General features: G+C 41.5%; 1 protein-coding gene across 4 annotated transcripts; it reads left to right on the top strand.

Annotated features, from left to right (window-relative positions):
• The first annotated feature begins 13,880 nt into the window (after positions 1-13,880).
• On the top strand, positions 13,881-69,739 carry ZBTB8A (zinc finger and BTB domain containing 8A). Of its 4 annotated transcripts, XM_077763509.1 has the most exons (5): positions 13,881-13,979; positions 39,845-40,113; positions 54,762-55,585; positions 59,337-59,506; positions 65,660-69,739. In XM_077763509.1, the coding sequence occupies exons 3-5, from the start codon at positions 54,763-54,765 to the stop codon at positions 65,990-65,992; spliced, it is 1,326 nt and encodes a 441-aa protein (XP_077619635.1). In that variant the 5' UTR covers positions 13,881-13,979; positions 39,845-40,113; position 54,762; the 3' UTR covers positions 65,993-69,739. The 4 variants fall into 4 exon arrangements, with proteins under 4 accessions (XP_077619635.1, XP_077619634.1, XP_077619637.1 ...); XM_077763508.1 differs by lacking the exon at positions 39,845-40,113; XM_077763511.1 differs by lacking the exons at positions 13,881-13,979; positions 39,845-40,113 and adding an exon at positions 41,723-41,806.
• The last annotated feature ends 2,350 nt before the right edge of the window (positions 69,740-72,089 follow it).

Genomic DNA, 72,089 nt, shown 5'->3' with positions numbered 1-72,089 from the left:
AGGGCTGGCCTGGTGAGGATACCAGCACTGCTCTCAGCAGAGACATGGCGGCTGGCACCACCGATAGCACTAGCTCTGGACGGTGGGTGCGGCCACTAACAGGCTGCCACGATAGCACCAGGAGATACTGCCTTGCTGCAGCTGTTACCACTGCACGAAAAGCTTCTTTGAGGTCCCTGCTTCTTGGTGTCCTAGCTCTCTCTTCAAAGTCCCTGGTGCATGCGTCCGATGATTAAAGAGAAGTCCATGGGCACTGTCCTAGCTGCAGGGGCTCTGGGAGAGCAAGACCCCGGCATTTCCAGATTCTACTGCAGAAGGCAGAACCAACCTCTCGCCAATTAATCATAACATAAGGAATTCTCCAAATATATAAATGAGTTTCAGAAGCTATGAGGGGGAAGGCGAGGGGGAAAAAGCTCCCATTACTTCTTCCTTGGAACAAAGAGTGTATCACCTTATCTGATGTGCTCTCTTGAACAAGTTTGTAGAACTCCTTTGCATGTTTTAATTAATGAAGGCTGAAATAAAACCTTTTGCTATAAAAACGCCCAGGTCTTTCTTGGAGAATCTTCAACGGGGATGCTTGCAGAGTAGCCTGAGTACATTCAACCCTTCTGATAACTTACAGTGCTTTTCAAACAGGTTTCCGTTGACCTCTTCAGAATGTGAGGAAATGCAGCTCAAGAGCAAAACACCTCTAGGGTAATATGTTAGTGACATTAAGGGATAGTTGTGGAGAGTCTGGATCCCTCTCATAGAGCATACGATCCTCAAAATGCATAGCTAATCGTTGGAACTAAGGCAATAAACTTTGCCTGATATGACTATGACATAGGAGAGGAAGCCATGGAAAAACTAAAGGTTTTGACATTTCCCCCCTAGTTTTTATTACATCACAGTGCTTTTCGGTACCTGACCCAGCGTAAGGAACTAGAAACGAATCTAGAGAATTCGTGTTTCTGCAGTTGCAGTGAAAATGAAGTGATTTCAGGTTTTAGAAATATTTAACCTGTTTGTACCTAAAGTCATAAATAATATGTCCTCAGAAAGTCCTGATGTACAATGAATCTTTGCATTCAAAAACACAAAACCTGCTATTTTTACTAGTTTTATATTTTCTCTGAACTTAAGCAAGAATTATTTTCCCTTATCTCAGACTCTCTGGGCTTTCCTCTTCAAATAAAACGCTTGTGACCTGTAGACGTTTAGAAAAAGGTTATCCCCGACCAAAACAAGTGCTTCAATAAAGGGAAAAATTCTGTGGAAATCGCTTACATTTGACGTTGCTAAACTTAAGTACAATACTGTCACATGTACTTATACAGTAATTGTGGGCACGCCTAAGTCCCTCCCTCTTTCCTAAACCAAATTCCCCAGATCCTAGAAATCCAGCCCTTCTGCCCTCCGGAGGCGCCTTTCCCAACGTAAAGTACAATTTTAAATTTCAGCTCTTGACTAAATAATGATTCTGTAGTCAACTGCCAGGGAACCCGGGCACCCCAGAGCCTCTGGAGGGTGCAGCGGGGTGTAGGCAAGGGCAGGGGGAGTGGGCGAAGCTGCTGGTTGGTGCCTGAAATCTGTGCGTTGCCCCTTTAATTGTGTCCCCAGCCCTCGGGCGTTTCTGTCCAACGCCCACGTCAGCAAATACCTTTTGTTTCTCTCACGTTGGGGCTACTTGTTTTAGGGCGCAAANTCCCCCGCGCCCCGGGCGCTTCCTCGGGAAGGTGGCTCCCTGGGCAGTAGTCCGAGTTTCTCCTCCAGCCTCCATCCTTTGCTTTTATGTCGTGATGCAACAGATCCGGGGTCAGAACCGAAGGCCGACTTGCTACACCTAACACATATTGAGCCATAATTATTGGCTTATGACGGAACCGCACAAACGCACCTTCTCTCCGTGTAGACTGTCTCTTTTGTAAGTTAGCGGTTTGGCCCCTTCCCCTTCAAATGTGCTTCTTTAGCCTGGGTTGTGCTCCTAGGCAGATTCAANGTCTTTGGAAGCAGTAGATTCCCACCTAGTGGGTTTCTAACTACACATGTCAGTATTCTGTTCTCCGTAAACGTTTCTATTTGTGGAACTTTATTTAGTAAATGGAGTGCCTTCACCTATATGAATTATTTCACTTAATTTCACATAGAACAGCCACCCCGTCAGGTCCATGGTTATTATACTTTCTAGATGAGGAAGTGCATTATGTGCAGAACGTAAGCGTTAAACCAGAAGGTGAGCGATGGCAGCCTCCCAACGCCCTTGTCTCCTGTTCTTGTTCTTCGTTCCCTCCTAAAGGCACCTCCAGAGTCTTCTGGAAAGCAAGTTGGTCACTTTGCTTTCCTGCTCGGAAAACCTTCATTGATCTTTATCAGAAAAAGAAAAACAGGGGCGCCTGGGTGGCTTAGTCGGTTGAGCGTCCGACTTTCGCTTAGGTCATGATCTCGCGGTTCGTGGGTTCGAGCCCCGCGTCGGGCTCTGTGCTGACTGCCAGCTCGGAGCCTGGAGCCTGTTTCAGTCTGTGACTCCCTCTCTCTCTGACCCTCCCCTGCGCACGCTCTCTGTCTCTCCTAGAAATAAATAAAACATTAAAAAAAAATTAAAAACAAAAAAACAAAAAAACCCCTCCAAAATCCTAAGCAGAAGAACCAAGGCTCAAACTTCCTCTCTAGGCTGATCCTCTCTAGTGTGGGTAGGTTTGTGGAATCCCTGAAGCAAGATAGCCCGTGATCAGATATGGTATCTTTATTCCTGGGAATCTCCCTGGCCACACCAGTGGTAAATGGAAAGTGAGACTAACCTCCAGCCCTTGGCCAAATAGGCATGGTTGGGTTAGACTATACGATATCGACAGAAGGCATCCTGAATCTCTGGCCTCCTTCCAGGTCATGTAGATTTCTGACCCCATGATACTTGATTCATCCTTTATAATTTCAGTCTTATTTTCTATAATAAAACTGGGTTTCTGCTTAATAGGCTTAATCCTTTCAGTGACATAACTCTATGTTTATAATATTTAAAAGGTTTGATGTAAGCTTTTTGATCCCCTTAAGGGTAATGTTTGTCACTTCTTTGCCCAAAATTGGTCAGTGCCTCCCCATATTCAGTGGTTCCTCATTCTACTCCTATTAAAAGCCAAGGCCTTGTAAAAGTCGGACCCATGATGTCTTCCCTGCCGCACCATCTGCTCTTCCTTTCTGACTCCATTTCTCATTGCTCTCTCCGTCCCTCGTTAATGTTCCTCCAGTCTTCCTCGCTTGCGCCTCCTCGGAGCCTTTGCCCTTCATCTCCCGGTTTGGAACCCTCTTCCCCTAGATACCACATGACTGTCTCACCTCCTTTGGACCTTACTTAAATGCCAACTTCTCACTGAGACTTTCCCAGCTATGGTTTTGATTCTCTTACACATTTTAATACTTATTTCGAAATCTTACCAGGGTTAAAAGATGTTCATTCACCAAAGAATACAGTCACCGTGCTACTTAGCTCAAATTCTTTATGACTTGGATATTTGCTAAGGAGGCTTATGAGATTTATTTTGGTGACCCTGATGGGACACATTAAATTCTAGATTAATGATTATATATCTTAAAAGAGATGGTCTTCTAGCCTACAGTCTTAATTCACTGTACTCTTTACCTAAATCTTCAATCATGAAATACGTGTTTTTTCCTTCTATTCCAAGGACACTTGAACTTTGGTTCCTAAAGCATGGACTTGACTTTTCCATTCACCTGTTTAAAGATCTTTCAACTGAATGGGACTCTAGATTTCTTTAATATTCTTAGGATTTTATAGATATTTAACTTTCTATTTTATAGATGTCTAACAGATTTCCAGTTGAATTTGGGATGTACCGCATGAGTTCATATAATTTGCTGTTTCAACTTAGAAGGTCAATCTACCGAGAGAAGAACATTTGAAACGTATTACCCATTTCCATATTTTGAAAATAACTTAAACCTTTCCAAACGATGTGAGTACAATTATGAGTGCAGGTTATGTTAATGTCCTGTGGGTGTAAATATTACCAAGTTGTACCTGAATCCAGTTTACGGGACAATTCCTATTTTCCTGTAAAAGTTGCTGGTTTTGCTCCTTCCTGTGTCTCTACTGCCTGTCTTAGTTCAGTCCATGTCTTGCTTTGACCATTTCATTGAGCTTTAAATTGGTCTCCCTGGGCCTGCCTCTCCCACATTTTGTCTTCCATGCTGCTCAGGTTTTCTTCTGGCCACGCAAACAGAATCCTGGTAACAATAATACCTGATATTTATTGAGCCTTTGCTGCATGCCCCGTCTTGTGCATATGCTATGGAGAGAAGAGTGCAAGACTCGGGTGTTGGTTTGGGGTCAGTCAGCCAGAATTCCAGTCTCTGTTCATTCACTTGCTCCTGTGCAGTCTTGGAAGTTTTTAAAAATTTTCTGCACGCCTTGGTTTCTTTATACAATGTGGATCGCAGCTTGAGGCTGTTGTGAGGACCACAGTAAGATAAGTGTACAGTGTTTAGCACAGCGCCAAGTAAACATTCAAATATTAGCTATTTTGGGGCGCCTGGGCATCTCAGGCAGTTGAGTGTCGGACTTTCGATTTTGGGTCAGGTCATGATCCTAGGGTCGTGGGATTGAGCCCCCATGTTGAGTCCCCAGCGCAGAGCCTGCTTGAGTCTCTCTCTCTCTCTCTCTCTCTCTGTCTTCCTCTCTTTCTCTGCCCCTCCCCCCTGCTTGTGCACGCTCTCTGTCTCAAAAAAAAAAAATAATAAGCTATTTTTATTGAGGTATAACTTATAGGTCATAAAACTCACCTGTTTAAATTGTGTGTAATTCAGTGGTTTGTAGTGTATTCATAGAGTTGCACAACCATTACCACCCTCAAATTCCAGAACATTTTCACCATAGTATAAAGAAACCTCAATACCGTTCATAGTCACTCCCCATAGCTGCATCTCCCTAGATCTGTGACAACAGGTTGTCTCTATCATCTGCCCATTCTGGATGTATCTTTTATTAAAATTTTTAAATATTTATTTATTTTTGAGAGAGAGAGAATGAGAGAGAGAGTGTGAGTGAGAGAGGGGCAGAGAGAGGAAGACACAGGTCTGAAGCAGGCTCCAGGCTCTGAGCTGTCAGCACAGAGCCCGATGCAGCACAGAACCCCAACGCTTGGCTCCACGGCACGAACCGCAAGATCATGACCTGAGTGGGATGCTCAACAGAATGAGCCACCCGGGCGCCCCTTATTTATTTATTTTTTAATGTTTGTTTATTTTTGATAGAGAGAGCCAGAGTATGGGCAGGGGAGGGGCAGAGAGAGAGAGAGAGAGAGAGGGAGACCAGAATTCAAAGCAGGCTCCAGGCTCTAAGCTGTCCACACAAAGCCCTATGTGTGACTCAAACTCACAGACCATGAGATCATGACCTGAGCTGAAGTCAGATGCTTACCCGAGTGAGCCACCCAGGTGCCCCATGTTTTCACGGTTCATCACTGTTGTAATCATGTACCAGTACTCCATACCTTGTTAAGGCTGAATAACTTTCCATTGCATGCATATTCCATTTTCCCCTTGATGGGCATTTGGGTTGTTTCCACCTTGTAGCTATTCTGAATAATGCTGCTATAAACATTTGTATACAGTTTTCTGTGGGGACATATGTTTTCATTTCTCTTGGATACATACCTAAGCGTGGGATTGCAGGGTCCCATGGTAACCCTGTGTTTGTTTCATCATTGGAGGGACTGTCAGACTGCTTACCAAAATGGCCGCATCATTTCACATTCCCACCATTAGTGCCTGAAGGTTCTGATTTCTCCACGTCCTGCCTAACACTTGTTATTTGTGTGTGTGTGTGGATGCGTGTGTCTGTGTTTATTGTAGCGATCCTAGTGGATGTGAAGTGGTATCTCACTGTGATTTTGATTTGCATTTCCCTAATGGCCAATGATGTTAAACATATCTTTATGTGCTTATTGCTATTTGTCTTAATTTATTTCTTATTGCTATTAATCTTATTTATCTTAGCTATTATCTTATTTAATCCTCTTAACAGACTTCCTTAGAGCCTCTTAACAGTCAATTTCCTCATTTTACAGAGAAGAAACTGACGTGTAAAGTAGCCTAAGTCATGCAGTCACTGGTAGACCTATAATCATGTCAGTCTTCCAGTCCTTCAAAAGTGCCCCGAACCTGCAAAAGTAGAGGGGCTTTAGGATCTGGTGCTTACATACTTTTCTTTTTTTTATCCACTATCCCTCCACAGGCCTTAAGTCTCTAGCCGCAGCAACTTTTTTATCATCCCTGAAGAGGGCATGCTGTTGAGTACCTGTAAAGTGCCTTTGCCCTTGGGCTGTATCTGGAATGCCCTTTGGGTCCTCTTTTTCATGAATGAACTTTTACTCACCCTCCAAATAATAAAGAAAATACAAAATATAAAGAGAAATAAACAAATTAACCTGCACTTACCTCCGAAAACCTTTGTGGCTGGTGTGAGGGAGACAAGAGAGAGGAGGGTTATTGTGAAGGACGGCTTTCACTATCACTAACGGAATCACTGCTACCTATTGACTCAATGGAATCTTTTTCTTTTTGTGCACCTTTAACAAGGAACCTAGCCAGTGACACTTGCTTTTGCCTCCTTTTGATGATTTCGCGGAAATGTGACATTGCATTGTCATTAAACAGATTCATCGCTGACACTGCTACTGCCTTATTCAGGTGGTGCTTCTCTACAAAATTTTGCACTGTTTCCCACATTTTACACATCTCCCTAATCTGATTTGAAGTGAGGGATCCCGCTGCCTTTTTCTCCTCCTCCTCTGCAGACAGGATGCAGACAGAGACTTCTTATAAAATCTTGCAGTTTTGGCTACCGCATACCTCGTTTCTACTTCTCAATGATTTCCTTCTTAACTTCCACCGTACTCATCTTCTTCTTACATCCTTTCTTTTCAACCTTTTTCTGCATGGGGGCCGTTGTATAGCTTACACAGATGTTGACTACTGTACAGTATTAATAAACTCTTGTCGTCTACTGTATTTAATGTAACTGGCAGTAAGGCAGCAGAGGAAAGGGTCTCTATCTGCAGGCAGCCTGACCTAGAATGAAGCAAAGCATTCCTAAGCTGACTCTTGGATGGAAAAGCAAAGGACTGTCCACAGGTGCTGTGCAGTGACAAAAAATACACCAGTGCCACTTGTGGTCACCTCCCAACGTTCTGAAAAATCACTGATTTCTGTCAAACACTGCGGCCTGAGACCAATCATCTGAACATGGGAGATGATTACCGACAATCCCACAGTGAGAGAGAAAGCTCAGAACTATTGGCTCAGTTGTGATCATGTGATGTTCAGCGTCATATACTGCTTGTATTGCAAGACAGCACTCGTTTATCAAGTTAATGTTTGTTAGGAATGTTTGTTCGTCTTGCAGAACAAGTCACTCGCAATCCAAGGTTTTATTGTATTTTTTTCATTGTATTGTAACTTTGTTTGAAAGTTTCTTTCTTCCTTTCTGTCTCTCTCTTTCCTTGACTCTCTGTCTCCATGTAGATAGTGTGGTGTTCCAGAGCACCGACCTTTGACATCTCATCATCTTTGTATTCCCAGAGCCAGAGAGAGCCTGACACAGATTTGGTGCTCAATAAATATGTATCAAATAAATACATTTATCCTTTCAGTTTGAATATCTTTCCTTCTCATAAAAATAGAATAAAAGAGTTTTGCTTTAAGAAAATTGGAAAAGGGGCGCCTGCGTGGCTGTCACTTAAGCATCTGACTTCGGCTCAGGTCATGATCTTGCAATTCATGGGTTCGAGCCCCGCGTCGGGCTCTGTGCTGACAGCTCAGAGCCTAGAGCCTGCTTTGGACTCTATGTCTCCCTCTCTCTCTCTGCCCCTCCCCTGCTCATGCTCTATCTCGCTGTCTCGTAAAAGATGAATAAACATTAAGAAAAAAAAAAGAACATTGGAAAAGAAAGCGTATAGAACTGTATGGAGTTCAGAACAGGGTGAAAGTATTCAATCAAAGGTTGAAGTTGCTCTCTTTCCATTGTTTTTCTAACCCTTCAGAAAGTCTCCACTACTGTTGAGTCCTTGGCCCTCAGCAGCATCTGAACCATCTAGGGTCCAACAAACACCTTGTGTCCGCGTCAGTTCCCTCTGTCTCACTGGTTCTGTTGGACAAGGTGCAACATAAGGTTTTTATGGTTCCAGAATATTTGGGAGAAGCTTTATTTCAAGATCTACAATGTAGTTTACATCAACAGAAGATACCAGCAAACCCAGACAAACAAACAAACAGGGAAGGGGGATGCGTGAGTGGTTCAGTCAGCTGAGCATCCGACTCTTGATTTCGGCTCAGGTCATGATCCTGGGGTTGTGGGATTGAGCCCTGCATCAAGCCCTGCGTGGGGCTTCACAATTAGCATGGAGCCTGCTTAAGATTATCTATCTCTCTCCCTCTGTCCTCCCCCTTCCCCCCCCCCCCCCCCCTGGGGGCCCTTTTTTTTTAAAAAAAAAAAAAAAAAGAAAAAAAAAAAAAAAAAGAAAAAAAAAAAAAAAAAGAAAAAAAAAAAAAAAAAGAAAAGAAAAGAAAAATAAAAATGAAGATACTAGCAAACCAGCCAAGGCTATAATTTAATCTAAGGCCTTTTTTTTTTTATTTTTTAAGACCTTCTTCATATGGACATTAAAATAGTATTCTATACTACATGGCAATGAGAAAGAATGAAATCTGGCCATGTGTAGCAACATGAATGGAACCTGAGGGTGTTATGCTGAGCGAAATAAGTCAGGCAGAGAAGGACAGCTACCATATGTTTGCATGTATAGGAGGATTAGGAGGAACTTAACGGAGGATCGTTGGGGAGAAGAAGGGGGGAACCAGTGGGGGAGAGGGAGGGAGGCAAACCGTGAGAGACTCTTGTATACTGAGAACAAACTGAGGACTGATGGGTGTGTGTGTGGGGGGGTGATGGGCATGGAGGAGGGCACTTATGGGGATGAGCACTGGGTGGTGTATGGAAACCAACTTGACAATAAACTATTTTAAAAAAATAGTATTCTAAGCCTAAACACTAAAATTTTAACTTTCAGATTGTAAATCTTATGGAGAGTACAAATCCTATTCTCCTGAAATCTCTGTGATAACAGTTTAAAAATCTAAATAACAAAACAAGCTAAGTGTTAACAGATGGATGGGTATGAAGATGTGAGATATACATGTAGATATAGATACAGATACATAAAATGGAGTAATATTCAGCCATTAAAATGAAAGAAATCCTGTCATTTGCAACAACATGGATGGACCCAGAGGGCATAATGCTAAGTAAAATAAACCAGATAGAGAAAGACTAATACTACATGTTATCACTTATGTGTGGAATCTCAAAAAAAAAAAAAAAAAAAAAAAAATGTGAAACTCCTACAAACGAGAAAAGTGGTTGTGACGGGCTGGAGGGTGGAGGAGATAGGGAGAGGTTGGTAAGAGGGCATGGGCTTTCAGCTATAAGGTGAATAAGGTCTGAGGATCTAATGTATAAACATGGTAGCTATAGTTGATAACTCTGTATTGTCTAATTGAAATTTGCTGAGGGAGTAGAACTTAAATGTTCTTACCAAAAAACAAAAACAAACCCCAAGTCCCCCCCAAAACCAATGACAAATATGTGAAGTGACAGATTTGTTAATCAACTAGATGGAGAGAATCCTTCCACAGCGAATATGTATATCAAATCACCACGGCGTACCCTTTAAATATCTTAGTTTTGTCAATTGCATGTTCCTGAAGCTGAAAAAAATCTGAATAGCAAACACCTAGGTTCCTAGAGCATAATTAATGAGGTAACATTTGAAATGGGAAAATGGCAACAATTGTTTATAAATTATTTATTTAAAACAATTTTTAAGGTTTATTTATTTTTGATAGAGAGAGAGAGAGAGAGGCAGAGCATGAGCCAAGAAGGGGCAGAGAGAGAGAGGAAGACAGAATCTGAAGCAAGCTCCAGGCTCTGAGCTGTCAGCACAGAGCCTGACGTGGGGCTCAAACCCACAACCGTGAGATCATGACCTGAGCTGAAGTCTGGTGCTTAACTGACTGAGCCACCCGGGGGGCCCCAACAATTGTTTTTAAAAAATAGCTCTTCCTTAGGGCAAGGTCTACAATGTAGCTTTAACTAGTTACTCAGTGAGAATGGAGTTTGCTATCTTCACATACACTGGGGTTTTGGAAAGATCACTCTGGGTACACAAATATGATGGACCCAGTCACATTTTTTTCTGTGTGCACCTTTGTACAAGTTAGCATTTTACAGGCCACAAGAAAATGTATGGTAGGAAAATTATAAAATGTTTACATTTTCAGGGGCACCTGGGTGGCTCAGTTGGTGGTGGAACGTCGACTTCAGCTCAGGTCATGAGCTCACAGTCTATGGGTTTGAGCCTGCGGCAGGCTCTGTGCTGACAGCTCAGAGCCTGGAGCCTGCTTCAGTTTCTGTGTCTTCCTCTCTCTCTAACCCTCCCCTGCTGGCACTCTGTCTCTCTCTATCAAAAATAAACATTAAAAAAAAATTTTTTTTTAGCGTTTACATTTACATTTCCTACTCAGTTAAAAAATGTTTTAAAGTGGTCTGCATAATTAGTAATAGTGATTTTATTATTGTTATTACTATAATCATAGTCACTAACATCTGTCAAGGGCTTGTTATAATCCGGTCACTGTTGTAAGCACATTGCTTAGATGATCTTCTCATTTACTCTGTCCTGTAACTTTAAAAGGTATTATTATTATTAGTCCATTTCATAGAATGAGAAACTGACTTCCTGTGTTGTCTAGCTTTGTGTGGCAGAGCCAGAATCGGACCTGGATAGTCTGATTCCAGAGCCTGTGCCCCTGACCACACTACCCAGTACCACTGCTCACAGACAGACTACTCACCCTTCTGCTTAAATTTTAAGGCAAGTGGTGACCTAATATGCCATCTGGGCCCAGTTGCAGGGAAAAGACACCACACTCGTGTTTTAATCCCTTTACTAAAGGGAATTGAGTGCTTACAAAATCCCTGGAAAGGCCGGGAGGAATGGGCTCCAGGCTGGGCCTGCAGAAATCATTCCCAGAACCAGACTGCCTAGCAGGTCCTCGAGGGGAAGGCGTCAGGAGGCCACCACTGGCACTGCTGAGTTCCAGATGGCATTGCTAGCTGCAGTTCAAGGGTCAAGAGATTGCCATCCCCACACTGCCCCTCAGCCCCCACCAACTGGTGACGGTTGTCTCCGGCAAACTGATCTCTGAACGGCCATGAGTGAAGCTCTGGAGACTGGAAGGCTGCTGCAGGAAAATCCGGGGTTTCCATCAATGTGCTTGCCAGCAGCAATGCCTAAGCAGCAGAAGGATGGTCCCCGCCTCACTTCTGCCTTCCAAGTCTCACGGAAGAAAGTCCGATGGATGGACCCCATTTCACATGGGGAAACAACTGCAAAGGAGTCTGGGAAATGTACTTTTTCATTTTCCAAAAGGAAGTAATAAAGGATGCTGAAGATTAATACACTAAGATCTGCTAGGGTAGGGGCACCTAGGTGGCTCAGTCGGTAGGGCATGCGACTCTTGATCTCAGGGTCATGAGTTCAAGCTCCGATGTTGGGCATAGATAGAACCTACTTAAGAAAAATATATATAAAATATTTATATAAAATAAAAATATATATTAAAAATATCTGTTAGGGTAGAACGTAGTGGTTATCCCTAAAAACGATATTTTATCTGTATGTAAAAACCATTTAGGGCAGAGACTATATTCAGAATCAGTGCTTCAGTGCTCTTTGGGGTGCCTGGGTGGCTCAGTCAGTTAAGTGTCCAACTTCAGCTCAGGTCATGATCTCACAGTTCGTGGGTTCGAGCCCTGCATCAGGCTCTGTGCTGACAGCTCAGAGCCTGGAGACTGCTTCTGATTCTGTGTCTCCCTTTCTCTCTGCCCTTCCCCCGCTTGTGCTGTTTTTCTCTCTCTCTCAAAAATAAGTAAAACATTAAAAATTTTTGTTTAAAAAGAAAGAGAAATTAGTGCTCTTTAAAAGCCATAGAATTGGGGCTCTTGGATGGCTCAGTCGGTTAGTGTCTGACTTCAGCTCAGGTCATAATCTCCTGTTTTGGAGGTTCGAGCCCTACATCAGGCTCTGTGGTGACAGCTCAGAGCCTGGAGCCTGCTTCAGATTCTGTGGCTCCTTCTCTCTCTGTCCGTCCCCTGTTCACATGCTCTCTCTCTCGAAAAAAAAAAACATTAAAAAAGTTTTTTTTAAGCTATAGAATAAACTTTTGCTTGCCACTGTACAGACCAGTACTAGTTAGTGTGCTGTTAAGTATCTTTGTTGAAATAGTAATGCTATCACAGGAAGTCCCTTTGCTGAGTGTCCTCCTAGCTCACTGGGGCTGGATGATAGATGAGCTTTTAGTGTAGGAAGGAGTTGTTTTCAAAAATTAGTAATTTTGTTCCCCCAACTACAATTTTCCTCAAAGATTTTTGTAAGCCTCAAGGCAGCAATGTTTTGAATGGTTTAAGTTGCCAGAATTCAGACCTCCTCGTGAGTGGGTAGTTGATGCAATCATTTTGCTAATTTAAATATATTTGAACAGTTCTCTTTTCTCTGGTGGTGTTTTCAGGTTACTCATTTAAAAATTATTTCACTTTCGGGGCGCCTGGGTGGCTTAGTCGGTTAAGCATCCGACTTTCGTTTAGGTCATGATCTCGCGGTTCGTGGGTTCGAGCCCCGCGTCGGGCTCTGTGCTGACTGCCAGCTCAGAGCCTGGAGCCTGTTTCAGAGTCTGTGACTCCCTCTCTCTCTGACCCTCCCCTGCTCACGCTGTCTCTCTCTCTCTCCTAGAAATAAATAAAACATTAAAAAAAATTTAAAAAAAAAATTATTTCACTTTGTTTCCTTCTACTTTCCTGTATTTTCTAAATTTTCTGTAATTACATAATACTTTTATAATAAGAAAAAAGAGACATATTACCTTAAAAAGTGATTCCATTACTTTAGTCAAAAATTTTTTGGCAAGAATTCTTAGCTTAACCGATTGGTCTAGAAAGCATCACGTTCATTTTCCACTGCCTATGGACACCAAGCCTGACCCTCTCTTTGATTAACAAAACTTCATGGCCAGTGAAAAACATAGTCAAACAGATTAAAGAAAAAGTTTTTTGGTAATTAAAAAGGTTTGGAATATAATGCAAACTGAAACATTTACAACATTGTTACAACTGATATTACAAATCGCGGTACACTCGGGACCTTGAGGGGCAGGAAAAAACATTGTGGTACACTCTGGTATAATCTGGCAAATTGAGCAAGTTATAAAAGCTCTGGGTGACTACAGTTAGGGCTTTGTGAACATATGTGGTAGGATTTTTTTTTCCCCCACTTGCCGCAGCCATACCGTTTTTCAGAAATGTTGCGTTTTTCAAGTTGAATCTTTAAAGCTCTTCTGTTTGGTTTTCTTGCAAATCATATTAGTGCCACTTGGAGGAAAAGGGTAAATAGGACATGTGTTGCTGTTTTAGTATCTCATCTGCTGGCCTGTCTTCGAACAGCTGTTGTCTAAAGAAGTTTATTTTATTGTGAAAGTTAAAAAGTGTGTCTGCTTTCAATTTGCCATAATACATTTTAATGTCAGAACTCTTCTTGCAGATTTGAATATTAAAGTTTCAGTTAAAGATCCAGGTTTATATATTTCCATTAATCAATCATCTCTGCCGATTATCTATTTTTGCCTGCTCCAAAGTGATCCCTGATGAGGACTGCCCTGTAATTTATTTAAATCAGTATCTATGAAGTACCTTAGCAGATGTTTCTGTGTCTTTTAATGTAAAAGTACATTGTAAATAGCTATTTGCTCTCTCTACAGGACAAACCTTCATATACAGAGTGTGTTTGACTTGGAATCTTCCCTTTTTTACTCCACTCAATTGACTTAGCAGGGTTTCAAGAGCAGCGTTCATAAATTTGCAGGTATGAACAATTTTAATTCTTGATATTGTACCTAACTTTAATAAACAGATAGAAGGTAGAATTTTGCAATTACAGATTTTATATGTCAGAGTATGGATTTATTGCTTGAAAAGCCATTGTATAAAACATTCAGCATTCAGGGGCACCTGGGTGGCTCAGTCGGTTAAGCGCCCGACTTCGGCTCAGGTCATGATCTCGTGGTTCGTGGGTTCGAGCCCCGCATCGGGCTCTGTGCTGACAGCCAGCTCAGAGCCTGGAGCCTGTTTCAGATTCTGTGTCTCCCTCTCTCTGTAACCCTCCCCTGCTCGTGCTGTCTCTCTCTCTCTCTCAGAAATAAATAAAACATTTTTAAAATTTAAAAAAAAACCATTAAGCATTCTGATTTTCTTGGCCAGGTCTCCCTGTTCACTTATTGCTAAATTTTTAATTCATTGCCTCTCTTGTGTATGTATCTCTTCCATTCTGCCTTAATCAAAGATTCATATTATATTAGAGCTGGAGATTATGTAGACCCATCCCCTCAGTTTGCAGAGAAGGAAATGAAGCCTAGAAAGGTGAAGGTAAAGTCCACGGACATAGAGCTGATTGAGTGGCAGAGCCGGCGTCAGGTCCTTCAGCTCTCCCCCCGACAGCTGTGCGGGAGTATAGCTCGGAAATTACATCCCGCAGGCTTGGAGTCACTGTCTAGGTTAATACCCCTTTCTGTCCAGTGGGGAGAATAATGCCACTTACCTGGTGGGTTGTTGTGTATGAGGATTGAAGAAGACAATATATTGTGCTCCTGCTGTTATTGTCTGTAGCCCTTTTTACTTCTCATTGGGCTGACCCCTTCACTGCTTCTTGACACTCCACACCTCGGCTCACGGTCACAATGCTGTCCTGATTCTCCCGGTAATTTCTGTGACACTGGCTTCTCTTCCCCATCTTGCTCCACAGACGAGGGCACCCCTCCAGGCTCTCATCTCATCCCACGTTTCCCGTGAGCCCCTCCATCTCTATTTACTGACATCTTCTACTTCTCTGTCTTCACGTCTGACTTACCACCCCCTATACTTCAGATCAGCATTTCCAATCAGGCCATTGCCACCTGATTTCCCATTCACCTCAAACACGGTGAATTTAAAACCAAAGCCATTCCCCTCCCCCTAAATAAGTTCTTCTTCCTGACTTCCTCATTTCTGTTAGTGATACTACCAAATGCCCAGGCTTTACAAATCCCCATGTTCTCTTTAGAGTTCTCTAGCCTTCCAAAGCCAATGACAAATTGTGGTACCCTCAAATTGTGGTACAATCTGGCAGATTGAAGAAGTTACAAAATATCTGGGTGGCTGCAGTGAGGCTCTCTGAACATATGTAGTAGGATTTTTCAGTCAGCCATCAAGATCCATGGATTTATTTCCCATTGAAGCATTTTGCATCTTTTCCTTCCTTCCCATTCCTACCAGCATCATGGTGGTCAGGCCATTAAGCAGAGCAACAGTTGCCAATAAAGTAGCTGTTCTTTTACCTGGAAATGGCTGGGTTCCTTTTCTCTCTCTTTCTTCCCCAAGAAATACAACCCCTTGACTTCCCAGGCTTGTTCATGCAGCACATGAATCTTAACTTCAGTACAGACATTACTCTGAGAATTTCCAAAATACCTTAATCTTGAATTACAGCCTAGATCTGGCTAAATGTAAGACTCACGGTGAATATTTCACCCATTTGTTGGACAGACTTTAAAAAGTTTTATATGGAGCGCCTGGGTGGCTTAGTCGGTTAAGCGTCCGACTTTCGCTTAGGTCATGATCTCACGGTTCGTGGGTTCGAGCCCCGCGTCGGGCTCTGTGCTGACTGCCAGCTCAGAGCCTGGAGCCTGTTTCAGAGGCTGTATCTCACTCTCTCTCTGACCCTCCCCTGCTCACGCTGTCTCTCTCTCTCCTAGAAATAAATAAAAATATTTTTTAAAAAGTTTTATATTTGAGTATATTTTTGTTACTCAAACTTCAAAATATGTAGAAGTTTACCATAGCAGATCTCCTTCCCATTCTTGTTTCCTGCCTCCCAGATCCTGTCTCCCCTCCAGCTGGCAGCCACTGCTCTATGTTCCTTGCTAATCTGTTCAGAGTCTCTGCTGCTTTTTTTCCCATGTGTGTATATATTTATACACTCTTGTCCCTACTTTTTAAAAAATGTAACTATGTGTCATAGCCATCTTTCCATATAGCTATCCTCTATTTGTGGATATTTTTCTGACCCTTCACTGTCTCAGTTAGTTCTTCGGTGAATAACCATATACATGTGTCATTCTGATTATGTACCAGTGGACTTGTAGCATAAATTCCCAGAAGTGAAATTGCTTGGTCAGAAAAGACATGCATTTGTAATTTTGAGAGCTATTGCCCAACTGACCTCCATAGGGCCATACTAATTTATATTCCCACCAGTAATGATTGAGGGTGCCTGTTTTCCCACATTCTTATCAATATTATCACATTCTTGGATTTTTTTGCTGCCTTGAGAGGGGGAAAGAATGATACATCAGTGTGGTTTTAATGTGCATTTATATTTTTATGACCCAGGTTAAATATACCTTTCATATGATAAGGGACATTCATATTTCTTTTCCCAAGGACTGTCCTTTGTCTCATTTTGTCTCAGGGTTGTTGTTCTTTTACTCACCAATTTCTTAGGAGCTTGGTGTGTATTGAAATGACCTTTTTCTCTGATAGACTCTTTTTCCATGTGGTCATATACCTATGCCTTTGCTTGTGGCATTCTTCTTCTTATTATTTTGCTTTGCATGTTTCATCTGTATGTAATCAAATGTATCAGTCTTTTACTTAAAAAAAATTGGGGGGCGCCTGGGGGGCGCAATTGGCTAAGCTTCTGACTCAGTTTTTCAGGTCATAATCTCATGGTTTCATAGGTTCAAGCCCTGTATTGGGCTTTGTGCTGACAGCGTGGAGCCTGCTTGAGATTCTCTCTCTCTCTCTCTCTCTCTCTCTCTCTCTCTCTCTCTCTCTCTCTCCCTCCCTCTCTCTCTCCCTCTCCCTTGCTCACACTATCTCTGTCTCTCTCAAAATAAATAAATAAAACTTTTAAAAAATGTTTTTATCACTCTTTTATAGCTTTTGTATTTTGAGTCAGAGGCCCTTCCCACTCTGCTTACAGAGTCTTCCATAGTTTCTCTTAGAACTTTTATGGCTTTGTTTTCACACTTAAATGTTTGATCCATATGGAATTTATCCTAGTGTGAGATGGGAAGTGTAAATCCACTTTAATTTTTTTTCTGGAAATCTAAAATTGCCCCAGTGCCATTTATTAAATTGCTCATTNGTACTTGGGTGTGTGTTTGGATTTTTTTTTTTAGTTTTTAAAGATTTTATTTTTTTAATAATCTCCACACCCAATGTGGGGCTTGAACTCACAGCCCCAAGATCCAGAGTTGCACTCTACCCACTGAGCCAGCCAGGTGCCTCTGGAATTTCAAATCTACTCCACTGGTCTATTGCTTTATCACTTGCACCGTAGATTTTTTTACTGAGGAAGTATGATATAATTGAATAGATGTTGGTGCTAACTTCTTCCCTTTGTTCTTCTTTTTTCAGAATTTTAACTAGCTATTCCTGTTTGTTTATTTTTCCATAAAACTTTAGCATCAACTTACATTGATCTTAAACTAACCTGCTGGTGTTTTTACTATGGTCATGTTATTATAAAATACCTTAGGAAGAACTGACATCTTAACATGTTGAATCTCCCAATTCAAAAGGTTTGGCTTTCCATAGTCTTCTCTTCTGTCCCTGGGTTTTCTTCATATTATGAGCCTTGTGCACTTCTTGTTAAATTTATTCCTAGGTATTTCATATTTTTGATGCTGTTGTAAGTGGGAGTCTTTTATTCCATTATATGTCTTACATAATGTGGGGTTTTTTTGTATATATGAAAGTTAGTGATTTCTAATGTTAATTTTATAACCTCTTTTCCCTCTACTTGTTTGTGATCGTTTAGCAGTTGAGACTGTTGTATTTTCCAGGTATACAGTAATAGTATCTGCAAATAATGATAATTTTATCTCCTACTTGCCAGTGGTCCTTTCTCTAGTTTCTTTCTCAAGTTAAGTGCCTGGGCTAATGCCTTCAGAACAGTGTTAAATAATAATGGTATTAGTGGGCATCCTTGTTCTGTTGCTGGCTTTACTGGAAGGTTCTATACAGATGCTAGGTTTTAGACTGAAACAGACATATTTTATCACCAGCAAGGTTTTATTGAAAACAGATTATAGATCAAACGCTGTACTGTAAAATAGAGATAAAAAAAAAAAAGAAAGAAAGAAAATGCGGGGCGCCTAGGTTGTGTCTGACTTCCACTCAGGCCGTGGTCTTAACAGCTTGTGGGCTTGAGCCCCCTGTTGGGCTCTGTGCTGACAGCGTAGAGCCTGGAGCCTGCTTTGGATTCTGGGTCTCCCTCTCTCTCTGTCCCTCCCCCATTCACGCTCTGTGTCTCTGTCTCTCAAAAATAAACATTAAAAAAAATTAAAAGGAAAAGAAAATGAGTATGACTCTACCTGGCTTCAGAGAGTTTACAGGGAAAGACAGATAGACAAATTAGTGTTATGAATGTCACTGTGAAGTTATATAGAGTATACAGTGGAGACACAAAGGGTGAAAGCCGATCAGCTTGAGCCCCGTGTCAAGGTAAAATTCTAAAGAACAAGGTACTAAAACACATTAGCTTAGTTTCCATTGAAATGTTTTCATTAAATTCATTATCAGATGTCCTTGACTTTGGAGGCAATACACAGGGAAAGTCATAAAGAATCGTTGTTAGTTCAGTAAGGACACTGGGGAGGCTGTTTATCAAATGCCTCCAACATAACAAACATTAAGCTAAGGCCAGGCACACACATAGACATGATCTCTACTCTTATGGATCTTACAGTGTAGCAGGAAACACATTAAGATAGACAAATGCAATCCAGCCCTTGCCATGAAGAACGCGTATAAGGTACAATGGAGGGAGCATGGACGAAGTCAAAGTTAACGTCAGCCTGGAGAAGTCCAGGAGAGGCCCCAAGGGAGGCTCTGTTTGAGCTGACTCGGAAGGAGGAATAAGAGCTTCTCAGATTGAGAAGGATGGTTTTATTGTAGCACAGGAACAATATGTACAAAAGCTTGGCAGCATGAAAGGTACCATGTGCCCAGGAATTGGCATGTAGCTGAAGGATGGGAGGCGAGGTAGGTGGTAGGAGATAAGCATGTCGAGATTGACAGAAGCTGGGTCCCAAGAGAATTCAATCCATTCATAGAAATAGGGACTTTATCCAGCAGGCAAGAAGGAGCTATTAAAGAATTTTAAGCAGCAGTAACCAGAAAGATAGCATACTTCAGGGTGGATTGAAGGGAGAAAGATAAAAGGCAAGGAGACCAATTAGGAAGTTTATTGTATTAGTCCAAATATTCTCTATGATGACATTTAGTGTCCTCATATAAGGATTCATGTGACAAATTCCTCCTAGAAGTCAGTGGCAGAAAAATGCTCATTTTAATTGGGGAGCTGATGTGAACACTATATAAATCATTTGTTTTCCCTGTTGTTTGTTTTGGCCCTGGACTCCAGAACAAATGTTGTTAAATGTAAGTGTAAAGAAATCATCTCATTTCCCTTGAATGTCTAATTTCTATTTTCAAATATATGGTGTATATATATATATAATTTAAAACTACTTGAAATTACTTTTAAAAAGATAGATAATTGCTTTGGAAAATGTGGACAAACATAAAGAAAAAATATAAATTCCTGAAATTATGCAGTCCTACCTCTTCCCAAGTCCATTCATCCTAAATCAGGGACATTCAGCCTCCACTACAGCAGAAATATAGAACTCACTGCTTTGCAGGGGGGCAAATACTGTTGTTGGACAGCCTAATCCACTACTTCCCTGTTTGTTTTACCAAACCCGCAGGAGGAAATATATTTTACATCATGACCCAGTACACACATATTTGTGACTCTGCATATTAATCTTTCTATCTGAAATCAAAAAACTCATGAAAGAAATCTTACTACTTGCAATAAGCCCTGATATTTTCAATTCTATTTTGTGTTCTTTAAAATCCTAACTTGAGGGGCGCCTGGGTGGCTTAGTCGGTTAAGCATCCGACTTTCGCTTAGGTCATGATCTCGCGGTTCGTGGGTTCGAGCCCCGCGTCGGGCTCTGTGCTGACTGCCAGCTCAGAGCCTGGAGCCTCTTTCAGTCTGTGACTCCCTCTCTCCCTGACCCTCCCCTGCTCACACTGTCTCTCTCTCTCTCTCCTAGAAATAAATTAAAAACATTAAAAATAAAATAAAAATAAAATCCTAACTTGAATTTGAAACCCTCTAATGGATTGAGACAAGCAGGATGATAATATTGGCTTAGTACTCACCAAACCTCAGTTTGCTGGCATATAGGTGCGAAGGTGCTAGATCAGGACACCTGAGCTCAAAAAAATCCCGTGAAGTTCTCATTTTTAAAGAGCTGTTCTTCATATTGAGCTAAAATCTGGCTCCCTTTAGTCCCACCCATTGATCCACCTTGCTTTTCAGAACCACACTGAATGTTCATTCATTCAGTAAACACTGACTGAGCTCCTGTATGGCAGACATTATGCTCTGTTCTAGGGATGCCCAGGTGAATGAAACAGAGTCTCCATCCTTTAAGGGAGCGCATTCTAGCGATTGGTCCAGAGGACTTGTCTATTGAAGTGACTAAGAGAATAATTCTACTTCTTCCACATAACTGCCCTTCAGTATTGGAAGACAGCTATCATGGTCTCTTTCAATCCTTTCCCCTGATTTCTACACCATGCCTTCTAGGAGATAGTTTCTTGGATACCAGCCATTGAGCTGTGGTGAGCTGTAATGGAACTCCTCCCCATACTGCATATGGGCTTATTAAGATAATCTCTGATAACATGACATTGAAGCAGAGACTTGCATGAAGTTGCGGGCACAAGTTATGTAAAGATCTAGGTGAGGAGCCTTCCTGAGATAAAGGCCACCAGAAGTCAACTGGCACATTAGGAAATATCAAAACCAGTGGGGTTAGTGCTAGGGGTGGGGAGGAGGGGAGGAGGAAAGGCGATCTTGCAACCCTTTTAGATCAGAGTAAAGATTTTGGATTCCTTTCCAAACAAGAAGGAAGCCTTTGGAGGTTTTGAGTAGAGGAATGCTATGCTCTGACTCAGGTTTGGATAGATCCCTCTGGAAAAAGCAGAGACTAGCAAGGAAGCTGTAGTCTGTTTACTCAAGTGTTCTCTTATGATCCTCAGCAGAGTTTTACCATTTTTATCATAAACTTCCTGCATGCTCCTTATTAAAACATTTAGTTTCAACTATTTTTGTGAGAGGGACCTTCCATTGTATCTGCTCACTAGCTGTTTATTTTTATGTATTAATTTTGTAACCAGTTGTCTTACCAAATTCTTTGGTTTCTGTGATTTTTTAAATTTAATTGACTTTATTAAGATATAGTTTACATACAATAAAATGCACCCATTTGAAACGTACAGTTCAGTGAGCTTTAACATATATTCACGTGTTAACAGGCCCCTATAAGTAAAATAGAGAACATTTCTATCACACCGAATTTTCTGTGATGTCTTTTTTCCCTCCCCTTATGCCTTTTTTTTACTTAAACCCTCCTGTCTGTCTCACTCCCAACCACAGGCAACTATTAATCTCCTAATTCTGTCACTCTGGATTAGTTTTGCCTGTTCTAGACTTTCGTGTAATAGGAATCACACAATATGTACTCTTTTGTGTCTGGCTTCTTTTGTTGAGGCTCATGCTTTTGAAACTCATTCAGGTCATTGTGTATATCAGAGGTCTGTTCCTTTCTACCACTCAGTACTATTCCATGGTATGGATGAACCACACTTTTGCTATTCACTGAGCGACGGACGTTTTCTTTCCAGTTTGGGGCTGGTATGAATGAAGTTGCTATGACAGCTCTGAGACAGGTCTCTTTGTGGATATGTTTTCATTTCTTGTGGGTAAATACTTAAGAATGAATTTGTTGGCTCAAAAGCAGGTATAACTTTATTGGAACTGCCAAGTGATTTCCAAAGCAACTGTCCCAGGGGGCCTGGGTGGCTTAGTCGGTTGAGTGTCTAACTCTTGATTTTGCTTCAGGTCATGATCCCAGAGCTGTGGGATTGAGCCCCAAGTCAGGGTCCACTCTGAGTGTGGAGCCTACTTAGGATTCGCTCTCTCTCTCTCTCTCTCTCTCTCAATCTCTCTCTCTCTCTCTCCCCCTCTCCTTTCTTCTCTCCACCTCTGCCCCTCTACCTCACTTGTNCCCCCCCCCCCAAAACCTCAACAAAGGGACTGTCCCATTTCACATTCCCACTGACAGGGGTGAGATCCAATTTCTCCACATTCTTGTCAACACTTGGTACTGTCTGTCTTTTTAGTCTAGTCGTAGCTATTATAGTGTGTGTATAATGATATTTAATTGTGGTTTTAATTTGCATTTCCTGTATGAAGAGTGATGGTAAACCTCTTTTCATCTACTAATTTGTATATCTTCTTTTGGAAGATGTCATATAGTTTGTCTTATTGAGGGTTTTTTAGAGGTCTTTGCATATTTTGGATACAGGTGTTTCTCAGATATATGTATCACAAATAGTTTATCCTAATGCCTGGCATGGCTTCTCATTTCCTTAATAGTATCTTTCAAAGAGCAGAATTTGTCAAGTGTTTCATTATGGCCCATGCTTTTTGTAAGCTAAGAAATCTGCCAATCCTAAAGTCCTGAAGATTTTCTCCAGTTTTCTTCTAGAAATTTAACTTTTACATTTAGTGTTGTGATCCATTTTGAGTTAAAATTTGTGGGGTGCCTGGGTGACTCAGTCAGTTAAGCGTTGGACTTGGGCTCAGGTCATGATTTTGTGATTTTGTTTGTGAATTTGAGCCTGGCATTGAGCTCTGTGCTGACAGCTCAGAGCCTGGAGCCTGTTTTGGATTCTGGGTCTCTCTCTCTGCCCCTTCCCTGCTTGCACTCTTTTTCTGTCTCAAAAATAAATAAACATTGGGGGACCTGGGTGGCTCAGTCGGTTAAGCATCTGACTTCGGCTCAGGGTCAAGTTTCATTTTTTCCTGTAATCAATACTCAGTTGTTCTGGTACTGTTTGTTTGAAAGTATTAATATTTCCCGGGGCGCCTGGGTGGCTTAGTCGGTTAAGCGTCCGACTTTCGCTTAGGTCATGATCTCGCGGTTCGTGGGTTCGAGCCCCACGTCGGGCTCTGTGCTGACTGCCAGCTCAGAGCCTGGAGCCTGTTTCAGTCTGTGACTCTCTCTCTGACCCTTCCCTGCTCGCGCTCTCTCTCTCTCTCTCCTAGAAATAAATAAAACATAAAAAAAAAATAAAAAAAAGTATTAGTATTTCCCCATTGAATTATTGTGGTGCCTTTTTAAAAATTTGATAAAATGAACCTGACTAAAAAACTCAATTGGTAATATATTGTGTGCATATTTCTGTACTTTATGCTATTCCATTGACCTATGTGTCTATCCTAATGTTAATGTTACATTGTCTTGGTCATTGTAGTTATATTAAATCTTAAAATCTGGTAAGGCAAGTTCCCTTTTTATTCTTTTTAACATTATTTTGGCTATTCTAAGTCCATTTCACGCTCTATCAGTTTTAGAATCAGCTTGGTAATTTTCACAAAAAGAACCTTTCTGGATTTTGATTGAGATTACATTGATTCCATAGGTTAATTTGAATAATTTGAATTGGCATATTTAATGTTTTTGTCTTCTAATTCATATGCATAGCCTGTCTGTCCATTTATTTAGATCTTTAACATTTCTCTCACCTGTTTTGTAATTTTCAGTGTACAGAGTTTGCATATATTTTATTAAATTGATCCCTAAGTGGTTCATGTTTTTGATGTTCTTGTGAATGCATTGTTTTTTTAAATTTCATTTTCTAATTGTTCATTACTAACTTAAAGAAGTCGAATTGATTATTATATGTTGACCCTATATCCTGTGACCTTGTTAAATTCAGTTATTAGTTCTAGAAGACTCTTTGTAGATTGTTTTTTTTTTAAGTTTATTTTATTTATTTTGAGAGAGTGAGCGCATGTGCACAATCAGGGGAAGGGGAGAGGCAGAGAGAGCGCGAGAATTCCGAGCAGGACCTGTGCTGTCAGTGCAGAACCCCGCATGGGGTTTGAACTCATGAACAATGAGATCATGACCTGAAATCAAGAGTTAGATGGATGCTCAATGGACTGAGCCACCCAGACACCCTAGTTCTCTGGAGATTTTCTTTGTACATTATTTCTCTTGGGATTTACTCATTTGTGCCATGAGTAAACAATAACAGTTATTTTCTTCATTTTCATTCTCTTTTATTTCATTTTCATCTCTTATTACACTGACCAAGACCTCCAGGTCTTTTGCTTTTTGTAAATGCTTTTTACTAGGCTGGGGAAATTCCCTTCTATTCCTGTTTTGCTAGAGTTTTTACCATGAATGTGTGTTGAATTTTTCAGATGTTTTTTCTACATCTGTTTATAATCTATTCTGTTAATATGGTGCATTGCGCTGATTGATTTTCAACTGTTGAACTCTATTACCTTCCTGGAGAAACCCTTAGTTGTTACTGTCTTTTATATATTTGATTTGCTAATATAATGTTAAGCATTTTTTGTTTCTCTGTTTACAAAGGATATTATTCTGTAGTTCTCTTTTCTTATGGTGTCTTTTGGTTTAGGTACTAGTAATACTGGCCTCATAAAATGAGTTGGGAAGATTTCCTCTCTGTATATTTTCTGAGTGTTTATACAGGAGGGGTATTATGTCTTACTTAAATGTCTAATGTAATTTAACATTGAAGCCATTTGGGCCTGGAGTTTTTTTGTGTGGGGGCAGATTTTAAAATTACATTTTCAGTTTCTTGAATATTATATGTTCAGTTTCTTTCATTGATATATGGCTATTCATACTTTTTTTTTCTTGTATCAGTTTTGAATGTTTATATCTCTTAAGTGTGTTCAGGAGACACATGGGTGGCTCATTTGCTTAAGCATCCTACTCTTGATTTCAAGTCAGGTCATGATCTCACCCTTCATGAAAGCCCTGCATTGGGCTCAATGCTGATAGTGTGGAGTCTGCTTGAGATTCCCCCTCCTGCCCCTCCCCTGCTCACTTGCATGTGTGCGCTCTCTCTCAAACATAAACATTTAAAAAAAAAAGTGTTCATTTCATCTAAATGGTTGGATTTATTGACAAAGAGTTGTTCAAAATATTTTGCTCTTTTAATGTCTAAGGACCTTTAATGATGTTTCCTTCTTTTATTGCTGATATTGGGAATTTTTTCTTTTTTTTCTCTTTCTTTCTTTAAAAATTATTTTTGAGAGAGAGAGAGGAAAAGCATGTGAGTGAGGAAGGGGCAGAGAGAGAGAGATGGTGAGAGAGGATCCAAAGCAGGCTCTGTGCTGATAGCAGAGAGCCCAATGGGGGGCTCAAACTCACAAACTGTGAGATCATAACCTGGGCCAAAGCTGGATGCTTAACTGACTGAGCCACCCTTGCAACTCTTTTTTTTTTCTTAATTGGTCAAGCTGGAAGTTGATAAATTTCATTAATATTGGTATCAGTTTTATTGCTATTGATCAATATATCGAAATTTGATATATTGAACTAGCTTTTAGCTTCATTGATTTTTCTTCTGTCACTTGCTGTTTATATTTCATTTCTTTCTTTCTTTTTTTAATGTTTATTTCTGAGAGAGAGAGAGAGCGAGAGAGACAGCATGAGCAGGGTAGGGGCAGAGAGAGAGGGAGATACAGAATCTGAAGCAGGCTCCAGGCTCTGAGCTAGTTGTCAGCACGGAGTCTGACGCGGGCTCGAACCTACGAACTGTGAGATCATGACCTGAGCCGAAGTTGGATGCTTAACCGACTGAGCCACCCTGGTGCCCCATATTTCATTTATTTCTGATCTTGTCTTTATTTAATTTTCTTCCTTCTCCTTATGTTGGGTTTAATTTGATCTCCCTTTTCTAGCTTCTTAGGTAAAACTTAACTCATTAGGTATTAGATCTTTTTTCTTTTTTAATATAAGCATTTGAAGCTATCCATTTCCCTCTTAATACTGCTTTAACTACAAACAACAAATTTTCATATGTTGTGTTTTTATGCAGTTCAAAAATTTTCTAATACTGCTTATGATTTCTTTTACACCTAGGTTATTTGAAAGTTTAATCTTCAATTTCCAAAATTTGGGAGATTTTCATTTGCTATTGGTGTCTAATTTAATTCCCTGTGGGGAGAGAATATACTCTGTATGATGACAATCCTTTAAATATATTAAAAAATTGTTTTATGGCCAAGCCTATAGTTTATCTTGGTAAATTTCTGAAATGCACTTAAAAAGAATGTGTATTTTGCTTCTGTTGTGTAGAATGTTCTATAAATGTCAGTGTGGTCAAATTGGTTGATAGTGTTGGTCAAGTATTTTATATCCTTATCAGTTTTTCCAGCTATTCCTTCTATCAATTACTGAGAGTAATGTTGAAATATACAATAATAAATATGAATTTCAGCATTTCTCTTCACTTCTGCCAGTTTTTGCTTTCTGTATTTTGAACTTCTGTTATTAGGTGCATATATACTTTTGGTTATATTTTCTCAATGCATTGGTATTTTCTTTAATTATAAAATATCTTTTTAGCTCTGGTATTTTCTTGAGCCTACTTTATCTGATATTAGTATAACCATTCCAGCTCTCATTAGTTAGTGTGTTTATGGTATACTTTTTTAGAGCTATTTACTTCTTTAAACAATTGATTGCTTAAAAAGTTTTTTTAATGTTTATTTGCTTTTGAGAGAGAGAGAGACAAAGTGTAAGCAGGGGAGGGGCAGAGAGAGAGGGAGACACAGAATCCAAAACAGGCTCCAGGCTCTGGGCTGTCAGCAGAGAGCCTGATATGGGGTTCAAACTCATGAACTGCAAGATCATGACCTGAGCCAAAGTCAGATGCTTAACTGACTCAGCCACCCAGGCATCCCTACGTTTATTTACTTTTAACATCTGTATCTTTATACTTAAAGTGCATTCCTATAGACAGCATATATTTGACTGGTCATGTTTCATCCAGTCTGATAATCTTTTTAAGTGTAGTTCAGAATATTTGCAGTTGATATAATTATCAACATAGTTGGATTTAAATATACCATCCTCCTGTTTTCTGTTTATGTGATCTGTCTTTGTTTCTTTCCTCTGTTTTCCTGACTTTTCCTTATCCTGACTTTTCCTTATCCTTATCCTCATTAAAGAATGTTGAGTAATTTTTGTATTCTGTTTTATCTTCACTATTAACTTATTAGCTTAATCTCTTTGTTTTAGATTTTGTGGTTGCTCTAGATGTTACAGTATATGCATTATCCCTTATACAATGTGCATCTTACTTATTACTCATAACATATTACACCACTTCATATATAACAGGGCTTGGCAAACTAAAGCCTTAGAGTCAAGTTTGGATCCCTATCTGCTTTTATAAGTAAAACTACAGCCATTCATTTACATGTTCATTATGGCATATTCTGTGCTAGAGTGGCAGACCTCAATTGTTGCAACAAGGACCATTAGCGTCTAAACCTAAAAAAGTACTTACTATTTTGCCTTTTTTGCCTTTTGGCAAAAAATACTCATTTGTCAACCTCTGATGTATAGTAAAGCATATTTCTGTTTCTCATCTTTTCTTCAAATATTTTTTCTGCCTCTACATTTTCCCAAACTTCAATTACGTATTAGACTATTTGATATTGTTCCACATGTCACGAAGGCTCTGTTCATTTTTGTCAATCTCTCTCTTTTTTTCTTCCATACCTGATAGTTCCCATTGCTGTGTCTTCACATTCATGGATTGTTCTTCTACCATTCATAACCTGCTATTATTTTTTAAAAAAAATTCTTCCGGGGTGCCTGGGTGGCTTAGTCGGTTAAGCGTCCGACTTTCGCTTAGGTCATGATCTCGCGGTTCGTGGGTTCGAGCCCCGCGTCGGGCTCTGTGCTGACTGCCAGCTCAGAGCCTGGAGCCTGTTTCAGAGTCTGTCTCCCTCTCTCTCTGACCCTCCCCTGCTCACGCTGTCTCTCTCTCTTTCTCTCTCTCCTAGAAATAAATAAAACATTTAAAAAAAATATTCTTCCAAGTTAGTTAGCATATAGTGCAACAGTGATTTCAGGAGTAAATTCCTGAATTCCCCTTATCCATTGAGCCCGTCCCCACACCCATAACCCCTCCAGGAACCCTCAGTTTGTTCTCTGTATTTAAGAGTCTCGTATGTTTTGTCCCCCTCTCTGTTTTTATATTATTTTTGCTTCCCTTCCCAGATGTTCATCTGTTTTGTATCTTAAACTCCTCATATGAGTGAAGTCATATGATACTTGTTTTTCTCTGACTAATTTCCCTTAGCCTAATACCCTCTAGTTCCATCCACATAGTTGCAAATGGCAAGATTTCATTCTTTTGGATTGCTGAGCAATACTCCATTTTAATATATATATATATATATATACACACACACACACACACACCACATCTTCTTTATCCATTTATCCGTCGATGGACATTTGGGCTCTTTCCATACTTTGGCTATTGTTGATAGCTCTGCTATAAACATTGGGGTGCATGTGTCCCTTTGAAACAACACACTTGTATCCCTTGGATAAATACCTAGTAGTGCAATTGCTGGGTTGTAGGGTAGTTCCATTTTTAATTTTTTAAGGAACCTCCATGCTATTTTCCAGAGTGGCTGCACCAATTTGCATTCCCACCAGCAGTGCAAAAGGATTCTTCTCTCTCCACATCCTCGCCAACATCTGTCATTACCTGAGTTGTTAATGTTAGCCATTCTGACAGGTGTGAGGTGGTGTCTCATTGTGGTTTTGATTTGTATTTCCCTGATGATGAATGAAGTTGAACATTTCTTCATGTGTTGGTTGGCCATTTGGATGTCTTCTCTGGAGAAGTGTCTATTTATGTCTTTTGCCCATTTCTTCACTGGATTATTTGTTTTTTGGGTGTTGAGTTTGATAAGTTCTTTATAGAATTTAGATAGTAACCCTTTTCTGATATGTCATTTGCAAATATCTTCTCCCATTCTGTCAGTTGCCTTTTAGTTTTGCTGATTGTTTCTTTCCCTCACTGTGCAGAAGCTTTTTATTTTGATGAGGTCCCAATAGTTCATTTTTGCTTTTGTTTCCCTTGCCTCCAGAGATGTGTTGACTAAGAAGTTGCTGCGGCCAAGGTCAAAGAGGTTTTTGCCTGCTTTTTCCTCAAGGATTTTGATGGCCTCCTGTCTTATGTTTAGGTCTTTCGTCCATTTTGAGTTTATTTTTGTGTATGGTGTAAGAAAGTGGTCCAAGTTCATTTTTCTGCATGTCGCTGTCCAGTTTTCCCAGCCCCATTTGCTGAAGAGACTGTCTTTATTCCATTGGCTATTCCTTCTTGCTTTGTCAAAGATTAGTTGGCCATACATTTGTGGGTCTATTTCTGGATTGTCTGTTCTGTTCCATTGGTCTGAGTGTCTGTTCTTGTGCCAGTACCGCACTGTCTTGATGATTACAGCCTGTAATACTGCTTGAAGTCTGGGAGTGTGATGCCTCCAGCTTTGGTTTTCTTTTTCAAGATTGCTTTGGCTATTCGGGGACTTTTCTGGTTCCGTACAAATTTTAAGATTGTTTGTTCTAGCTCTGTGAAGAATGCTGGTGTTATTTTGATAGGGATTGCCATAACCTGCTATTATTAAGCCCATTTAATGAATTTTTTATTTCAAATATTGTATTTTTTGTTTCTAAGAATTTTACTTGATTATTTTTATATCTCAATGTTTTCATGTTTTTCTATACATTTTAAGTATATGTATAATAACTGTTTTTACATCTTTGTTTCCTAAGTCTAACATCTCTTTCATTCCTGGGTCTGTTTCTTTCTTTTTTTTTTAAACTTAAAAAAAAGGTTTTTTTTTTAACGTTTTATTTATTTCTGAGAGAGAGAAAGAGACAGCATGAGCAGGGGAGGGTCAGAGAGAGAGGGAGACACAGAATCTGAACAGGCTCCAGGCTCTGAGCTGTCAGCACAGGGCCCTGCACAAGGCTTGAACTCTCAGAACGCAAGATCACGACCTGAGCCGAAGTTGGTTGCTTAACCGACTGAGCCACCCAGGCGCCCCTTTTGGGTCTGTTTCTAATAACTAATTTTTCTTCTGATTTTAGCAAGACCTTTCTTTTTCTTTTTTTCTTTCTCATATGTCTAGTAATTTTTGGTGGAATGATGGACAAAGTAAAGTGTTTTTGAGGGTCTGAATTTTGTTGTCTTTAAAGACTTTCAAATTTTGGATTACTTGTTAGTTTAGTTGTTAAGGGATCAGTTTGATGATTTGAGGCCTATTTTTGAGCTTTCGGGGCAGTTCTAGAATACTGTTGAGTTAAGTCAGTTTTTCTACTAAGGTGTTACTGTTCTGGGCTCTCTACTTAATGCCCTGGGTTTTCAGCAAAGAATTCTTACTTGGGCTGGTCAAAATTCAATTGTCTTCTAACTCCTTGTGAGCTCTGGGAATTTTTCTGCCCAAGGTAGTTTTTTACTGAGACTCCTTAAGTTTTATACTACACCTGCATGGATTAGTGTTCAGCACAGAGGTAAAATACAGGTTTATTGACCTCTTTGCCTGTGGAGATGCCTCCTCTGCCACTTTACCCTACAACTTCCAGGTACCACAGCCCTCAGGAACACTAACTCTGTTCAGTCTGTGATGTACCCTCTCTCCCTCTCCCCGCCGTTTTTTCTTTTTAATTGAATAGGCTCCACGCCCAACATGGGACTCCCAACTCACAACCCTGAGATCAGGAGTCACATGCCCTACCAACTGAGCCACCCAGGCACCCCTGTTCCATCCCTTTTGATTTCCCCTCCCTGTATCCAGAAAGCCGTAGTGATTAGCTTACTTCATTTGAGTCCCTTCTCTCAGAGATCATGGTTCCACTTTTCCTGTTTTATATTGCCTATGAACATTCTCATCTATTTTATTCAGTTTTCTAATTGTTTATAGCAGAATGCCAAGTCTAGTTCCAGTTACTCCAACATGGCAAAAGCCCAAGAATTTTACTTTAGAAAATAGTTTTCTAGGGGCACCTAGATGACTCAGTCGGTTGAGCATCTGACTCTTGATTTTGGCTCAGGTCATGATCCCAGGACTGTGGCATCAAGCCCCACATCGGGCTCTGCACTCAATGTGGAACCTGCTTAAGATTCTCTCTCTCTCCCTCTGCCCCTCTCCTCTACTCATGTTATCTCTCTCTCTCTGTCTCCAAAATAAAAAAAAAAAAATCCAGGAAAATAGTTTTCTAATTTTACTTTTGCATTAGTTTTTTAAAAAGTTATTTTAGAGAGAGAGAGGACAAGTGGCACAGGGGCAAAGAGAGAGGAAGAGAGAAAATCCTAAGCAGGTTCTGCAGTCAGTGTGGAGCCTGATGCAGGTCTCAATCCTGAGATCATGACCTGAAGTGAAATCAAGAGCCAAACGCTTAATGGACTGAGCCATCCAGGAGCCCCACTTTTGAAGCTGCGTAATATTACCTGCAATATCAATAACTGTGTCATTGATAACATTGGTGACACATTGATGACTGTGTCATCCTTTCTAGTATTCATACTGTATATTTAATTATCTTGCCCAATTCATTGGCTAGTACTTCCAGGACAATGTTAAATAATGTTATTAATATCTTCCTGATATTTTCCTCCAAGGGTAGATGGGAAAGGACTTTAAAAGGATAATATCTGGAGTTAATGAAAGTGTTGGAGGAAAAAGACACTATCAAATGGTGTTGGTGAAGATAAATTGATACGATGTTTTGCGGAGGTAATCTGTGTACCCACTCAGCAACCCCACTTCTGGAAATCACATTATTTCACAAGTGCTCAAGGATCTGTGTGCAAGTGAGCCAGTTCAACACAGGTAGCTCTAATGAGAACTGATTTAACAGATTGTTTGTTCCTGAGTCTGGGAGACCTCACTAATCTGTCTGTGTTCGTAGGCCATGGTCTCACCTTCTGTTATTATTTCACGTTTTTTTTTTTTTTTAATTTATTTCTGAGAGAGGGAGAGACAGCGTAAGAAGGGGAGAGTCAGAGAGAAAGGGAGACACAGAATCTGAAACAGGCTCCAGGCTCTGAGCTAGCTGTCAGCACAGAGCCTGATGTGGGGCTCGAACCCACGAACCGGGAGATCATGACCTGAGCTGAAGTCAGATGCTTAACCAACTGAGCCACCCAGGTGCCCCTATTATTATTTCACGTTTTGCTGAATGATTTTGACCCATTATGACGTATCACAGGTATGCAAGTGTTAAGGCTAAAGTGACTGTGAGACTTTAAACACAACAAATATTACTTTGCATTTGAAATGGGTGTTTTACAGTGGCTTGAGTCAGGGAAACACCTTCCAAAAACTCATCAGCTTTTAATTAGAGATTGGTGGAAGACTTCTGACATCGTGGAAGGTATCATAAAAGTTATGGTAGCCTGCAAAGAAATGATCACAAGTGTGAATGAATCAAGCTGAAGGAAACTTTGCCTGTGGGATAGCAGGACTTCAGCGGATATGGAGGGAAAAACAAGTGCAATATAGCAACACCAGAAACTATGCTTCAGCGATATGGTCACCTAAATCACACTGATTACATTAAGTTAATGTTCCCACTTATAAAAATGTGTTCTCAGGGCGCCTAGGTGGCTTAGTCGGTTAAGCGTCCGACTTTCACTTAGGTCATGATCTTGCGGTTCATGGGTTCGAGCCCCGCGTCGGGCTCTGTGCTGACTGCCAGCTCAGAGCCTGGAGCCTGTTTCAGTCTGTATCTCCCTCTCTCTCTGACCCTCCCCTGCTCACGCTGTCTCTCTCTCTCTCCTAGAAATAAATAAATATTTTAAAAAAAAATGTGTTCTCTTGGCTAAATATTTTTTAATTTTTTTAAACGCTTATTTATTTTTGAGAGAAAGACAGAGTGAGAGCAAGAGCGAGTGGGGGAGGATTAGAGAGAGAGGGAGACACAGAATCCGAAGCAGGCTCCAGGCTCTGAGCTGTCAGCACAGAGCCAATGTCGGGGCTCGAACTCAGGAACCGTGAGATCATGACCTAAGCTGAAGTTGCTCACTTAGGGGCACCTGGATGGCTCAGTCGGTTAAGCGTCCGACTTCGGCTTAGGGCATGATCTCACGGTTCCTGAGTTCGAGCCCCGACATTGGCTCTGTGCTGACAGCGCAGAGCCTGGAGCCTGCTTCGGATTCTGTGTCTCCCTCTCTCTCTGATTCTCCCCTGCTCACGCTGTCTCTCTCTCTCTCAGAAATAAATAAAACATTAAAAAAAAATTTTGAAGCTGGTCACTTAACCGACTGAACCATCCAGCCACCTCCGTTAGTATTTTTTAATGTTTATTTATTTTGAGAGAGAGAGAGACAGATGTGCCCACGTGAGCGAGGGAGGGGCAGAGAGAATCCTGAGCATGTTGTCAGTGCAGGGCCCGCCACAGGGCTCAATCCCACGAACCTTGAGATCAGGACTTGAGCTGAATCTGATGTTTAACCAACTGAGCCACCCATGCTCCCCTCTCTCTGCTAAATAGACTATTCTTTTTTTTTTTAATGTTTATTTTTGAGAGAGAGAGACAGAGACAGAGCACAAGTGGGGAATGGGCAGAGAGAGAGAGGGAGACACAGAATCCAAAGCAGGCTCCAGGCTCCACGCTATCAGTGTGGAGCCAGACGCGGGGCTCGAATTCACGAACCATGAGATCATGACCTGAGCCAAAATTGGACGCTTAACCGACTGAGCCACCCAGACACCCCTAAATAGACTATTCTTGAATGGGCTGCAGTTGCAGCCTTGGAAAGTGGCATAAATCAGGAATAAATGATTCTTGGTCACATCATAGAAACTCAAATATAGAAAACTCAAATAAGGAAATTTATTGGGTCTCGTAACAAAAAATCTAGACAGAGCATTGGCTTTAGGCACAGCTGGGTCTAGAAGTTAGAATAATGGTACCAGGAGTGTGTCTAAAACAGTTTTGTCTGGCTTTCCCCCGAGTTAGCATCACTCTCAGGTGGGGTTCTCACTTGTTGGAGGCAACTTTTTGTAGTTCTAGGCCTGTAGTGAGACCTTCATTCTCTAACTTCCATGACACAACCAAAGCAGGACTCAGACTGACCAGCCTGGTCATGTGTCCAGGGGGGTCAGTGAGGCCAGCAAGGAACAGAAGCCCCAAATTGTGGAAGGCAGTGCCCAAAAGAAAAAGAAGAATCCTGTGCTGAGGAAGAGAGGCATGCTGTGTACACAGAAGATCACAGAGGCCCAAGTATAATAACAGACATGGAAAGAGGATCATGTAAAAAAAGTACACCTGAAAACTCATGGGTGACATGACTTAATGCCTGTGATGTTATTTTTAACTATTCTGGAGAGAAAAGTGGGGGCAGAGAGGAGACAGAAAGTCAGCGAAACTGATCAGTGTTAAAGCTGGATAGTACATACCTGAGCACTCCTTATATTATCTATTCTGCTTTGGTGAGCGTTTACAATTTTGCTTAAAGAGGGGAGCCTGGGTGGCTCAGTCGGTTAAGCGTCCGACTTCAGCTCAGGTTATGATCTCACGGTTCGTGGGTTCGAGTCCCATGTCGGGCTCTGTGCTGACAGCTAGCTCAGAGCCTGGAGCCTGCTTCGGAGTCTGTGTCTCCCTCTCTCTCTGACCCTCCCCTGCTCACGCTGTCTCTCTCTCTCTCTCAAAAATAAATAAAACATTGAAAAAAATTTTTGCTTAAAGAAGTTAAGAACAAAAATAAATGCAGTTTCTAATTGGGTACAATTGTTTCTAAGAAATAAAAGGTAAGAGAGACACTGAGAGGAAAGATTATATGTCACTTGTCCAGAAGCGCACGTCTTGGGATAGAGCCTTTCCTTCGACAGCTGATTTATCTATTTTTGGTCCTAGAAATGTTATCAGTTCAGAATCTACTCAGAAACAGAAACCACTCTGGGTATTTCAGAGAGAGGGAATTTAATATATGAAATTGGTTCCAAAAGTCTAAGAAGGGCCAGAACAGCAAAATGGAAAGGAGGGCCCAGAGGGAGCGAGAAGGATTCCAGTCATACATCAGAAGCTGCTGTGCCCCCGACCTGGAGCCCACTAGCCTGTGCTGGCTGCTGTGTGGTTGATGCTGTCACAGTCAGTTCTGGATCTGCCAAACAGATGCCACTTTTGTCAGCAATGGAAAGTCCGAAGGATAGAAAGGCTTTGGAGTCCAGAATCACGTACCCCATGCCACTACACCAGCCAGCAGCCACCCGCTGCCTCCCCACTGCCCCAAACAGGACATTTTTATCACTTCTTGGCCTTTTGGCTAACACCAAGTGTAAAACAGGAAACTTCTTTTCCTTTTACTGACCTCCTATCAGTGCTTCCTATTAAAAGGATTGAACCGGAAGCCAGCTGCAAGGAAGGAAGCCCAGGAAATGTCATTTGCAGAATTCCAGTTCCATCAGAGAGTAGAGTAGAGCAGGGCAGATGTTCAGCTGAGAGACGACATGACCAGCACAGTCCACCTTCTGGACAGCTTGACATCTATATACATCACTCTTCTCATCTTTAAAATTCTAAATAAATTCACGAGTCTGTTTTAAATTATGTAACTATCCTTTGTACCAAAAAAAAAAAAAAAGTCCTCACCCACGCCCAAAATGGGTGATGTTAATTCCTCTTCTAGGTCAGCCATAATCAAATTTATTAGAATCATGTGATGTTTCCCTGCTGGAAGCATTCCTGCCTTGGGAGCTAAGTCCTTGGCAGGGACAGAAAGCAAAAATTCTGTAAATGGGTTATTAGAGATAAAAGTGAAAGCAATTCCATCCCCTGATTTCTAGAAGTAAGTATTCTAGCTATGGAAAAAATAGTATTATGTATTGGTCAGTGGTTAAAAGCATATACTATATCCATTTGCAGGGTTTTTTAAAAGTTTATTTATTTATTTTGAGAGAGAGAAATTGAGTGCACATGCACGAAAGGGGGAGAGGCATAAAGAGAGGGAGAGAAAGAATCCCAAGCAGACTGTGAGCTGTCAGCATGGACACCAAGCCCAACTCAGGGCTTGATCTCAGCGAACCATGAGATCATGACCTGAGCTGAAATCAAGAGTCAGCTGCTTAACTGACTGGGCCACCCAGACACTCCAACCATATCCATTTGGGTAACACCCCTATCTCTCAGGCTCTCATCCCCCAGATGGGTCATAATGGAATATTCACTTGGTTAGTCTACCATTTTATCAGGTGAGCCGCTTCTGGGTGGCAGAGCACATGGCAAGCTTCATGGCAGCCAGGGAAGGAGGCTAGCTGACAGCCACAGAACAGATCATCTTGTCCACCTGATTTCTTTTTTTTTTCTTTTTTTTCTTTTTTTTACAAATAGTTTATTGTCAAGTTGGTTTCCATATAACACCCAGTGCTCATCCCCACAAGTGCCCTCTTCCATGCCCATCTCCCCCCTCCCCTNTTATTTTTGCTCTTGATTCCATTGCTTTTGGGGATGTGTCAAGTAAGAAGTTGCTGCGTTGTCCACCTGATTTCTGAAAACCTCCTCTGCACTGGGCACCCTTTATTAAACATTCGCTTGAGCCCTAAAACTTTATACTCTGTGCCCACTCCAAGAGGCATATCCCCCCTGCCTTTTCTCCACATGCCTCTTCCTCACATGTCCATCAATCCTTCTATCCAATTCTTTCTAAATCCTTGATCGTTTGGCCAACTTGTTAGCCATTGTCCACGGATCAAGGTAAAACCTGTGCCTGTGTCTGTCTCTTTGTCGAGGCAAAGTGGACAGCCAGATAGTCACTGGAGAGACTTCCCTTCCCAGTGGCTTTCAGGGGCACTTCCGATTGGAGTTATGATATTTCTGCCCCCCACTTCCTGCTGGTGCCAGTATATTTTACAGAATCGTCTGTAAAACAGGCTGTAACTTTTTCTTCCTCAGTCAGCCAGTTCAGGGTACCCAACAGCTGTATGTGTGAGTGGTGGGAAAGCAGCGGTGTACTAGGAGTGGGAGCTGTGGCGTGGGCCCCCTGCTCGTGAACTTATTTGTGGACGCAGGACCTGTTCAGTTCATAACCTTTGATCTTGGTGATGAAGTGCTCCTGCGCATGCCCAGATGTATAATTTGATGCATCAGTAACACCCATAATAGGCAACTCAGACATAGCCACTTGATGTCCATGGTCAGGCATCAAGCTCTAATAAGCGGGTCTGGTGACATTCCAAAAGCTTTTTTTTTTTTTATAGTTTTATTTATTTTTGAGACAGAGACAGAGCATGAGCAAGGGAGGGGCAGAGAGAGAGTGAACACAGAATCTGAAGCAGGCTCCAGGCTCTGAGCTGTCAGCAGAGAGCCCGACACGGGACTCGAACTCACGAACCGTGAGATCATGACCTGAGCCAAAGTCGGACGCTTAACCGACTGAGCCACCCAGGCGCCCCTCTTTTTGAAAAGGAGAATAGTTATTTGGTAGAGAGGTATGATGGTTAATTTTATGTGTCAACTTGACTAGTCTACAGGGTACCTGGTAATTTGGTCAAACATTATTCTGGGTGATTCTGTGAGAATGATTTTGGATGCATTTAACATTGAAACTGATAGTAAAGCAGATTGCCCTCCCTAATGTGGGTCAGCCTCGTCCAATCAGTGGAAGGCCTCAATAGAACAAAGGGCCGATCTTCTCCCATGTAAGAAACTACTTCCTCCTGCCTGACTACGTCAAGCTGGTACACTGCGTTTTATTCTGCCTTTGGACTCCAGCTGAAGCATTGGCTCTTTCTGGGTCTCAAGCCTGCCAGCCTTTGAACTAGAATTTACATCATTGGCTCTCCTGGTTCTCAGGCCTTCAGTCTTGGACTGGAACTACCCCATCAGTTCCCTTGGGTCTCCAGCTTGCCAACTGCAGATTCTTGGACTTGTTAGCCTCCAGAATCATTTGAGCCAATTCCTTATAATAAATTTTATATATACGTCTGTGTGTGTGTGTGTGTGTGTGCGCGCGCGCGCGCACGTGTGCATTCTTTTGGTTCCCTTTCTCTGGAGAATGCTAATACAAGAAGTATTGGATTTTCTCCCAAATTCTAAGGGCCTTAATTCCCCTACTGGGGATGGCCATTGGCGCCGTAAAGCATCCTCTAACACCATGGAGTTGCCGTGTCATAAGGTCTACGTAACAGAGCAACTTGCTCTGTAGCCTCGGCCTTCTGCGGTAGGGCCACAATGGAAACTGTCCATCTTATGAGTTACTCAGGGTATGGGTTGGAATAGCCCCTAGGTGAGGCATAGTCTTGCTTCCAAACCAAAAGATTCCTCCAGCTTGCTGTCTCCCTTTTTGTGGTGGGTGGCATTAGGTAGAACAGTGTGTCTTTCGCTTTATATTGGGCTAATCCCATCTTGTCCCAGATCATGTGACCCCTAAACATTTCAGCGAGGAGGCAGGACCCTCAGTCTTCAGGGTCTTTGTCTCCTGCCTTCTGGCATGCAGATGTCTTACTGAAGTACCTAGGATGGCTGCTGCTTTTTGTTCATTGTGTTCAGTCAGCGTGATATCGTAAATGCATGAACCGTTGTCACTGACAGTTAAGAGCAAACTGCTGCTCATGTGTCTTGCTAATCCATTAGAGAGTCAGAAACATCTCTCCAAGTCAACAGCTGTATCTAACAGGTGCCAGCTCCTATGCTGATTTGTTCCATTGGAAAAGATCACATCTGGAACAACAGCTACAATTAGAATTACTCATTGACTAAGTAACTGTAATCTACAGTCAGTCTCCAAGACCCATCCACCTCCTGCAGAGGCCACATGGGAAATTAAATGCAGAAGTGATAGGAATCACCACCCTAGTATCTTTCAAGCCCTTGCTGGTGGCATTGATCTCTGCATATCCTCTCGAGATACAGTGTTGTTTTAGTTTGTTCTGGTAGGGAGAGGAAGTTAAGAACTCTTCCTTCTTACAATAATAGCCCTCACACTGTGATCAGGAGGCAAATGTGGGGCTTCCTGCCAATTCCTTTTTAGAACTGTACGTTAGAAACTGAGGAGATAGCCATAGACTCATGCCAGAACCCCATTTATTGCTTGACCTTGATGAGCTCCTGCTTGGACTGGTGGGTTGCAATGCTGTTCTGGGTACCCAGGGATTAACATCAATTCAGAACAAATATCTAGCAATCCCTGGAGGGTCTAGATATTACCCTTTCCCAGTCTTCAGTCATCCGAGTACGTGATTTCATTTACATTCATTTAGTAGGACATTATTTACCAGGATATTATCTCAGGTCTCTCTGAGGGAGACATGGAGGAAATGTTCCAGTATGTACTTGTGGTAGTATAGTATCTATCCTTCTTTGATCAAAGGTTCAACAAATCCAGGTCTGTACATTGGTTTAGGTCTGTGGTATATATGACACGCTGTCATGCCCCCGTATGGCAAACTAAGTCAGATTCTTGCCCAAGAAACCTGGAATTTCTGTTTATTTGGGGTTTTTTTGCATTTGTTTGTTAGTTGGGTTTTTGATTATAGAGATCAATTTAAGAGTTTAGGAAGCTGTTCATCTGGATAATTCTTAGAGACAACATGGTCAACCAGCCATTGCCAAAGACCCACCCCTGCTGTATATATGGTAATTGTATACACATTGTCTCAGGCATTTAACCACTGTCGCTTGGCCTTTGCCACTCTGGAATCTCATCATCCCCATTTCAGTGAAGACATCTCCCTTTGTCATTTCCATCCTATAGGTGACAGCTGCAATATCTTAGTGAAGGAAGTGTCGTCTGGACATCTGGGTTTCTCCCTTCACATTATGGCAGGAATTCTGGCATCTCAGCTTCATCGAATATAGTCCACCCTTGAGTTCAAGTTGTGATCTGCCCTTGAAACAGATTTTTAGAGCCATTCCCAAGTGTTTGAACTAACACATAAAATCCAGTGCAGCGAATAAATCCAGCCTGTTGCAACATGGCGTCCCTCAGAATCCATCACTGAACATATTCCCGTGTCTGCCAAGGTAAATTAGAAAACGCTTGCAGTATTTTTGGTTTTATAAATTATCTCCTCCCACGTGATATTTTTTCATTATCCTGCTGGGAAATGCTGATCCTGGTTATGGTCCGTGGCAATGAGGGGTGGTGAGATGTGTCTGGAGGAAAATTGGCACCCTCTTGTAAGGTAGTTCCCTCAGGTGTGTTATTACAGAGTCTTCAGGAAAGGGAAGGCTAGTCTCCTCAAAGGAGAGGCTGCTTGCTGGCAAGAGAGACTCTTGGGAATTTAGCAGTTCAAGGTTCTCAGAGTGTCTGCATCTATTGAAATGTTCCCAGTCCCAGGGTCTCTTTCACAATCAGTGCCAAACATGTAAGAGACTTGGTCAGATGTAAAATCAACGTAAGTTACAACCCATACAGTTACATTTAGTGTCTGATTTTTAGCTATATCTACACTGTGGCTTCACAGAGATTCCTTTAAGGCCACTGTCAAAGTTCTCTGGTTTTCTAACAGTTGATCTGAGTTTTACATTTTTGAATGTTTATTTATTTATTTTTAATTTTTTGATTGTTTATTTTTGAGAGAGACGGAGTGTGAGTAGGGGAGGGGCTGGGAGAGAGGGAGACACAGAATCCAAAACAGGCTCCAGGCTCAGAGCTGTCAGCACAGAGCCGGACGCGGCACTCAAACTCCTGAGCCGTGAGATCATGACCTGAGCGGAAGTTGGATGCCTAACCAACTGAGCCACCTCATTAAATATTTATTTTTGAGAGACAGCGTGAGTGGGGGAGGAGCAGAGAGGACAGAGGATCTGAAGCGGGCCCTAGGCTGACAGCAGAGAGCCCAATGTGGGGCTCGAGCCCACAAACCATGAGATCACGATCTGAGCCAAAGTCAGATGCTTAACCGACTGAGCCATCCAGGCGCCCCAAGCTGAGTTTAAAGCTTGGAGCTTGTCATTTCCTTTCTGCCGGTGCTCCAGGAAGCAGCTCACCTGATGAGTCCTTGTAGTCATCATTACTAATGTCATGTTGAAATGCAGCAGCCATTTGGTCTCCCAAAGTGTTGGCTTCAATAGGACCTCATCCTAAGCAAATGATGATAAGTAATCATAAATGCCACCACAGGACATGGATCGCCAGTATTTCCATTTTTCATTGGCAGTAAAGCCATCATTCCGTTCAAGCTCAAAACAGTCAGCAAACCAATCCCCAAACCCTATTTTAGAGAGTCTGTTTCCTGGGACCTTTTCTGTTACCCAGCTTATATAGTAAGAGTCCCATCCAGAAAACAGAAGCCATTCTAGATATTCCGGACAAAGATAATTTAGTACTGGAAATCACACAGGTGTGGGAAGGTGTGGAAGAGCACAAAGGAGGATGGGGCTGGGGAAACAAAAGAAGGAAATGATCCTGAGGGATCACAGGCTGCTAATGCCCCTAGAAGCTGGAGCCCATGAGCATATACCTGCTGCTGCACTTTCAGGGAGACAGTCAGTCCAGGATCCGCTGAAGAGGTACCACATCCATCAAAGCTGGAACAACCAGAAAGATTCCGCATCTGCCTGAGCTGCTGTAGCCCAGAATCCTGCTGCCCCACTGCTGCTACAGCAACCACCGGCAACCGTGAGAGCCAGAGCAGGAAGTTTCCCTCTTCCTCCGGCCCTCCGAGTGTCATTGTATATATCCCGCAGGAAGCCAGCTGGTGACAGATCCTGGGTAAGATAGTTTGCAGACTCTCAGCCCCATCAGAACAGAGCAGAATATGGGGCGCCAGGGTGGCCCAGTCAGTTAAACATCCAACTTCGGCTCAGGTCATGATCTCACGGTGCGTGAGTTCAGGGCCCGCGTCGGGCTCTGTGCTGATGGCTCAAAGCCTGGAGCCTGCTTCAAATTCTGTCTCCCTCTTTCTCTGCCCTTCCCCTGCTTGTGCTCTGTCTCTCTCTCTCAAAAAATTAATAAACATTTTTAGAAAATCAGAAAAAAAGAACAGAGTAGAATATAAAAAGGCAGTTTGGGGGCTGAAAAACAATAGGTAAATAACCAGTAGAGAAACCAAAATCAGTTGTCTTAGTTATAAAGCCCCTGCTTCCTTACAAGGGCAAAGAACAAATGTATTCAGCCATAGATGGGTAGTTTAAAGAAAAAAGGCAGTTTCTCCTGCTTGTCAGTTGCTGTAGTGTATCCATTGAACAGTTTCACCAGCAGAAATCCCTTAAATATTTACTGAGTATTACTATGCTGTAAGCTGGGCTCATGCTGTTATACTTTAATCTTGTGATTTAAGAGGAAAGCATAAATCAGAGTAGATTAAACATCAGATATACATGTTTATATTAACTACTGTAAATCTACCACATTTGCCATATCCTCGTCGTTTTCACAGATAATGCTATTTTACGTAGAGATCAGAGGCATCGGAAATGAGCCCCGATATCATCTCCTTCCTTTAGAGATCTGTACACTTTTTCATGATCTCTTTCTCTCTCAAGAAGAAGGTACCCTGTCCTCCTACGCCTCACCAATCCTTTCCAACAATAACCATTTTAGTGTGTTCTCAGTCTCATTCCTCCCTGCCTCATCTGGAAATTTATTTCTTCAGTGACTTGTTTCTTTCCAGAATACTCAAATTCTTCTTCAGTCTTGATGCCACCTCTCCTTACTACCACTATCTGCCTATTCTTTCCCTCCAGAGCAAAATTCTGTGAAAAGAGTCATATGTACTCGCTCCTCTCATCCTATTCTCCCTGAAACTCACCCCAGCACAGACAGAGACACAGATACACACGTACACACATGCACATACAATAGGTGCACACATGCACGCCACACTCACATACACACCACACGTGCTCACACGCACATGTGAACACACAGCACACACCACTGATACATCCAGTGGTCAACTCTTAGTCCTTGACTTACTAAAACGAACACAGCCGACTGCCCCGTCTCCTTGAAGCACTTTCTTCACTTCCGGGATGTCTTCCTGGCTTTCTGGTTTTCCTCTGGTATCTTCGCTTGTTCCTCATCCTCCTAGTCCCTAAATGTCAGAGGGCCAGGGACTCACCTCTTCTACGTGGCCTGCCTCCTTTGGTAACCACATCTAGTCTCATGACTTTAAATACCATCCAAATGCGGATTCCCAGTTCACATCTCCAGCCTGGACCTGTTCCCTCAACTCTGCTCTTATATCCAACCGCCCACCCTTCATCTCCTGTTGGATCGATAACAGGACATGTTAAATTTAACATGTCCAAACCTGAGCTGCAGAGACGGGTCCCCACAGGTTCCTCTCCTAGTCTTCCCCATTTCAGTAAACGGCACCTCCACTCTGCCAGTACCGTGCCGTAGACCTCGGGGTCACCCTTGATTGTTCTCTTCTCCCCCACGAGTGGGAGAGGGACAGAGGGAGAGGGAGACACAGAATCTGAAACAGGCTCCAGGCTCTGAGCTAGCTGTCAGCACAGAACCCGATGCGGGGCTCAAACCCATGAACCGTGAGATCATGACCTGAGCCGAAGTCAGACGCTCAACCGACTGTGTCACCCAGGCGCCCCTCACTCAGCCTCTTCAACTTACTCTTAATCCTATCTTGGAATTAGAGCCTCCTTTCAGGACTGGAGAACATGGCACTGGGGATTCAGCTGCCAACGTGGCAACTATTCACTTGAGGGAATAGTCTCATGACTGTCCTTTGACACAGTCCGCTGCTGTTCATTCCGCCCAGCCTCAGCCTTCTCTCTCAGAGGTCCTCTGTTCCTCCTTCTACTTGTCAAAGGCAGTGTTCGGGTCTCTCCAGTCAGGAGACAATTTTCAACTTTGCTTTCCCTGTTAAACATCTCCCCTATCAACTCTCAGGCGCCTGTTTAAATTTGCACAGAGTGGAGCACCTGGGTGGCTCAGTTGGTTGAACGTCCGACTTTGGCTCAGGTCATGATCTCGCGGTTCGTGGGTTCGAGCCCCGCGTCGGGCTCTGTGCTGACAGCTCAGAGCCTGGAGCCTGCTTCGGATTCTGTGTCTTCCTCTCTCTCTGACCGTCCCCTGCTCACGCTGTCTCTCTCTCTCTCTCTCTCTCTCTCTCTCTGTCTCTCTCAGAAATAAATAAAACATTTAAAAACAATTAAAAAAATAAATTTGCACAGAGTGACTACCGTTTGCAACACTTAACAATACTGGTGCCCATGTGGAATGTCTACAGATCACCTAGAAAGCAAAATCTTACTGAAATTTAAACTAAACAAAAACCACTCTCCTCCAAGGAATTACCTTTTCTCTAAAACTTTACACAACACTTTCATGTCTGAAAAAGAACTGGCAATGTCTTGGATATCAATTAATCATTCCTCTATGAAATCAGTTTCAATCCCTTTCATAATCAGGAGTAGATTTTAGAGAAAAGCTGCACTGGGGCTCCTGGGTGGCTCGGTTGTTTAAGTGTCCAGCCGGTTCAGGTCATAATCTCGCAGTTCATGGGCTTGAGCCCCACATCGGGCTCTATGCCCACAGCTCAGAGCCTGGAGCCCGCTTCAGATTCTGTGTCTCCCTCTCCCTCTGCCCTGCCCCTGCCCGTGCTCTCTCTCTCTCTCAAGAATCAATAAAACACTAAAAAAATCTAAAAAATAAGAAAAGCTGTACTAATAAGTAGATGGAAGTTAGCTTATCAAAGAATTCAGCATCTTCAGAAATAACTTATAAAATGGGGTTCTCTGGTTACAAATAAAAGGAAAGCCAACTCATGTTGGCTTAAGGAAAATGACATTTATTGGGTCAAGTAACTGGAAAGTCCAAGGATAGATAGAGCTTAAGGCATTTCTGGGACTAGGGTTGGGGTTGGCAAAAAGAAGCAGCCTGTGGTGATTTTTGTAAATAAAACTTTATTAGAACACTACCCTACCCATTGCGTCTCCTCTTGTCTATGGCTGCTTTTGCGCCAGTGGCAGAATTGAGTAACATAGTGGTGAAGCTGAGGAGTTGTGAGAGAGAGCTATGCCCCACTATGATGTGTGGGTCCCCCACCCCCATCAAGCAATTCTCCAACACGAATCCAACTCAGTTCTGACACTGTCTACCTGGAGATAGCATCAGATTCACAGGTTAAGGGCTCAGTCCCACAAGACTGCCCCCAGTTGAGATGCCCATCACTAGTCCAGGTTGTTACCTGTGCTTCACCCCTTTCTTGGGTTCGCATAGTTTATGCTAGAGTGGCTCACAGAATTAAGGAAACCAGTTTACTTACCAGATTACCAGTTCATTACAAAAGATATTAAAGGATACAGCTGAACAGCCAGATGAAGAGATACATAGGGCAAGGTCCCAAATGTAGGAACGTCTGTCCCATGGAGCTTGGGGCCAACCAGTGGATGCATTCTGGTTCACCAACCTGGAAACTCTCAGAACCCTGTCCTTCTGGGGTTCTATATACACTTCAGTACATAGGTGTGATTGATTAAATCATTGGCTGTTGGTGCTTGATTCAATTTCCAGCTCCTCCCCTCTTCTAGAGGTCATGGGGAGGGACTGAAAGTTCTAACCCTCTAGTCTAATGAATCTAATGTAATGGTCGCTTCCCCTAGCATGCACACACACGCCCCCCACCCCACCCCCGCTCCCATCTTAGGGGACTTCCAAGAGTCACCTCATTAACATAAACTCAGCTGTGGTTGAAAGAGTCTTCTTGTGAATAGCAAGACACCCATGTCACCTTTATGGCTCTGAAGTGATTTCAGAGGATGAGGATGAAAGACCAAATATGAGAACGAAAGATGCCCCCAGGGACATCTGGGTGGCCCAATCAGTTAAACCTCCAACTCTTGATTTCAGCTCAGGTCATGATCTCACGGTTTGTGAGATCGAGCCCTGTGTCTGGCTTTGTGCTGACAGCACAGACCCTGCTTGGGATTCTCTCTTCCTCTCTCTCTGCTCCTCCATGTTCATGTACTTGCTCTCTCTCTCAAAAAAATCAACATTCTTTTAAAAGATGCTATTATTGCTCTTATTGCTTAGGCAATTATAAGGGTTTGAGAAGCAATGAGCTGGAGACCATTGGCAAAGTCAAAAATATATATTTATTATAGGGGCGCCTGGGTGGCTCAGTTGGTTAAGCATCCAACTTCGGCTCAGGTCATGATCTCACGGTGCGTGGGTTTGGGCCCCGCATTGGGCTCTGTGCTGACAGTTCAGAGCCTGGAGCCTGCTTCGGATTCTGTGTCTCCCTCTCTCTCTGCCCCTCCCCTGCTCATGCTGTCTCTCTCTCTCTCTCTCAGAAATAAATAAAACATTTAAAAATTATATATTTATTATAAATAATAATTTCATACCCACAGATCCTGAAATATTTCCTGTCTGACCCCTTCCAGAAAAAGAAATTACCAACCTAGGAAACAGAATGATGTCGGTGGGATTTGGCCTTTCTCTGCTTCAGGGTTGGCTCTTTCTCATGGAAGCTCTGTCGTGATGGTACAACATCTACAATATAGAAGTCCAGGCGTCCGTCCTCATAGGAATGGTCTTCTTTCCAGTTGCTCCTGTAAAAATTCTAGGATTCACTTTGATTGAACCTCCTTTGCTTGCCTTGTTTGGTGTGTGCATCCTCCCACCGGGAACTGGCCATGGGAATGCAGTGCCCCGATTTGTCAGGTCTGGTCACAGGTTGACCTCTGCAGTGATGAGTCAAGTCAGTATTTCCCAAACCATAAGAACTGAAAGAGGTGAAGGAGTGATCCTCTCAAGAAAAGTTGTGAGGAGCAATTACCAGAAAAATGTATTGAATGAGGAGAGGGAGGGGTCAGAATAGAATAATGAGTAACGGAAGGGTAATTGTGTTACAGGCTGGAAAACGAAAACATCTACTGAAAAAATTAAAATCACAGCTTTTATTTTTTTATTAAAATTTTTTTTAACATTTATTCATTTTTTAAGAGACAGAGTGTGAATGGGAGAGGGGCAGAGAGAGAAGGAGATTCAGAATCTGAAGCAGGCTCTGGGCTCCGAGCTGTCAGCACAGAGCCTGACACGGGGCCTGAACCCACGGACTGTGAGATCATGACCTGAGCCAAGGTCGGGCGCTTAACCGACTGAGCCACTCAGTTACCCCTAAAATCACAACGTATAAATGGCTGTAGCTTCTTCTGTTAATACAGAAATAAATATTTTCCCTTTCATCAGTTCATTTAAAATCAAGAGTTTATGTCCAGTGTATGAAAGTACTGTTTTAATTGGTCAAAAACGGTTAAATACTCGCAATTTCATGCAGTGTGTACTAGTTACCTAGAGCCGCTATAACAAAGTACCTCAAACTCAGTTGCTTGCAACAACCGAAATATATTCTTTCAGTTCTGGAGGCTAGAAGTCAGAAATCAAGGTGTTGGCAGGGCCACGTCCCCCTGAAGGCTCGAGAGGAGACCCCTTCCTGCCTCTGTGGGCTCCAGGTGTTTCTTTCTTTCTTTCTTTCTTTCTTTCTTTTTAAATTTTTTTTATGTCTTTATTTCATTTTGAGAGAGAGAGAGAGTGAAAGGGGGAAGGGCAGAGAGAGGGAGACACAGAATCCGAAGCAGGCTCCAGACTCTGAGCTGTCAGCACAGAGCCCAACGTGGGGCCCGAACCCACGCACCGTGAGATCGTGACCTGAGCCGAAGTCAGACGCTTAACCAACTGAGCCACCCAGGCGCCCCCAAGTGTTTCTTGACTAGTAGTTGCGTGACTTCCGTCTCCACCTGTTATTTCCCAAGGTTTGTTTCTTTCTTCTTTGTATTTATGTGTCCTCTCTTCTTATAAGGACAGGAGACCCTAATCCAGTGACCTTCTCTTAACCAATTGTTTCTGCAAAGACTATTTCCAAACAAGGCTACATTCTGAGGTTCCAGGTAGACCTGACCTGTTGGGTTTTTTAAATTTTTTAAGATGTTTTTTATTTATTTTTGAGAGAGAGAGAGATAGACACAGCGTGAGCAGGGGAAGGTCAGAGAGAGAGGGAGACACAGAATCTGAAGCAGGCTCCAGGCTCTGAGCTAACTGTCAGCACAGAGCCCGACGCGGGGCTCGAACCCGCGGACTATGAGATCATGACCTGAGCCAAAGTCGGACGCTCAACTGACTGAGCCACCCAGGCGCCCCTGAACTGTTTTTTTTTTTCAGGTAGACATGAATTTTGAGGGGACAGTATTCAACCCACTATTAGTTCAACCTAACATTGGAAAATTTAAAAGGCAAAAAATTTGTCTTTTCAGTCTCAGAGTCAGTAGAAAAACAAAGGTAAAGACTGGGTTAAAGTATGCCAGGAATGCACAGATCACTCAACACCCAGAAAACGTAACATACTCACTACTCAGGATTGTTGTGGGTTGAATTGTGTTCCTCCCAAAAGATATATCTAAGTGCTAACCTGCGGTACGTTTTTGGAAATAGGGTTGTTGCACATGTAATCAGTTAAGATGAGGTCACATTGGAGTAGGATGGGCCCTTAATCCAGAAGGGCTAATGTCCTTCTGTGGGTTCGAGCCCCGTGTCGGACTCTGCTGACAGCTCGGAGCGGTTCTGGTCCTCTGCCTCCTCTCTCTGCCCCTCCCCTGCTTGCGCGCGCATGCTCTCTCTCTCTCTTTCAAAAATCAACATATAAAAAAGAAAAAGAAAAGAAAATCCTTTAAAAAATGACTGTAGAAAACAACAGTGTCCTTAGAAGAAGACGTTATGAAGAGACAAGGAGAGAGCTCCTTGGGGAGACAGAGACACACAGGGAGAAGACAGCCATGTGAAGGTGGAGACAAAAATTGGGGCTTTGCTGCCACAAACCAAAGAACTCCCGAGGCCACTAGACACTAGGAAGAAGCAAAGTAAGATTCCTCCCTCACAGGTTTCAGAGGGAGCGTGGCCCTACTGACACCCTAGTTTCAGATCTCTAGCATCCAGACTGCAAGACAATAAATTTCTGTTGTGTTAAGTCACCCAGTTTATGGTACTTTATTACAGTACCTCCAGGAAACTAATACACCGTTAAGAAGGGGGAAAAAAAATGTAAATCCCACATAATTATTTAATAAAATTTAGCAGTCATTTATGATAAAAAATTTATAGCAAATTGGAAACAAAAGGGTACCCATCAAACACCTATACTAAACATCATTCCTAATGCTGAAATTTTAGAAGCATTTCCATTCAGTCAATATAAATAACGAAAATATGCAAGATCTTAATAAAGAAAATAAGGAGGGGGGTTCCTGGGTGACTCAGTCGGTTAAGCGTTTGACTTTGGCTCAGGTCATGATCTCACAGTTCATGAATTCAAGCCCTGAGTCGGGCTCTGTGCTGACAGCTCGGAGCCTGGAGCTTGCTTCGGATTCTGTGTCTCCCTCTCTCTCTGTCCCACCCCTGCTCATACTCTGTATCTGTCTCTCTCTCTCTCTCTCAAAAATAAATAAACATAGAAAGAAAGAAAGAAAGAAAGAAAGAAAGAAAGAAAGAAAGAAAGAGAAAGAAAATAAGGAAACATTACTGAAGAATACAAGGTAAACGGAGAATTATGCTGTTCCTGGATGATAATATCATAAAGATGTGAGTTGTCCCATAATCTATAAATTCAAGTCCAAAATAAATGCCTGTAGGATTTTTTTCTTTTTATTGAAACTTAATAAGCTTATCCTAATATTTATATGGAAGAAGAAAGAGAATTTTTTAATGTCATTTGAAGAACTAGATGGGGGAATTCACTTTAAAGTTTTGGTAATTAATACTGTGAAGTATCACTGCAGAGATAGACAAATAGACCAACCGAACTGAACAAGAAGAGCTCAGAAATAGATCTGAATTTATGTAAACTAAATGTATAACAGAGATAGTGTTACACATTAATGGGGGAAGGATAGACTATTCAGTAAATAGTGCCAGAAAAATTGGTTATCTGAATGAAAAAAATTAGAATCCCACATGCAAAATAAATAGTAGATTGAAGCCTTAAAAGTGAAAAACAGAGCTTTAAAAAAAATCTTTATGTCCTTGAAACAGGAATTTCTTTTTTGTTTCTTTTTTTGATTTATTTTGTGAGAGAGCATGCATGGGAGGGACAGAGAGAGAGACAGAAAATCCAGAGAGAGAGAGAGAGAATCCCAAGCAGGCTTGCATTATTAGCACAGAGCCCGACTTGGGGCTCGAACCCATGAACCGTGAGATCATGACCTGAGCCGAAATTAAGAGTCAGATGCTTAACCAGCTGAGCCACCCAGGCGCCCCAAAAGCTTCTTTTTGATGAAAACCACCTTAAGTGAAGTTAAAAAGTCAAACCACAGGCCAGGGGAAGATACTTGCAAAGCATATAACTGATAAAGGATTAGTCTGTTGGATATTTAAAGGATACCTATAAATAAATAAGAAATAAAGACAACCCAACTTGAAAAATAAGAAAGGTTATTGTGCAGATAGCATTATTACCCCTGTTCATCACCCCCTGCCAATATTCATACCCTTTGTTGGGTGACTTCACAGTTCTTCCCACTTACAGGGCAGGAGATATTCCTTCCCTTGACTTTAGATTTGGCCATGGGATTTGCTTTAGACTCTTAGAGTATCGTAGACATAACTGTGCCAGTTGCAAGCCCAACCTTAAGAGACCTCATACATTTCTGCTTGGTCTTTTGTACCTTTGCCATTATCACGAGGTGAAGTCTGCCAAGCCAGCCTCCATCTGGTTCCAGAAGGAAGATACGAGACCATGTAGTAACACAACTAACCTGGACAAGCTGCCTAACTCATCTGACCCCTAGGTATGTGAGTGGACCCAGGCAAGATCAGCAGAGCTGTCTTAACAAGTCCAGCCTAAATTAACCAACCCATAAGCATGTGAGCTAAATATATGATTATTGTATAACATTGTTTTTTGTGGTTAGTTGTTATACAGAGTTAGTTACCAACACTGTAACGAGCAAGTAATTCACTGAATCACAGTCAATAAACATTCACTGTTCAATCCACACTAATAAATGCAAAGATGTACCATTGCATATTCATAAGATTGGCAAAATTAAAAAGTATAATATTGGGGCACCTGGGTGGCTCAGTCGGTTAAGCATCCGTCTTCGGCTCAGATCATGATCTCATGTCATGAGTTCAAGCCCCGTGTCGGGCTCTGTGCTGACAGCTCAGAGCCTGGAGCCTGCTTCAGATTCTGTGTCTCCCTCTCTCTCTGACCCTCCCCTGCTCAAGCTATCTTTCTCTCAGAAATAAATAAAAACATTTAAAAAATTAAAAAAGAAAAGTCGTGGAGCCAGAATTCCAAATCCAGCAACCCAGCTCTAGCGTCTGTGCTCATAACTATCTGCTACTCTTTATTATCCTTTATTTCTTTGGCCATCTTAAACATGCTTATTTAATAGTCCCTAGGGTTTTTATTTTCTAAAATTGTTGGTGTTCCAATTCTCCTGTTTGTTCTACCTGCTGATTCTTCTTTATAAAGAACGATTTCCTTGTGTGTTTTAACATTTTTGACTCATTCACTCAGCAACACTGATTGGGCATGTGTCGTGTGCTCAGGTGCTGTTCAGGGAGCTGGGGACACATAAGTAAAGCAGGCCAAGTCTATGCTCTCTCACCTTAAATTCTAGTAGGAGGAAACAGTAAACAAGGGAATAGAGAATGGGAAGCAGTGGTTATATAGGATGGTAAAGGAAAGATCTCTGATAAGGTGACATTTGTACAGAGACCTGGGAATGTGAGAATGTGAGCTACGTTCATATCTGGGAGAAGAATTCCCAAGCAGAGCAGCAAAGACAAAGGCTGCATGGCAGAAACATGCCTTGAATGTTCAGGACTGAGCACAGGTCTTTGTGGCTGGAATGCAGCGTGTGAGGGACAGAGCAGGGGAGAGGGGGAGGGCAGAGAGACGCCTGGGTGCAGGGGGGTGAGCGTCATGGAGGGCCTCTGAGATCATGAGAACTTTGAGGCTGGTTGGGAAGCCTTTGGAGGCTTTTTTGTGAGTCATAAGCTCAAAGGTGGTATTTAAAACTACGAGACTAGGGGCGCCTGGGTGGCTCAGTTGGTTAAGCGTCGGACTTCGGCTCAGGTCATGATCTCGTGATTCGTGGGTTGGAGTCCCGCATCGGGTTCTGTGCTGACAGCTCAGAGTCTGGAGCCTGCTTCAGATTCTGTGTCTCCCTCTCTCTCTCTCTGCCCCTCCCCCACTCGTACCCGGTCTCTGTCTCAAAAATAAATAAACTATAAAAAATTGTTTTTAAATAAATAAATAAAACTACGAGACTAGATGGGCTCACCCAAGGAAGAGTGTAGGTAGAGAAGAGGTCTGAGCCCTGAAGCCTGGGATAGTCTAGCTGTAGGGAAGGAAAATTTCTCCTTGACCGTCTTCCTGGCTGGGTCTGGAAATTAAACTGACAAAAACAAATTAACATGAGAAATGCAAACAAATTACTTCATATAAGTTTTACATGACACAGAAGCCTTCATAAAGGAAATGAAGACCGGAAGAAACAGTTAGACACCGAGTATATTTTTATGCGAGGTTTGATGAAGAGCAGACAGTCGTGGAGGAATATGGTAGATCAAGGAGCAGGAAGATAAATTTAGTAAATTGGGAAACGCACCGAAGCCTGTTTGTTCAGATTCTTTGCACTGTCCCTTTGTTTTCTGAGATAAGGGTTCTCTTTCCTCTGGGTATAGGGAGGGCGCCTCTCACAGTAGGGTCATTTTAGTTGCAGGGGAGACGAGAGGGGGTGTCAGAGTGACCTTAATGCTTCTGCTGTTTTCCCAGACTTCTTCAGTTCAAAATATTCAATGTACCAAGGTACCATATTTTAGGGTAGTGTGTCCGGAATCTCCCAGCCCTTAGATTAGGAAAATGAAAACCCAGCCTAGGAGACTGAGAAGGAGTGGCTGATAGAAGAGCCATGGAGGAATTGGTGTCCTAGCATCAAGTGAAGAAAGTATTTGAGGATGAAGAGAACGATCCACTGCATCAGTAAAATGAGGACAAAGAAATGACCGTTGGATTTGACACGCAAGTTACCAATGAGCTTTGTAAAAATGGTTTTGATGGATGGTGCTGAAGCCTGATAGAGAACGGGAGAAGTGAAGACAGCAAGTGAAAAGAGCAAACCAAAACACGCTCTCAATGAATTTTGTGTGAGGGGAACAGAGAAACGAGTAGTAACCTGGGGTGCCAGGCTCGCTCAGTCGGTAGAGCGAGCCTACGACTCTTGATCGCACAAGCCCCACGTGTAGTAGAGTGTGGCATACAGTTTCCTTAAAATAAAATTTTTAAAAAATTATAAAGAAATGAGTAGTAGCCAGAGGTGGATGTGAAACCAAGGGAGATTTTGTTTGCTTGTTTTTAAGATAAGAGCTAAGAGGCACCATGATGGTCCGATGTTGGAAACCATCCACTTAATATGAAGAAGGGAATGACTTTGAGTTCAGCATAAGCAGAACTTACTTCCCACCTGGCTTGGGTCCTGACAGCACCCTTCCTGAGCGGTTTTGCATTTACTTCTACCAGGCGCCCAACGGGCTCCCCCAGCCCAGGACTAATTTTTCGTTAAATTTTCACCTTCAGGTTTGCCACACGAAACAAGTAAAATCAAATTGGATTCCAGAACCTCTAAAAACAAAGGGTTGGGGGAGCCTGGGTGGCTCCGTCAGTTAAACATCCGACTTTGGCTCAGGTCATGATCTCGTGGTTCATGAGTTCGAGTCCTGTGTCAGACTCTGTGCTGACACCTCTCAGCCTAGAGCCTGCTTTGGACTCTGTGTCTCCCTTTCTCTTTTTCCCTCCCCTGTTCACTCGCTCTCTTTCAAACATTAAAAAAATTAAAAAACAAAAGGTTTGCTATCTCACCTAGGTACTTTTTTCTTTTTTTCCCCAGTGTAAGTCCCACAAAGACAAACTTTGTTTTTTCACCGGGGATTTATGGGCAAAGTTTACTAGTCTTTCTTCACTGAGGTCGTGGTCCTTAGAAGGTTCCAGATTGTTACTGATCAAAACCCGAGCCCATATTGCTGCTTCGGCTCTGCTCCTTCTCCACTGCAGGCACCTAGGGATTTCTCATTTTCCTGCAAGCTCAGGCACAAGTTTGAAACATTTGGTTATATTTTAGCCAGCATCTCCAGAGATTTGTGGCAGGCGAGTTTCAGCACTTTCTAGATCACCATTTTGCTGGAAGCAGTAATGTTTCCCCTCCTTCTTCCCCTGGCTAATTCCTTCACCTTTGAACCTCAACATTTCTTCTCAGAGCGGTATCCCCAACCCTCTCCATCCCAGTCTCGACTGGTTTACGTTCTGTTCTGCTCACAACACCATCTTTCTGTCTTTGCCCTTGCGAAGTCGTTTGTGACTTCACGTGATTGTTTGTTTAGTGCCTGGCCCCCTCTAGACTGAACGCCGCATGCACGTAGGAAGCAAGCCAGTTCAGTTCAGCACACAGCAGGAAGCCTGATGCATAGAAGCTCAGTAAAGGTTGGTGACTGAGCAAAATCATTATCCCCAGATCACGTAACTTATTAGTCACAGTACAGTTATTAGCACAGTACTAAGCGATCTCCTGTGTCTAGGAGATCTTCTCTAAGAAGAAAGTGTTTCTTAGTAGAAACAAGAGAGAGGTTTCTGATGGTTATCTCGGGTGACTGTGCTTGGGAAAGCTGTGTCATTTTGGTTAACCACGTGTCTTTTCCTCTCCAGCATGGAGATCTCCTCTCACCAGTCCCACCTCCTGCAGCAACTGAATGAGCAGCGCAGGCAAGATGTCTTTTGTGATTGCAGCATTCTGGTGGAAGGGAAGGTCTTCAAAGCACATCGAAATGTATTATTTGCTAGCAGTGGCTACTTCAAAATGCTCCTTTCTCAGAACTCAAAGGAGACCAGTCAACCCACCACAGCTACATTTCAGGCTTTCTCCCCCGACACTTTTACGGTGATCCTGGACTTCGTCTATTCCGGCAAACTCTCTCTCACTGGTCAGAACGTCATAGAAGTGATGTCAGCTGCTAGCTTCCTTCAGATGACTGACGTCATTAGCGTATGTAAGACCTTTATTAAATCTTCACTAGACATTAGCGAGAAGGAAAAAGATCGCTATTTCAGTCTCTCCGATAAAGATGCCAATTCTAACGGTATAGAACGTTCCTCCTTTTACAGCGGTGGCTGGCAAGAAGAAAGCGCTTCCCCACATTCCCACCTAAGCCCGGATCAAGGAACAGGTATAATAAGCGGAAAATCTTGGAGTAAGTATAATTACCATCCGGCCTCCCAAAGGAGCACCCAGCAACCTGTGGCCAAGCATGAACAAAGGAAAGATTCCATTAAAAAATCCAAACATTGGAGGCTGTCCCAGCCTTCTGAAGTGGCTCATTATAAGTCGAGCAAACGAGAAGCTCGGACATCGGATTCTTCTGGCCACATTTCCCAGTCGGAGGAGCAAGCACAAGTTGATGCGGACATGGACTCTACTCCTGTTGGCTATCCGTATGGTCCAGGATCTGAGGTCACATCCAGAAGCTTTTCAGGTACACCCCAAAAAGCCTCAATGCGGGTCTGAGACTCCCAAACAAATCAGTGCTGTCTCAACATGCCCTTGCTTTGAAGTGTTACAGGCAGTTGAGCCAAGTGATTTTTTTTTAAGTCCTACTTGTCGAACGCAATTTATTGCATAAAGCATAAATCTAAATTTTTAACTAAAAATAATATTTGAGAGAAATTTGATACTAGTCAAAACTTATGGACTTCTGAGGTGCAAAGCCCAAGATTTTCCAAACCTGTGTCAACAAATGATTAGATCACCATTAAGTGTTTAAAGCTCTTTTTAAAAAAATTTTTTTTAAATGTTTATTTATTTTTGAGAGACAGAGCACAAGTGGGGGAGGGGCAGAGAGAGAGGGAGACGTGGAGCCTGACGCAGGGCTCGAACCCACGAACCGTATCTGAGCCAAAGTCAGACAACCAACTGAGCCACCTAGGCACCCCTAAAGCTCTTTTCTAAATGGTTCAATCCCTAAGGTGCAAATCTTCACTTTAAATAGGTTATTTTTTTTCTGAGTATTCACTCAGGAGGAGTGCTTTTATACCAAAAAGTTAAACAGAGCAGCCATGCGAATTTTTAGAGGTTCATAGAACCGAGACCTAAAAGAAATGAGACTACATCTAATTTTATTGAGATATAAATACATAACTTAAAAAAACCTTAACACACAACCCATAACATTGACACTATAGTCGTATATGCAACAACAATGTGAAATATCTCACTTTTATGATAGCAGTAAAATGCAGAAAGATTATAATGTAGGTTGTTGGTTTCAGCATACTCCTCTCCCTGCCATGAGACTGCCGTAGAGAACAGGGATTAGAGGGGTCCCTGGGTGACTCAGTCGGTTAAGCATCCGACTTCAGTTCAGGTCATGATGTCACAGTTCGTGGGTTCAAGCCCCGCGTCGGGTCTCTGTGCTGACAGCTCAGAGCCTGGAGCCTGTTTGGGATTCTTTGTCTCCCTCTCTCTCTGCCCTTCCCGTGCTTGTACTCTGTCTCTCTCTGTCTTAAAAATAAACATTTTAAAAAAAACTAAAAAAATAAAAGAGAACAGGGATTGGAAATTCATGTCATAATCAAGCAGCAAATTTGCTTAATAGTTTACATGTGAATTTAAAGGAAAACCTTACAATGAAACTCCTACTGATTATAAGTCTCAGATTGTATATTTAATTTTTTTTTAATTTAGGAAAATTTCAAACATATAGAAAAGTTAAAAGAGTAGTATAAGTCACCTCCATGTACCCATTACACAGTCTGAACAACTTCTGACTCATGATCAATCTTATTTCATCACATCACTACTTCTTACCCCTCCCTTTATTATTATTTTGTTTAAGTTTATTTATTTATTTTGAGAGAGAGAGAGAGCATGAGCAGGGGAGAGGCAGAGAGAGAGGGAGAGAGAGAATCACAAGCAGGCTCTAATGTGGGGTTTGATCTCACAAACCAGGTGCCCCTCCCTTTATTATTTTTAAGCAAATACCAGACATCATAAATTCTCATCTTAAATATTTCAGAAAGTGTTCTTAAAATATAATCTTAAAAAAAAACACTATAATACCATAATGGTACCTAAACAAAATTAACAGTTCCTATTTTGTTTTATTTTTAAAAATGTTTTTATTTTTGAGAGAGACAGAACATGTGTTGGGGAGGGGCAGAGAGAGAGGGAGACACAGAATCCGAAGCAGGCTCCAGGCTCTGAGCTGTCAGCACAGAGCCTGACATGGGCTCAAACTCATGAACTGCGAGATCATGACCTGAGCTGAAGTCAGACACTTAACTGACTGAGTCTCACAGGCGCCCCGGCAGTTCCTTAACATCGGTAAATAGCCAGTCAGTATTCACATTTCCTGAGTTGTCACATAAATTTCTAAAAATAATTTGGTTGTGGGGTGCTTGAGTGGCTCAGTTGGCTAAGCATCAGACTCCTGATTTCAGCTCAGGTCATGATCTCATGGTTCGTGGGTTCAAGCCCCGCATCAGGTTCCGTGCTGACAAGCAGAGCCTACTTGAGATTCTCTCCCCTTCTCTCTGCCCGTCCCCCCATGCTCGTTCATGTGCTCATTCTCTCTCTCTCAAATAAATAATTTTTTTAAAAAATCAGTGGTAGATAAGATATTTTAAAATAAGAGGCAACAAGCGGGCGCCTGGGTGGCTCTGTCTGACTGGTTCAGGTCACGATCTCAGGGTTCATGAGTTCAAGCCCCGCATCGGGCTCGCTACTGCCAGCACAGAGCCCACTTTGGATCCTCTGTCCACCCTCTCTCTCTCTCTGTCCCTCCCCTGCTCGCTGGTGCTCTCTCTCTCAAAAATAAATACACATTAAAAAAAATAATAAGTAACTGAATTGATCTTTACGAATCACATTTTACTGTAGTACTAACCTGAAAATACATGAAATTCTATCCTATTATAGAGCTCACTAAACATCCTACTGAGCCCTGACCTTTGACCACGGCATACTGAAATAACAGAGCAAAAATGAGAAATCTCTATTGAGTTTTAAAACAGCAAAAAAATGATCTTTTCTCTCATTGTGCTCTGTACTTCTGTAATTCTAGGCTATGTTTACCTAACCTCAGTAATGAACAGCTGAATTGAACAGCTGTTAAATTGATGAAATTTGCCTCCAGTCACAACTAACATCTTGAATACATATGAGTTTTATTTATTTTTTAAAGTTTATATATATATGTTTTGTTTTTAGTAATTTCTATGCCCCACAAGGGGCTCAAACTCATGACTCCAAAATCAAGAGCCACATGTTCTACTGACTGAGCCATCCAGGCACCTCTTGAATACGTGAGTTTTAAAACAAAAACTTAAATATCCTTGACATTTTTTTCACCTTTAGAAGTATGACACGTGTATGAAAAGTAAAGTCAAGAGGATAAAAATGGGTAAATAAAACAAGTCACTTAAAAGCTGTAATGTTAAATACTTTCACTTCGGATTGGATCTCCAGTTTTAAAATCCATCTTTTGACTTTTCAAATCTAGTGACTCTGCAACATTGGATAGAAAGATAAGGGCGAGAGTCTAAATTAACCGCACCTTTGTGAACACATCAAACACTAAAGTTACAGTTCTGGACTCAGGCTCACATTAACAATCTAGTCTTTTTTTTTTTTTTTTTTTAATGTTTTATTTATTTCTGAGAGAGAGAGAGACAGGGTAAGCAGGAGAGGGTGAGAGAGAGAGGGAGACACAGAATTCCAAACAGGCTCCAGGCTCTGAGCTGGCTGTCAGCACAGAGCCCAGCGCGGGGCTTGAACCCATGAACCGTGAGATCATGACCTGAGCTGAAGTCAGACTTAGTCTTAATAAAAATTTAAGACTAATCTGGTCTTAATAAAAATTTCTTTCTTGTGGCACCTGGATGGCTCCGTCAGTTAAGCGGCAGGCTGACTCTTGATTTCTGCTCAGGTCACAATCCCAGGGTTGTGGGATCGAGCCCCGAGTCGGGCTCCGCACTGAGCATGGAGCCTGCTTGAGATTCTCTCTCTCCTTTTCTCTCTGCCTCTCCCCTGCTTGCACTCTTTCTCTCTCAAAGTAAAAAACATTAAAAAATTAAATTAAAAAAAGGAAAAATAAATAAATACAATTTCTTTCTTCTCCTTTTCTCCTGCCTTTCCAAGACTGGACTCACCAACTCCTTTGGGATTCTTCATGTTATAGGATTGTTGTGATGAACTTTCCGGTAATTTAGTCAACTGTCTCCCGACAGATGATCTGCCCAGGATGCGGTTCAAGTGCCCATACTGCACACACGTGGTGAAGCGGAAAGCAGACCTCAAGCGCCACCTTCGCTGTCATACAGGAGAAAGACCCTATCCGTGTCAAGCTTGTGGGAAAAGATTTAGTAGGCTGGACCATCTAAGTAGCCATTTCCGAACAGTATGTATATAATTTTTCATCATTTTACTTCTTAAGAAATGTGTGCATTTATCTGCTTTAGGATTTACTAAACCTCATCTACTGAGGGAAGTCTTTTCATAGAACTCTACCATATTGGAAATGTTTCCAGCTTAATGGTTTTCCTTTGCATATGATGCATAATTTAATATATAAGATATATACATTTTTATTCTCCTTTGAGACCTTGAAGTAAGAGATATTCTTTTGAATATCCATTTTACTTCTTTAATATTTTTTGGAATATATATTATAATTCATTTAAAGTCAGNATGTTTTCACTTATAAGTGGATCAGGAGAAACTTAACAGAGGACCATGCGGGAGAAGAAGGGTAGAAACATTTGGGGAGAGGGAGGGAGGCAAACCATGAGAGACTCTTGCATGCTGAGAACAAACTGAGGGCTGCTGGGGGTGGGGGAGAGGGGAAAGGGGGATGGGCATGGAGGAGGGCACTTGTGGGGATGAGCACTGAGTGTTATATGGAAACCAACTTGACAATAAACTATGAAAGAAAAAAAAATTTTGTGCTACATCTCAAAGTATGGGAAAAACCACTTTATCTATGCATGCAGTTTTTGGATACTGGTATTTTCAAGAGCCAAAGACAATGTAAACCAAAGTTATCTGAATGTCTAGGTCAGAATCACCACTTCAGATACTCAGCATCTGCTAGTGGTTCCTGAATCCTTTTATGGAAGGATCTCAGTCTAGTTTCTGCTGTTCAGCATCTGTCCACTATACTCCCTTTCTAGCCTCTCTCTAGTTTATCTATAGCTTCTTCAAGGAAGGGAACAAAGTGGGGGATTGAGCCACTTCCAGTCAGGGACAAGGATTGTCAGCAGTCAAAAATCTCAGGGAATTTGCTGGTCAGCGCTCTGGTGGGTAAATAAGGTGAGGACATTGGAGTGACTCTGCTGTTCATTTTGATGCAAGAATGTTTTCCAAAATCTATTCTATTACTCATACTTCTATTCCATGTATAGGAGCCCCTTTTAGCTTTAAAGGACACTGGATCGGGGCACCGGAGTGGCTCAGTTGGTTGAGTATCCAACTGGATTTCGGCTCAGGTCATGATCCCATAGTGTGTGAGATCAAGCCCCGAATTGGGCTCTGTGCTGACAGCATAGACGCTGCTTGGGATTCTCTTCTTTTTCTGCCCCTCCCCTGTGCTCTCACTCTCTCTCTCTCTCTCAAAATAAATGAATAAACTTAAAAAAAGTAATAAATGAAGGACAGTGGATCACTTAAGGCAATTTCTTCATGCATTGCTTTAGAGTTGGTTAGTCAGCAAATATATACTGAGCACCTTTGTGCCAGCCCCTCTTCTCAGTGCTAGGTATCCAGCAGTGAGCAAAACAGACAAAATTTCTGCCTTCATTAACCTTATGAAGCTAGGTTTCTAAAATCAAAAACAACCTTTTCTTACCTAAAGCAATGAAAAAGTATTATAAAAAGTAAAACCAAGAAAAATAAAATACTTTATTTTCACCACCTAAATGTACCATTCTTAACATTTTTTTTTCTATTTTTTCTAATTTCTGAGAGAGAGAGAGAGAGAGAGAGCGAGCAGGGGAGGGTCAGAGAGAGAGGGAGACACAGAATCTGAAACAGGCTCCAGGCTCTGAACTGGCTGTCAGCACAGAGCCCGACACGGGGCTCGAACCCACAAACCGTGAGATCATGACCTGAGCCGAAGTCGGACGCTTAACCGACTGAGCCACCCAGGCACCCCTCCATTCTTAACATTTTATCACATGCATATATGTTTTTTTAAAACCAAATTAGACCATACTACTTGTGATATTATGTAGCCTGCTCTCTTTAGTGAATAATCTACCTTCCCATCTCAATAAAATTTTATCTGACATCCAGTTCAATTTCACATTTCTCTGTAGTCTCCCAATACCTTTTATAGCTGGTTTGTCCAAGCCAGTATCCAATGCAGGACCCTGTATTATATCTCATTGTTAAGTCCCTTAAATATCTTTTTCAGAGAGTATCTTAAGTTCTGAGTTCTCTCTCAGCCACCCTTTTTATTTCTCTAACACTGACTTACTAGAGATATCCAGATAATTGTTTTATAAAATAACCTGCCTCTTAATTTCTCTGCTTGCTTTCACATGGTGTCATTTAGCTTGTTCCTCTGTCCCCTCCTGCATTTTCTAAAAACCAGAATTTTTATCTAAAGGCTTAATGGATTCAGGGTAAACACTTTCAGTTAGAACACATCAAGGAGAAATTGTTTATCTCATAATGTGTCACAGTGGGAGACACATAATATCTGGTGGTCCCATCATTCATATTAAGATTGTCGCGAAGCCAGGTAATAATACCATGATCCCACCGTTGTGCAGACAAAGTTGCCATCCCGTGATTAGAAAGGAATCTATGTGGGACTATTTTGGCATTTTGCTATGACCTGTTTCTCCATCAGCCATTCATTTAATGAGATTAATGTCATTTGATAAACTCTGCCCAAATTATTAATTTTACTTGCAGAATGATTTCCTGATTTTATCATTTCTTCTACATTATTAGCTAGAGTTCTATAAAGGAAAACTTTCCCTCATCACTTGGAACTATCTGGTTACTTTGAAATACAGTTACTACAGGAGAAACAGGAGAAAGATTTTAATTCTTTCCCTTTAACTATCAATTTTCAGAATAAAAAGTTGATTTAATAGGAATTTCAAACGGTAATCTTGAGGGGTTTTTTTTATTCTGGCTTTGTTTTTTATTCTAAATAGCGCACAATCTCATGAATTGTCCTTGGTTCCTTGTGTTTGGGTCCACAATTCTTCTTCTTTTTTTTTTTTCTTCATTTAGTTCTAGGAGAGAGAGAGAGACAGCGTGAGCAGGGGAGGGTCAGAGAGAGGGAGTCACAGACTGAAACAGGCTCCAGGCTCTGAGCTGGCAGTCAGCACAGAGCCCGACGCGGGGCTCGATCCCACGAACCGCGAGATCATGACCTAAGCGAAAGTCGGATGCTCAACCGACTAAGCCACCCAGGCACCCCTATTATTCTTTCTGATACTCAGATTTTCAGTTTTGTCCAGTGTGGACGACTTGAAGCTGTTTCTTGTGTCCCTTTGTCATAACTCCATTAAATAGTCAAAGTGGCCTTATTCTCTGGCCCCAAGATCTCCCTAGAATGACTTTGTATTTTCCTTGTCACAAAACTGGAATCAGCCATTTCTCAAAAGACCTTTGGTTCCTTTTAATGGGGAATGAAATAGAAACCAAACTTTGGACACCCCTGGGGTGCTCATTGTTACTATGGTGTCATTCCTCTTAGATTATTCCAGTGGACAGGGGCGCCTGGGTGGCTCAGTCGGCTGAACGTCCGACTTCACCTCAGGTCATGATCTCATAGTCTGTGAGTTTGAGCTCTGCGTCGGGCTCACTGCTGTCAGCCCAGAGCCCACTTTGGATCCTCTGTCCCCACCTCTCTCTGCCCCTCCTCTGCTCATGCTCTCTCTCAAAAATAAATAAACATTAAAAAAAAAGATTATTTCAGTGGACAGAGCTGGAAGATAAACGTTTTTAAAATAATGAATTCATGATGATACATTCCATTACAACATAGTATTTTATTTAATTTTCTTGACTTTATAATCGTATTAGAATTGAAGGGATGGGGGATGAACACGAATCTGTGCCAGAACTTTCTAACAAAAACAATACCACATATGATACCCCATACCATTACTATTTCAGGAGAAATAAAGGTGCACTCAAATTACGTACTTTCAATATTTGCTGATTAATATGTCAATGGTTAAGTAGAAAATAATAACTATACTGAGTTGTAGTTCCATACATTTTCTTAGATACTTTACCCCACTGCATTAGTTTTCTTGGGTTTTTTGTCTGTTTGTGTTTGGTGGCATACTTCCATAGTGTCCTGATTTTATCTAAGTGAATATACCATAAGTATTGATTCAACATTATAAAATTAAATATAGTGATTTTTAGAGTAGAACCCATAATCTGCTCTGACAGCTATTAAAGAAAGTTATGTTTAGGGCACCTGGGTGGCTTAGTCAGTTAAGCATCTGACTTCGTCTCGGGCATGATCTCACGGTTTGTGAGTTCAGGTCCCGCTTCAGGTGAGCCCCGCTTCTCTCCCCCTCCCCTCTGCCTCCTCCCCTGCCTCTTGTGGGATTCTCTCTCTCCCTCTCTCTCTCTCTCTGCCAGTTGCTCACTTGTGCCCTCTCTCTCTCTCTCTCAAAAAGAAAATATAAATTAAAAAAAGAAAATTGTTTATTAGTAAGTATAAATATATAATTATTCATCTTACAACTTATTTCCAAAGCACCTCACATGTATGGACTCATTTGGGTCTCCTAAACGGAGTTGTATTCCATTAGTGTTAAGGAAAGAGGCAGGGATAATAATATGCTGAGACATAGCAGAACCACCACAGTTGCTGTTAGGACCAGTGTCCGTTGTGATTGTCAAGCGTCTGTTCTATTTGGGTGGCACTTCTACCTTGCTAGTCATTAAGTATTTTGACTATCACCCTGAAGGCAGGTTTATATTGTTTTCAGTTACTTGCTTCCAGATACATGGTTAATAAATGACAAAAGCAGGGCTAGAACCCAAGCCTTCCAGTTCCTAGTCTAGTCCTCTTTCTACGGGATCTTTCATTAATAGAAGTGACAAGAAATCCTTCTATCCAAAAATATGCATCCTGGCTGGCTCAGTCAGTCAGTGGAGGATGAAGCTCTTGGTCTCGGGGTTGTGGATTTAGGCCCCACGATGGGTGTAGAGATTACTTAAAGATAAAAAATATATGTGTGTGTATATATTTTTTAATGTTTTATTTTTTATTTTTGAGAGAAGGTGGGGGAGGGGCAGAGAAAGAGGGAGACAGGATCCAAAGCGAGCTCTGCGCTGATAGCAGAGAGTCTGATGCGGGACTTGAATTTGCGAACCTTGAGATTATGACCTGAGCTGAAATCGGACACTTAAGCAACTTGGTCACCCAGGTGCCCCAGTTTTATTTTGTTTATTTTCTATTTTTTATTGTTTTAAGTTTATTTATTTATTTTGACAGAGAGAGTGTGAACAAGTTGGGGAGAAGCACAGGGAGAGGGGGAGGGAGAATCCCAAGAAGCCTCCTTGCTGTCAGTGCAAAGGCCAACTTGGGGCTTGTTCTCCTGAACTGTGAGATCATCACCTAAGCCAAAATCAAGGATCAGACACTTAACCGACTGAGCCACCCAGACACCCTTTATACTTTTTATTTTATTTTAGAAAGAATGAGAGAGGGCAGGTGGATGGGGAGAATCTTAAGCAGGCTCCATGCTCAGTGTGGAGCCTGAGGTGGGTCTCAATCCCACAACCCTGGGGTCATGACCTGAGCCGAAATCAAGAGTTAGATTGGGGGGCCTTGTGGCTCAGTTGGTTAAGTGTCCGGCTTTGGCTCAGGTCATGATTTCATAGTTCGTGGGTTCGAGCCCCACGTCCAGCTCTGTGCTAATGGCTCAGAGCCTGCAGCCTGCTTCAGATTCTGTGTCTCCCTCTCTCTCTGCACCTCCCCTACTCCCACTCTGTCTCTCTCTCTCTCCCTCTCTCTCCCCTTCAAAAATAAATAAATATTCTAAAAATTAAAAAAAAAAAAGTTAGATGCTCCACCAAATGAGCCACCCAGGTGCCCCAAAGATAAAATCTTTTCTAAAACATGTTTTGGTAAAATAAAATTTGGGACAAAACATTTTTCTTTCTCCAGCTGATAACACACAAAACAAGAGGTTCCTCCCTCACCAAAATTAAGGTATATAAAGTCCTTAGAACAGTACATGTGCTATATTTAGTGTTTGCAATTATTATTCTGGAATCTGTCCCTTGTTACCTTAGATACCAAACTATTGTTGGATTAAGGGATATATGAAATTATAAAGTATGTGCTATTAATCCTAAAAATGTTATAGCCATCATTTACAGAAAATTGATGTTTGTGACGTCACTTGTCATCAAAACCTGTGATCTTTTTCTAATAATTAGATGTTAATTTTAATATTAGTGCTTGGTTTTGGACGTCTTAGGTTTATTAACTGGTACCGGGATCTCGAACTGTGCTGCTTTTGAAAAATCCTTTTTTTCAATCACTCTTTAAATCTCTACACAGATTCACCAGGCATGCAAACTAATCTGCAGAAAATGCAAACGCCATGTGACAGATCTAACAGGCCAAGTGGTCCAGGAAGGAACCAGGCGCTACAGACTCTGTAATGAGTGCCTTGCTGAAGTTGGCATAGACAGCCTCCCCATCGATCTGGAAGCTGAGCAGCATCTTATGTCCCCATCAGATGGAGATAAGGATTCCAGATGGCACTTGAGTGAAGATGAGAATAGATCGTACGTGGAGATTGTAGAGGATGGGTCTGCTGATCTGGTCATACAACAGGTCGATGACAGTGAAGAAGAAGAAGAAAAGGAAATCAAACCCAACATTAGGTAGCCGATGTGTGAACCCACAGAGCTGGCATGTATGCAACTCACATTGACTTCCTGTATCTCTCTGTTTCCTCGGTCAGAGTCTGGTTAACAAATTTATCAGACTGACTTAAAAGTAATGACCTAATATAACTTGCATGCTGTCCAAACAGGTCATTGTATCCATTCTGAACTTTGTTGCCCTAAAATATGTTGCTGCACCGGAAAGAAAGACCTAGCTTGAGTTGGCATGATGGATGAACAATTAATCCTCTTACTTTTATTACAGAGATACCTTTTTTTTTTTCCTTTTAATACTGGAAAGATCTACTTAGCAAACTTTTCTCAAAGAAAATATTTTAAATAAATTTACCACAACCAAACTTTATGTAAGATAATTTCAAGGTGTTGTAAAAACACAAACTACGAATACTGAATTTTCACAGGGAACCAGGTAAGAGCACATTTAAGGGTCTGGCACCCAGCCTGACCAAACCAATAAGTCTTTCTATTAATCTGAGATCTAAAACAACCTATCATTATCTCCAATATGCTACCGATTGTTTTAGGGTCATGACAGAAGACGAATCTAAGATGTTTGAAACGATTCACATTTGAATGTTTTGTCATTAAGTTAAAAATTACTCGTACATAGTCAGCGTTGGAAAAAAACAAAAACCTAAAGGAGAGGCAGACCAGAGATTATATACAGACCTCATTTTCTAAAGCGGGAAGCTAATACTGCCTAAAAGTCAAGGTAGTTTGTGAAGATCTGTCAATGTAATCCTCTTCCTCTCCAAAAGAAAAACACACACACACACACACACACACACACACACACACACCAAAAAACGATACACAAGAAAATTGGAGGTTACCAGTTCTTAAGAATAACTTCTAACATCTATTGTTCTGCTCTATTATTTTTAAAGTGCTGTCTCACGCATTTTCTCACTTAATCAGCAAGGTAAATATTATCGCCTCTAATATACAAATGAGGAAATTAAGGTCAGGAAGTTTAATCTTTGGGACTGGTGATGGACAGGTTTTGATTCTAAACAGCCCTCTTCCAATTGTCTCTCCCTGTATTGTCTCCTGAAATGGCAAAGAATTAAAGTCAAACCTTACCAGTCTGCAGTAATTCGAAAAAGAAGCCTGTCAGAAAGCATGAAAGAAGAATTTAGTAATCTCCAACAATACATAATAATAACTTGAACTAGAGTTATCCACGAGTGCTCAAGTAATGTCCCAACAGTGTCTTTTGACATGTTTTTAATGTCAAGTTATTTATATGTAAATTTTATATATAATGTTATTTGAACCAATTATTCTCTTAAATGCTTCAAGCATTTTTACCTACCTTGTTTGTGTAATTTTTCAAAACAAGCTTTTCCCCAAGGAAACAAAGGTGAGTTTAACCCCTGTGCGAATTAGGAAACATTCTAAACATCCAGTTAAGTTGGAGAAGCATTATTTTAGTTCCGAAGATGAAATCTAAATGCCAGAAAAACTGACCTTACTAAAGGTCGCTGCAAGTTATTACAATTAAACTTGATATAATTTAATTTTGATAGAGAGAGGCCCCATGTATTATACTATATTTCTAAATGTCATGACATACCTCAATATGATACTTTTCATTTTATTCTTTCTCTCATTCTTTCTTTAGTGATTGTCCTTGATACATTTTGAGGGCTAAAATGGTTAAGTTCTAAAACATTTTTTATAAATAGATGAAGAACCATTTGCTTTTGTTTTATAGTACTTAATGCTGAGACTCTTTTCAGGATTCCCCTGAGGGTAAATTTCCAGTCGCTTCAAGACTGGATGGTATGTACTGGGGTCTTTGTTCTCCCAACAATGACTGTTCTTGAATCAGGAGTCTTAACAATGAACTTGTACCCAAACGAGGGAGGGAACACTTGTCATTCTCTAGTCTCACCAGATGGTAGCATCTTTTAAAATTATTGTCTGATTTTTCAGCCCTTGGAGCCAAGAGGAAAAATGAGTGATTGGAGCTTTATTCATGAGAATGAAGTAGTGCTTGCATGTGTACGCTCTAACGCACTTTAGTCTGTGATCTAAATGTTCTTTGATGCTGTTCTCTTCTGCATGCGAACATCAGCATGAATGTCAGCGAAGTCCACTGAACACAGTGCCACCAGCACCTGTACAGCCTTATCTGAAATAATGCTTTCTCATTGTTTATAACAAGCAACTAGCTACCCCCCCAAACAGCCCCATCAAATTCATCAAACTAGACAGCTCATCTGTTCTACCATTTTAGTACCATAAAAGGACATTTGTTACATGTTTGTAAGTTGTAAATAATAACTCCAGTTATCATATCATACGTATCTAAGACTTTAAAGACCAGTTCTTTCCCAGAGCGAGACTGTCCAGTAACGGTTTCTGAGAAAACAAAAGTCTTTGGCTTTTAAATGTGGGGAAATGTTACCTAGAGGTGTACTCTGTCAATGTAGGCTTAATTTATGGCAAGGGTTGTTGTTTTTTTTTTATTAGCAAAATAGCAGGAGTTGGTTAGAACCAAGTTTGCTCTTACAGCAATGCTGTTGATCAGCGGCCGCATGCCCTTCTAACTCTGTGGTCCTCAAGAGTGTGTGGTGATGGGGAGAAGTATTGCAAAATAGAGCAATACTGCAGTCGCGCCTAGTGGCTGGAGGAAGCAAAATGGACTAGATCGGTGGCTTGAAAGATTGTTTTAAACCCAAGAAACCCTGTCTCCAAATGAATTGTTTCAATAGAGAAGCTCCCCATTTAAGGGCAAAACTCTAAAAGCAGAGCTGCTCCTGTTAAAGCCTCCTGTGAGCCTTTCACCAGGCGCCTCTGCAGAGCTCAGGAGTGGAGCACTGAAAATCTTGGAACCCAGGAACTTCTTGAACTCCCTTTGAGCAGTGCGGTCTTACTTCGTTACCTCTCTTACTCACTGTGCTGATAAGCTGGTAATCAGAGGGTCTCCTAGAGCAGGAAATCACAGCCTTAGTCTATACAGTATTCCTTCTATAGTTGGCATGTCTTTTGAAGAACAAATCTTTCAACACTGTATTTTTGAGTCAAGAAATCAAAACAAGCACAGTTACGGCTTTTATGCCACCACGTTATTGCTTAATGGATGAAGAAAGTTTGGTGTGTCAGTTACTTAAGAGCTCAGAACTGAATTTATTAAGGTTATTATGCTAAGTCATACTAAGCTATATTGAAACTTCCACTCATATTGGATATATATAGCCTACATATACATACATATCCTATGTATATATATCCTAAAGTAATTAATACTATGGAAATTTAATACTGTGGAAAATCACTAAAAGCGATATAATGTAAGATTATTTAACTGGGAAGGCTGATAATAATAGGTACTGAAGGACCAAACTTTAGATTATACATGGAAAGTTCTATGTTATTTTATATTAGAGTGGATCAGTATTACTATTTATCATTTATATAGCATTTTATATTTACAAAGTATTTAATAATTTTTGTGTTATTCTTTACATATCTATAAATTGGACAGTTCTCTCCCATGAAAGGTAAAGAAATTGAGGCACAGAACAGTAAAGCAACCTCCCTCGGACAACCCAGTGAAACAATGGCAAAAATAGGAACTAGAATGATCAGATTTTCCGAATCCTAGAATATCAGCTTAATTCACGGAGGTGTATTATGTATTACTCAATTTTATAAGATGCCTTTTACAAATAATAGTCAATTGTCTTAAAGTTTACATCATTGTATGTGGATAAATCCTATACAGAATAAATATTATATAAAGGATGTGACTTTAGTTATAAGAGTTTTAATGATAAAATTCAGGTTATCACAGAAACAGTACTGCTTAGCCAGTGGCTTTATATATTGTGAAGTATAATTAATATTTTATTTTGATATAGGAGTTTCTTAAGTATTCATGCTAATGGACCCATGAATAGACCAGAAAAATGAAATCCACAGAGCATCTATACACTTCATCTTCTAACATGTTAGTCTTTTCCGTACAGAATTTGTATTGATGCCAACAAAAGTCAAATATGTTAATGAGTGATAAACCACACACAAGAGAAGCTAAGGGCCTCTTAACTTTTTGAGGCTTTTCCATACTGAAATAGCAGGATAAACACTTTTCTCCATCTCTTTTTTTTTTCACACCTGGGTCAAAAGCCATTGAATACTCACATTTAGATTGGAAGCCAGTGACCAGGGTAATGCCAGTCACCTCTTTACCTTTAGACTTGATGAGGTAGATCATTTACAAACATTATTAAATGGAATACAGCTTATAAAGTACATCTAAGAATTTATTATACTTTGCTTTTGCTCTTTCAGATTTCTAGATACACAAATCCATTATATAGTTTCTTGATTTTCCCATTGGGAAAATCTTTTTTTTTTTTTTTTAATGTTTATTTATTTTTGAGAGAGAGAGAGAGTCGACCAGGAGGGACAGGAAGAGAGGGAGACAAAGAATGTGAAGCAGGCTCCAGGCTCTGAGCTGCCAGCACAGAGCCCAATGCGGGGCTTGAACTCACAAGCAGTGAGATCCTGACTTCAGCTGAAGTCGGATGTGTAACTGTGGCGCTTTTAAAAACACAGAAGCCTGGGGTAGGGGTGGGGGGGAATACAGAAGCCTAAGCTAATCACAATCTTTGGCAGAAACGGGCCTAGATGAAGTATTTTTTTAAAAAATCTTCCCAGTGTCTTGTGTGCAAAATAGGTCCCATATTCAAGGTTTCCCTCTGTCCTCATATAGATGCTACAGTGGGCATTTGAACCGTTTGACTTTCCAGCTTACTGGTGCTCAACCTTATCTGAAAGGATGATACTAATTTTTATGAAGTGTCAAGATACTGTATATGTTCCCTCATTTAAAGTTTTTATTAGGACAAATAATGACACTAAATTATCGGGTAGTCTTAAACTACTCCATTTTTACTTTGGGATGCATTTGGGTTTTATCTGATTATGGGTATTGCATTCTGGGAATTCACACAGTACTTCAGATTCATAAAAACTACATTAGGAATATGTGACTGAAATACTATATCTTGAAATTACGTTTTGTTTTTGAAGAAGGAACCAGAACACTCTCTAAGCACTATGGAACTTAATTGCTACATATTAGAATTCCATCAATGAATTGAATTAAATCATTTCTTATTCAAGTTAAATGTCATACTGGAGAGGCAGGACTCAATATGAAGCTGTGTTAAAGAAGGCTGAGGACAAATTTGGAAACGAGTAAATTTCTTCCTTACTCTTCAAGTACTGCCATTAAAAAACTTTTTTTTCTTTAATAAAAAGACGAGAGTAGAGTACCATCCTCATCGCCACCTTTAAGGTTGTGTTTGGAGTTAAAACACTATGGGTATATCCCTTCACCAATATTGTATATGCAGACACTCCCTTGCTTAGTCTCCTACAAAAAAATATTTTCATCCAATAATGAAGTGGCACTTTTTTTTGCATAGTTCAAAAAGGTTAAATCTTGGAACAAAATAGAAATAGATACTGTGCCTTTTGCTGCCTTTTTGAATTGACTTAAAACTTTTTTCCCCCTGGAGGGGGGGGGGAAAAACCATGAGGAACACAGCCGTGGAAAGGGGCATCTATAAGCATTAGCCCTAGAAGGCTCCAGTATTTGGGAGATATGTTAAAAAATGAAAGCCTGTTTTTTCTTGCTAACCATCAGCGACATTTATTCGCAGTCAGTGGGTAACCGGCGTGGTTTTATCTTTTCTTTTCAGGGAGGAGTACAGCAGTGAGTAGTAGGAACCTTCCATTTCCTTTTCAGTCTTATTTTCCCCCCCACAAATACTTTTCCTGGAAAGTTAAAAGAGTCACGCAGCTAGACCCCGGGAGGGGCCTGCGACCTACCAGACGCCCCAAGGTCACATTCTTGGGGGGGGGACGGAAAAGTGAGTCCTGCAAAGTGGGCACCCAATTAAAGAGCCCCCATTTCCTGAGTGTCTGCTGGATCCCTGAGATAGGCTTTCGTACCATCCCCATTTACGACTGAAAGTGATGCTGGCAGCCCTGGTGAGGACCCAGACGGGGTCCCAGGGAACCGGTCAAGAAGGTCCCTGACTGCATTCAAGGATAGA

The sequence above is a fragment of the Crocuta crocuta genome, unplaced genomic scaffold (assembly GCF_008692635.1).
Source record: "Crocuta crocuta isolate KB4526 unplaced genomic scaffold, BGI_CrCroc_1.0 scaffold214, whole genome shotgun sequence".
Lineage (NCBI taxonomy): Eukaryota > Metazoa > Chordata > Mammalia > Carnivora > Hyaenidae > Crocuta > Crocuta crocuta.
This window is presented reverse-complemented; position numbering and strand designations above follow the sequence as displayed.

What these genes read in the sequence shown, in the direction of transcription:
- ZBTB8A (XM_077763508.1), top strand. Translation starts at nt 54,763, where the DNA reads ATGGAGATCTCCTCTCACCAGTCCCACCTCCTGCAGCAACTGAATGAG. An exon ending in CACATCCAGAAGCTTTTCAG is followed by an intron (nt 55,586 to 59,336) that starts GTACACCCCAAA and finishes GTCTCCCGACAG; the next exon opens with ATGATCTGCCCAGGATGCGG. An exon ending in TAAGTAGCCATTTCCGAACA is followed by an intron (nt 59,507 to 65,659) that starts GTATGTATATAA and finishes ATCTCTACACAG; the next exon opens with ATTCACCAGGCATGCAAACT.